We start from the raw sequence: 72,089 nt of genomic DNA, 5'->3' as shown, positions 1-72,089 counted from the left end.
AAGAAATCAACTAGGTTTAAGAGGCAAGATCTGCCCTTAACAAAGCCGAATTGGGTAGGGTCCAGTGTCTGGATGTTCCCAATGTCTTTGTTTATGAGTTCCATGATAATACACTCCATAGCTTTACAGACCAGACTAGTCAGGCTTATGGGGCGATAGTTTCCGGGGTTTGTTGTGGCACCACCTTTGTGGAGTGGGACCACTGTAGCTGTACACCATTTTTTGGGTACATATCCTGTAGTAAGGCTAAGTTTGAACAGTGACTTAATGTGAGGGTTCAGTTCTTCTTGGAGCTCGTGTAAGACACAGCCTGGGACACCGTCCGGTCCCATAGATGCTGTGTTCTTTGCTTTGGAGAGGGCAGCTTTCACCTGTGATGTCAGGGAGGTTACAAAAAGTTGGGATAGGCGTTTGCTCCTTTGTGGGGGAAGGGGGGGAGAAGTTTGCACTGAATCTGTCTGCCAGGATGTTGGCTATGTCTGTAGGTTCGGAATATTTTGTACCGTTATGCAACAATTCAGAGCATATATGGGAGTTTCCGCCCATGTTTCTGACATAACTAAAGAAGGCCTTGTGATTATCTTTAGTGTCTAGGGCAATTTTTCTTTCTAAACTGACCTTTGATGATTTTATGAGGGATCGAAGTTTCTTGCTAATACTGATCAGAGATGCCTTCCCTTTTTGGGATTTTGCTCTGTCATGTAGTAGCTTCCTCCTTCTGTTGTATAACTTATTTATGGCCGAGGTCCACCAGACTGGTCTCCTGTTTTTGGAGGAGTGAGTCTTGGTTTTATTTGGGATAGCACGATCCATGCATTCCTGCAGGTACTCATAGAATGCATTTGTAAAGGATTCTGCGGATTGGGCTGTATTATCCTCTGGCCCAGGGGCTTTGAAGGATTCCACCTCAGTCTTGAGAAGTGCAAAGTTGGCTTTGGAGAAATTCTTTACAGTGATTTCCTTGGCTGGGGGTGGGGAACGGGATATGGATGTCCAGGGAAATTTGTTTATGGTCTGATCTTACCAATGAGGGGTTTACCTCTGGTGTGGAACATAGAGTCCCCATGTTGGTGATGACCAGGTCCAATATGTTGTTCCCTCTTGTGGGAGTGGTGACCAGTTGTTCCATTGCGTTAGAGTTTATAAATTCAAGGAACCGTTGGGCGAGGGTGTTTGGGCTTGAGTAGTTTTCCCAGTCAATGTTTGCGTAGTTGAAGTCACTCAGTAACATAGTGTTTGGAGAGACCTTCATATTCTCCAGTGTTCTCAGGAATGCCAAGTGGGGTTCCTGTAATAGGGAGGGTGTTCTGTAGCAGGCTACAAACTGAAAGGCAGTTTTGCCCGCTGTTAGTTGCACATGGATGGTTTCTGATGCTTCGTGCAGTGCCACTAACCTGGAGTTGTAGGTATCTTTGATGAATATAGATACTCCCCCTCCTTTTGTGCTTTGGTCCGAGTTTTGGGGCCAAAACGCATGGTATGAGTTATAACCTGGTAGTGCTGGGGTGCTCTCAGGAGTCTTGAACCAGGTTTCTGTTACTGCACAGACATCGATTTCCTCCATACTGAGGAGAGTCTTGAGTATGTGCATCTTGAGGTTTAGACTTCTGGCATTGAGTAGCATTACCTTTAGTTTTTTTATCTTTGGGTTGTCTGTGGAGGTGGGTTTGTCCTTTGAGCCTTGCCTAAAAAAGGCACTATGGGGGTGGCAAGAGCCTTGGCCAGTATACGAAAGCCTAAGGGTGACAGGTGCAAGCCTTCCCTAGTGATGCAACGTGGCTTGTCGAGCATGTCATCCCAGGCTGACAGACACTGGATCCCCTTTGAATGACACCAATACTTTAGCCAATTGTTGAAACTGATCATTTTGTCTTTATACTGTGGCATCATTCTTGGTGAGGGCAAGATGCTACTCAAGGTCAGGGACATACCAGCCTGGGCTACATGGTCAGAGAGCTCCTCTATGTCTCTTTTCATGTAGTCCAGGGAGGTACGTCTCAGGTCATTCACACCAGCATGGACAATGACGGAGTCATACTTGTACTTGCTTTGGAGTGACCTGAGTGCTTGCGTTATGTGGCGGATCCTGGCACCTGACAGGCAGCTGATATATATATACATACACACACACACACACACACACATATATATATATATATATATATATATATATATATGTATATAAAACTTGTAACATTCAATGAATTGGACATTACAGGACGTGTTTCATGTCGACCAAATAACACTGAAATGCAAATGCTGACACTCATATTGTGAGACTCTGTTGACACTTTACTCATGCATTGAGATTACTCCTATAAACATTGTTATGCAGTCTTTTTTGCATGGGACGGCCAAGTTCATCTGCACCCTCTCACCCCCTGCTAATTGTATATACTGTGACAATCTCCATGGAAAGGGCATATTCCCCGTCCTAGGGAATGATCCTTCATCACATAGTTGTCAACCACATGCAGTGTCGAACAAAACTGGGTCGACAATATACTGGTCGACCTTAGCCACACTCAACCAGTGTAATGGAAATCATATATCTATATATATATATATTTATATAGATATAGATATACATATAGATATACAGATATATATATATATATATATATATATATATATATATATATATATATATATATATATATATATATATGTATCTATATATGATATATTCACATACATATATAATCTTCCAACTTTACATCCATTGGTTGTTAATTGTAAATTTGTAAGATGTTTATATACCTGTGCAAATGTCTGCACAAACTCACTGTTTTAGTTTCAGACTGAATTTATTATACCAGTTCTAACTTCTCACTAGCCCAAATGACACCAAATACTAGAAGAATTTACTTCTTTAAATGCTACAGCTTAATATAAGATTTAGGACATTTTATTTTTTTTTATTTACTTGTAAGTAGCTTTTAACCCAATATCTTTACATGGCGCCTTGAATATGTTAGCAATGTGGACATATCTCTCTTTTCAGTACTTTTATCTGAAATGCTTCAAAAGTGTTTTCAGACAAAATATTACATTTTGGGCCAATTTCTGATTTAAATTCAACATCCCCATTAAGATGTTTCAGCATTTGTTGATAAAACTCTGACTTGTTTTTTTCTCAGTGCTTATGATACATTTTAAGACTTTATTGTATCATCTCTTTTCATTTTACTCTAAGTTCTGACAAACTAATTTCATGTTTCAATTCAACACACAAATTCTTATGAAGACACTTTTTCTGTTCCATATCATTATAAAATGGTTCATTTCACCATATTTGATTCAAAACAGGACTGTCCTTTATGTTATGCTTATAACTATACTCTGTGCTTGAATTTCATCTGTTTTCTGCACACCTCATGAATTTTTCATATGTTCATAGGTGTTTTCTAGGCTAACAACCACAAGGGCCTTTTTTAAGCCTAACCATGCATCCCAAATCTCTAACAAGTTCTGGTACCATTAATAAGTGTAAGCAGGGACTTGAAGGTGAAATATTTACAAGCAGTGGCCTGGGAGATGAACCATTTCCTTGCTTTCATTATTATTGTAACACATTCCTGTTTTGCTTGTAGTTGTTGTGCTTTTGTTTAACTCAGGTTTTATCTTATACACATTAATTTCCTTATTTAAATTTTTAACATTGTGTTCAATTTCAATCGTCTTATTTATAACCGCAGCTTTGGATAAGGTCAGGTCTCCTTCTTTGAAAAGCTAGCCCCTTGTAAGATAACTTCTTTTACCAACAAATTAATGACTCATGCAACTAAGTGAATTCACAGTTGTTAGCTCTTGTGTTGTTTAGTAACATAAGAATCTATGGTTTTACAATGGACCATGAATCCCTGCAGATATAGATTAAATGCATTCTAGGCCTGTCTAGGGGCAAACATCTATATCCAGATCCTACAATAATGCCTTTAACAATTTACACAAACCATACCTTTTGTAAGGGTAATTCCACACAGCACACATTCTTTGTAAGGGTAAGGCCACTTGTCAATATAGTATCCTTATCTTTACAAAAGATATACCATAATCCAACTCAGCAGGTCTGGAATATATCTTTATTAACAGTTGCAATGTATGCATCAAAATGGAATAAATGCAATGATTTTCTAAGCTTTAGAAGGTGCTTCCAGAAACCTGGATTAAATATCAAGATTAGATGTAATAAAGTTAACCTGCCACACAAAAAATGTTCTTTCAGGAGAGGACTCACAAAGGTATGGGACTAATAGCTTTATTAACCTGTTCAGCATTCTTATATATAGTTCCCCCTGCAATTTATTGAACATACGTTTGTTCAATTCAGAAATTCAAATGTGTTTGAATAAAAGCAACTGAGGTTTAGGTAGGGGGTTAGGATTAGATAAAGGCATAAATTTAGTGGTGTGTGTGTTTAAGTGTATGTCTGTGTGTGTATGCATGAGTCTATGCAGGTTAGGTCGTGGGTAAGGTAAGAGGATTGATCAAATGTTCTGAGTGTCTGTGTTATATATGTCAGTGTGTCTGAGTCTGTTTTGTTTAGCAGTAGTGTTATACAAAGGGATTTTTAAGGTATGTTGTAGAGTTAGGGTTACAGGAAGGGGTGGAGTTATGGTTAGTGCACATTACAAAGGTGATGCAAGATGTATGCGATTTTTTTCTCCCCAGACCTCATGTAAAATGGGCCTTAGTTCAGTTTGACAATCATGAAAATAAAAGTAATTACGTAATCAAAATACTAGTGGCCTTACTGCCCCCTCTGAGCTAGACAAAATTCTGTTGTCTATAGCCTGAGTTTTGGCCCATTCCCTTAACTAGCCCAATGGCCTATGCATAGTAGCAGCATAAAACCTAATTTCCTCATAGGATGCTGTCTTGCAGATGTCCAAAATTGCGCCTTTGCATTATCATCTATTATCCCACTTTCCCTCACAGTATTGTAATACCTCTCAGCCCAATTATCATCCTAATCTTTCTCTCATAACTCAAAGCACCAAGTACCTGGTCCAAGCCTCCTCTTTTCCCTTGCATCTCTCCCTTATGGTAGTCTGTCTCTTCTCTCAAATGTTCCTCTCATTAGACTTCCAGTGACTGCTGCCTGAATGTTTTTTTTCTAGTTCCTTGATATCGATTATTCTCTCACTAGCAGTATGGGTACAATCCTCATCTTCAATGTGTCACTCTAAATTCTATCATTGTTCAAACCCTTTCAAATTAGATCACATCTATCTGTAAATCCATCTTCTTGAAGACATCCAACATTTTTTTGAGGTATCACAATCTTCTTCATATTTGTATTATTCTTAAGGCTTATAAGAAATACTGATAATGCAGCTCCTCCTTATCTCAGTCCATCTTGATTAAATAAAACCTCAATTTCACTTTTTTGTAGAACTACTACCTTAACAAGGGGTTTTCTATCTCATTACCTCCCACCTGTCATTCATCTACATAGTAAATGGTGCAACATTTAATAACAACATCCTCCCAGTGCTCCCACCCGTCATTCATCTACATAGTAAATGGTGCAACATTTAATAACAACATCCTGTATCTAACCCATATTTTAACACATGATAATTAGGAATCAAAACCATATCTATGATATGAAACTTAATTTGTCTTCTACTTTCTGAGAAAATTGGTTTGTGTCACTTTGAATCATGTTACACTATCAAGGAAAGAAGAATAGTTCTGCCGAATGAATCAAATCACAGGCTGGCTTAAAAGATGCCATATTCATGTCCTTAAATTAACTTCCCTCAAACTCTGGTATGTATACTTAATATGTTAGAATTGTATATCAAGACTGATTTTAAATGTGATCTCTTTCCTTTTTCCACTGACTTCTTAATTCAGAGATCATGTTACCTTTCCATGCCTATCTAAATAGTAGGCCCTGTCCTCATTCCTGATAGGTGATGACACCTTTTAGTTAACACTGTTCTTGTCTGACCTCCTCTGCTTGTGCTTCAGATGACTAACCCTGGGACTGTTATTGACCATTGGCTAACACTGGGTCTGTTAATGACCATTGGCCCACGCCTCACAATATTCTTTCCAACAACAGCCAATCATGGCACATACAATAAGAGAATAATCAGGTTTAGTCTCTTATCTAACTGTTCATTTTAAATTTGGTAGAAGCAGACTGGCTGGTTCCAGTTTACATTATCACTGGATCCGCTGATCATCCATCTCTATGAATCATTGAAACCATTTTCCTTTATACACTGCATACCACAGAAGGCTCAGACTTGTGCCACTGGGAAGTGCTGTGTTTTTGCAACTCATGAGACTGCCTTTGCCAACTGTCCTCTATCTAATGAGTGAGACAATTAACACCTATATTTATGGACTCGTAGGTTGAGAATGGACATGCATTTACTGGGGCCATTAAAAGCCTAAGCAAATAGTCTTGTGAATTAGCACATTATAACTACCATTAGCTTCATCTGAGTAGATTTCCCTTTTTTGACTGTGACTGAGTCCTATAATACAATTAATCCATTTAGAATCAATTCCAATTATGCATCATTTCTTTGCTTTGTATCACCACTGAGAGGAGCAACTAGATTCAGAGATCAGAGGAAATACAGTCTGTTGCAATACAGGATGTGGGGGGTAGTATGATAAGCAGCCAATGGATCGCGGTATATAAACAAAAAGTCACACTTCACAGCATATCACAGAACTACTGTCATCATCCAGCTCTTACCTGCAATGGGAAAGGATGAGCTGTTGGGCTCTCATTTCAAAGGGGAGAGAAGGTGCACTTGGGGGGTCTGGATGCAAATGGGAGAATGGGTCAATGAACTTTTGCCCTGAAGAGAAAATAATGGAACCAGGGGTTGGCCAGGTTGGAAGCTTCATGATTATTCAGGGTGAGCCCCCCTAAAAAAAAGACCTTCTATAGCAATGGGTTCAGTTGTTGGGTTATGCACTGAGATATGTATTCATCTTCTGCTAGTTTCCAAGTAGGAGAGAAATGCAATTTTAACTCATATCTGCCAGAGGTTTTCTAAGGAAAAACAGCGCAGTTTATTCAGACCTTCCTATGTAGTATTCCTCACAGAAAATTCAATAACATTTCTTAGAATTACACTCATGTTCTTAAGTATTATTGACATAGCTGGGGTATGATCTGCCTTGCCTTCACTCTTTGTGGAGTCACACTTATAGGAACAAAATCTTGTCATGTACGTGTCCACAAAATCTCATTAACAAGATGCTAAGAGACTCCCAATCACATTGGAGTATCCAGAACAAGATGCAGGTGTAGTTTTTAACTCTCTGCACCTGCACAGGGTCCTGCATTGTCATTTGCCCTATTTTGTGGTGAAAAAACACAGATTTCTATACCTAAAATCATATCTAGGGTGGCTGTCCTGGGTATAAGCTGCTAGAGTGTGCAACTACCGTCTAATGCAGTAATGGTATTGTCTTATGAAGCTACAGTGATAATCACAGCTTTATAGGTGAATGACACTACATCATGGCTTAAGATTTGAAGCACTGTGTGTGTGTCTATGTTTTATGTTAACTTTGGTCTTGTTACATTTAAGAGCAACAGAGGTTATTTACAAGCTTATAATTAATCAAAGTGTGTTGTCTGAAATTCTCTTATGTTTATTCATTTAATATTAAAATCTATATAAAGATACTTACAAACATAAAGGACCTTAGGTAATATCATCATTTGAACTATAAGAACTGCCAATGCATTAGCCTTATATGCACTTGGAAACCTTTTGAAGATCATCTATAACTGATCAATAAGCCATTCATTTATTGAACATTTTCCTAGCAAAATACTTTGATTAACCTTTAAAACTGGTAGAATAATGCAAAGGTTTAATAAAATGCAGAAATCCATGCTAAGAAAAGTTACTCTAACAGATGGAAAAACTAGGGCAAGTTGTTAAACTGGTTACTGTTTGCAGTCGGAGAAGTGCCACAAGCTTCAGGTGGGTTTGTCCTATTTGGATTTCTGTATGGCAGGCATTTTCACATTTCTAAGGAAACTTGGGCATCTGAAACGGCACCATATGTTACTTGCAGGAGAGACTAAAATTGGTAATGCTGTTAGCAAGGGAAAAATGCAGAGATCATAGGAAATGCCACAGCAATTTTATTATAAGAATGTTGTAGTAGTGCTAGTGCCCTCCACAGAAAACAAAGATCTGTCCACTTGGCAGAAGCTGTGCCTGTGTCCAGGGTAGTAAGAAAATCCTTCTACGTTGCTAAACGTAAAGGGCATGCCATCTAGATCAAGTGAGGTCATCGTACCACTGTAGTCAGCCCACATCAGATCCAAAATACAGTATAATGCCCCCTCTGGTAGGTACCTGACCAGACACATGCAGCAACTGGAATGTTCATTAAGGTTTCTTACAAAAACATACAGCGAGTGAACAGAAAGTCCCACACTGATCACTTCAAAGCCTGTCCCTTTGCTCAGTATCATACAGACTTTTGAGAGATAATCTTTGTCTGGTATGAAAGGCAGCCCTGGAACCTGCTCTGATGAGCAAAACAAACAGAATCTGAACTACTAGATCAAAAGGGGTCTATATCACAACATCGAAGTCTCAGAACTTTCAATGTTGTAACATCGAACTGGAAATCTCGAAGACTGAAAACCCCAAAGACTGAGAACAGCAATTTTTTCCCTGGAAAAAAAATTGCTGTTCCAGTACAAAACACAAAACAAACAAACACTACAAACTGTTTCTAATGTGGGGGACTTCACCCCCACACCCCCCAATGTTGGGGGCTGTGCCCCTCCACCCCCACTACTTAAATATACCAACTCCAAGATCACACCACAGTGGAGGAAATAGTGAGGCCACAGAAACAGCCCACCAAATTCTTTCCTTGGAAAAGAATTCAATGTTCCACAGCTTCGCTATCATCAGTCTTCGAGGTTTCCAGTTCAATGTTACAACATTCGAAGTTGTGAGACTTCGATGTTGTAATATACACCAGATCAAAAGACCTAAATTTTGCTTGTGACATAAGTAAGGCATGTTGGAGAGTCAAATATGTTTCTCAGACAATTCCTATTTTCTGGAACAGGCTCCCTATTCATGTGAAGAAGAGTTCCTCCCCATCCCTATTTAAGTGCAACTTGGACCAATGGATGGGTGATCCGAAATTCACCCCTGGTCTGGCAACTATGTCTCTGATGGACAGAGGCAGTCAGTAAATTATGCCCTATATAAAGCAAATTTGTGGGCCACATCTGGGTTGCACAGCTCAGCTTATAAGGGCCCTAGTGGTCGTCAGCCTAATATACACCTATGAAACTATGATGGAAAGAATAAACACATGACTATAAGAATAGATAACCAGAAACAAGAAAGACAGAGCAAGTTTATCACAGTAGCTTACTGAAATAATGGAAACAACTATATAATTTTGCAGAAAGCTTACAAGCTAAAGTTCATACAAGAAAGACAAGCTGATCTGTACCTGAAATACAGATAGAGGAATCCTTGTCAAAAATAAAAAAAAATGAGGTGAGAGAAATTTTATTAGGAAATAAAGGAGTACTCTCAGAAATGCTTGGGAAAACTAGGGTAATACAACTTAAATTAGAGCCCATCCACAGAATGAAGGTTAGACTGGAACTTTACAGAGTAAAACCAATAAGAGAAGAAGTTAAAAACACTCAGACTAGGCCTAACGGAAGAGTAATAGAGTGAGTGGAATAGCCCAGTAGTGCTACTTCTTTTTTTTGTTGTTTTCCCAAAGATCTTTTTTAAATTTAAACATATGACAAAGGTAATCTTACATTTATATAAATGAAAAACATACAAAATGATATCAATTTAGTTACAGTTTACATCACATGCCTCATTGAAACAACTGAAGTTGCAAACATTATACATCGCTTATAAACCATCGGGTCAATGTCAATTAAGCATTATATAGCTCATTCAAATCCTGTGTCTTAAACCTCATTCCTGCTCTACATATATTGTTCCCACAATTCCCATTTTTTCCTATGTAATTTGCTCCTTTCCTTTTCTAAAGATCCCAGTTCCAGTTGTTTTATCTCTGTTACTATATTCACTACTTCTAGTAAAGTTGGTCTAGACTTTGATTTCCATTTTCCAGTAATTGCTTTTTTGACATCCATCATAATTAGGTACAGCAATACTTTACTATGTGTAGGCAATTCCGATTCTGTTGCATAACTCAAAAAATGATCTCCCCATTCAGTCCAATCTGCTCACCCAGCATCCCTGACAGAAGGGTCTACAGGGAATGCCAAAAGCCTGCCAGCTCATCACTCTTCCAAAAAATATGTTCCCAGCTACCTCTTTCTTGCCTGTCACACCTCTAACGTTTGCTATCCACCCGAGGAAAAATTCTTTGGAGTCTTCTTGGGGTATAAAAATACCTATGTAAATACTTCCAGGCAATGATCCTAAAGCTTCTAGACTCTGTTGCATATTTGGGAAATATACATATATATCCCCCATTGTGTCTTTGTGAATTGCTTATCAAATCTCTCTTCCCAGTCCTTTCTAAGCTCCTCTGATTGATTATTATAATTATCATGCAATATTTTATATACTTTACTATTTATTCCTTTTTTAATAGCAGCTTCTGTTGTATATTCTATTAATAACTCTACTAGTGCTGGTCTTTTATTTAGGAGTCCCCTATTTCTTTCCCTTTGCCTATACTCTGATATCAATCCTTGATAGGGAAGGCAATCTCTAACCTGCAGTCCAAATAAATTCTTGGCCACTTCCCATTCTATTACCTTTCCCTTTCTGTTTATTTGCTCCCAATACCTTAGTTTCTTTTCCAGTTTTCTCCAATAAATTCCAGCCCCCTCTTGCCTATTATCTGCATCCCTGACCACAGGCATCCCTATCGGCAACATCTCTTTTCTCCATTCTCATGCTGGTTTGGTTCTTAGAATACTCCCTACTATTTTATGAATATAACATTCTGTATGATTTTCCTTGTTCTCCTTAAGAGTCTGCATCTAAAATCCCAATCTCTCCTTATTTGTTGAGCCAAACTGCTTAGTCAGGTACCAACAAGTGCATATCTTTCAGGTAGAGCCCTTCATCAGTGCTAACAATTCAAAAAAGTAATCTGATTTACATATTACAAGAATGAGCACATGACAACAGCCAGTCAATAGAAACTTAACAATTAAGTAAAATTAGCAATTGATACATTAGGCAAAAAGCCATAATTAAAAATAAAAAATATTGCAGATGTAAATCAATGAAGTTGTCTTTGCTTATCGAAACCGTAATAATTTAAAGAGATTATCTTATAAAGATTTTAATACAACTAATAATAATGAGACCACTAACAAGTTTGGAACTTCCCCCTGCTATAATTGCAGCTTTTGTATGGATATTGCCTCAAATAATACCTTTACTCAGCTGGTAAATAACAGAATATTTACTTTTTAGTGCTATGCCACATGTAATGCTACTCATGTGGTTTATCTTGGAACTTGTAGAAAATGTTCCTGTTTTTATGTTGGGAAATGCAGTCGCAGGTTTAAAGATCACCACTGCACTGTTGCTAGGATTATGCTAAGGTCCAACTATTTGATCCCTGTTTCTCATTGTATACTTGTTTATCCAATAAGTCCTTTAGACTAGTCAATCTGTTCAACCAATGTTATGCTCTGAACTGAACTAATAACCATCTTCTAGTTAAAAAAAAAAAAGAAAAATGTAACTCTCATTATTGTTCAAATATGTATCATTTACTATAGAAATTACCTAGAAATTGTTACTCTTTGCTTAGGTATGCTTGTGAAGAGTGGTGGTAATACCACAAGTAGAAAAAATGGAAGTCATAGAAAACTGCAGTATATCTTCTGCCAAGAGATGAGTGAAGACTTTTTGTGGACTATCTGCGCACTACAAAAATCTGTGTCTAATTCTGCAGCTATTGTCTGCCCATTGACAGAGCTCTCAAAAGGGAAAGCTCCTGTCAAGGTGCAATGACCTACTGAGTCAGACTATTTAATGAACTAAACCTGAGCCTTTATTTTGAACCTGTGTTAACAGCCCCTAATTTTATTAAAGTGCTTAACTTATATACAGATGCATCACAGGTAGGTGTGGGGGCTGTCTTTAGACATTCACTATGTGTAACACCCTGTGTGCTACATCACTCGAAGCTGAGCAATACAAAAAGGAGATACTCAAAATATTTATACTCAATGTATTGAAATACTATTTGCTAGACAGGCATTTCAGTTTGGTAACAGATCACTTTGCTGTGCAATAGTTAAATACGTAGACTAATTACAATACAAAGTTGTGCTTATGAACATTGTCCCTTCAACACATTCAATTCACAGTGACCCACAAGCCTGGCCTAGCCAGTAAAAACATGAAAGGACAGTCAGTCCATGTTATTCAGCCCATTTTAAGAATTCATAATCCCTGGTTTCAGCTGGGAAAGAGGGTAGTTGTAAGATGTTGATTAAAAGATGTCTAAGGTGTATTTAATTGTGCAACAATATGGCGCACAGGAATATTCTCTCAGCAGTTAGCTAGATAATGAAGTTTAAATTGACGGCACAAAACTGGAAAACATGAATCAAATACAACTACAAGTGAAAACATAAACTACCATAAATAACATATGAATTAACACTGACACTAAAAATGTGAAACTCTCACAATCCACCTTCAAAGACTGCCAGCAAATTCTGTTAAGAGCTTCTACCAACCACTCATCTTCTTCACAACTTACAAAGTCATGTCTATTTTATTTATAGTGCATGGAGCACCATGAATACGTTCCAGTGTCGGGGAAAAAGACAAACTAGATGAGTGCTACTCTAAAGCAAGCTTCAATTTTAACAGTGCTTTGAAAGGTGCTTAACAACTGTTATGCATGTCTTAAGAACCGTTAATATTGGGTCTCACACTTGGGACTTAGTACTGTCAGTGACTGATAAAGGGTTTACCAGCTTTCAAAGCTAATTAAATATTTAGCAGTTTTTTTATTTCTTTTTTTTTTTTTTCTCTGAAACCAGTAGTACATGGAGCATGTTTTCTCTGTAACCAGTAGTACATGGAGCAAATAAAGCTCTGTACAATGCAAACAATTATGATAAGGCCTTCAATCAAAACCTTTCATTATGTTTTTCTTGACATGGATGCTAAGATTCACCTCTCAAACTTCTATCTCAAGATGAACATCTTGGCATCCATGTGTCAAACACATTATGATGTGGTTACAATCAAATCTGATCATTTGTTTGTGTCTTTCGGCTTTTCCCAGTTAGGGGTCGCCACAGTGGAACTCTGGTCCGCTAATGATTAGCAGTAGATGTTTACGTGCTGGCTTGCCGGACCTAACGCACAACCTTCAATGAAGGAACGCCATTCACGCATGTCGCCACACAGAAGATGCTCTAACTGAGAATTGAACGGGCAACATCTAACTGTGAGGCGACAACGCTACCGCAGCACCACCAAATCTGATCATAATCCTCTATATTATACATAGCATTATATACCACAGAGACTTTAAGTAAGATCAGAATATACTGACACCCATTTACATGTAGAGCTTTACCCCCACGTAAAACATTCCTACCAAATTCTCTTTTATCTATATCTATATCTATATCTATATCTATATCTATATCTATAGCTATGTATCTAGCTAGCTATATATATATATATATATATATATATAAGAAATGAACTTCGTGACAATAAAAGCATTCAAAAAATAGTAAATCACACCAACAACTCTTGTAGAACTTTAGCGCTTTCGTCTTATTTATTATCAAGACTTCTTCAGAAAGAAATGTTTCATAAGTATGAGCAACCATTTTCACTTCCTTTAAATAAATTAGTTCTAGCAGGCCATTTAAATTAACAACAGTTCCTTTCCAATAGTAAAGTGTGAACAAGCAGGGTGCTGTGTGCATTTGCATTAACATTACAATCGCAGTTACATAAGGTAAATTAGTCAGACGGTAATAGCTTTGTGGTGCCGTGTGCATACTAAAAGGGATCATGTGCAAAAAGGGATCATGTGCAAATAAGGGATTGTGTGCAAAAAGGGATTGTGTGCAAAAGCAAAAAAAAGAAAAAAAAAATGGGGGAACCGGGAAGGATGAGAGTCATGCTGTGATGATTCTAATATAAACACGTAACTTATGAGTCTTTGCCTCCAAAGGTAAGTAAAGAAGGGAATGGAGGAAGGTGGAGGAGTCAGGTAGAGAGTCCTACTATGCTTTGGTATGCAACAGTATGAAGAGGAAGAAGATGAGGAAAGCTCGGAAGATAACAACAGACCCCTTACCATGAAGAGCCTGTACACTCCTGCACTCTCCAACACACTGAGACTCTTTGCTAGTACCTGCGAAAGGGATATCAGGAAACTCCTTTCTGATAAGCCCTCAGCAAAGTGGCACAACCTGAACAGGGAAGAAAGACAGGCTTGGAAGGAACTGAGTCAGGACAAATCCCTACGGATCATGAAAGGCTGACAAGGGATCCAGGATAGTAGTGATGGGCAGGAGAGATATATCCAAACACTTGAAGCATCCCTCATGAATAACCAGTTCTACAAAAAGGTCAACATCAACCAGGTATAACAAAACTTTAAACAAATTGACAACCTACTATTGGAACTGTACCTCAGGGATGAAATCTCTCAAGATGAAAAAGACTTCATGCAGGTCATGACACCCAGCCTTGGAAAATTTTTTGGAATCCCCAAGGTTCACAAGAACCCTGAAAATCCACCTTTCCGCCACGTGGTATCGAACCGAAGGACAAAAACAGAAAAGATTTCACAATATGTGGACCACATCCTTAATCCCATTGCACAGAATATCAAATACTACACCAAGGACTCCTGGGCTTTTCTAAATGACATCTCCAAACTAAGGCTGGATGGAGAGGAATATTTACTGGTCACCCTAGATTTAGAAGCACTCTACACAAACATCCCCCACGCCAAAGGACTGACCCTCACCAGACAGTACCTGAACAGGCACTCCAACCTAAGTGGGACTACGATTAATACTGTATGCAGGTTAACAGAAGAAGTATTAAGAAATAACTTCTTTCAATTCAACGGGAAGATTTACCACCAACAGAAAGGGGTAGCCATGGGGTCCAAAATGGCCTCGGCATATGCAAACTTAGTCCTCAGTGCCTGGGAAATGGATAAGGTTGAATCACTGCCCAGGTTCAACAACACCATAATGTACAGGCATTATATTGATGACGTCTTTTTTGTCTGGAAGGGGTGCAGTCTTTCTCTGAGCAATTTTCTGGAAACCCTTTTCCAGAGTCTGGACTTCCTGACCCTCACGGTAGGACATATCGGAACCACCACTCAATTCCTGGATATCCACCTCACTATAGACCCGGAAAGTGAACAGTTTGACTCCAACATCTACCGCAAGCCCACTTTCCGGAATAACTATCTAGAATTCAGCAGTCAGCATCCCCATTTCATGAAAAAGAATATTGCAAAAGGACAATTCATCCGGTTATCCAGACTCATTTTTAGGGACAAGGTTTTCATCAAGGAAGGTTTTTACCTCAGAAACTTGTTCTTAGAAAGAAAATACCCAGAGTATCTAGCGGACAACCTGTTCCAAGAGATCATACAGCACAGACACTCCAGGTACCCACCAATCCTGGAAAAGGGATTCACAGCAAGGGCACAGAACAGACCGAAAAAAAGGACTGGGTGTCAAGTTTACCCCTTCCAATTTCCACAGATATGTTTGGAATCAGAGGGGTCCTCACCAACAATTGGGACATCTTGGGAGGAGAAAAAGGTCGGACAAAGTTACTTGGGACATCCCCGAACTTCTGTTTCAAACAAACCTCTTCTTTTGGTGGTGCGTACGAGAGGAATAAAAGCCCATCCCCACAGAGCAAAGTATCGACAGAACCTGGAATGTCTGACTGCAGCAAGTGTGTCGCCTGTGTACACATATGAAAAGACAACAACATCACCTTCCTGCACTGCAACAGAACTGTCAGTCTACATGACCACTATGACTGCAACACAAAAAATGTAGTCCACTGTGCTTTCTGCGAACACTGTGGGAATTTCTATATCGGCAAAACGAACAGGAAGTTGAGTAGCCATATTAAAGAACACACTGCAGCAATACACAAACAGGACAGTTTGAATGCCTTGGCTAAACACAGTGCTATTTGCCCAAACTTCACAGGATTCAAATTCACAGCACTGGAAAAAATAACAGAATTTGTAGGGGACATGGACACATTCCTGAAAGTCCGGGAATTAAAATGGCAGATTGAACTGAGACCTGATGTCTATCCAGGTCTCAACGAGACACTGAACATTAAATGTGCACTTAAATGGTATAGAGATTGAAATGTGATAGGGTTTGAAGAATTGTGCAAGAGGGTTTGAAGAATTGTGCAAGTGGATTTAATGTGTTTATGGATTTACAACTGTGCAAGTGAATATAATGTGTTTCCTCTCTCTCTGTCTCTGACTTTTGACTCCCCGATACCCCATACACACATGCTCCCAGTCACCAGGCTAACCCCTGCTGACCCCACCAACTACCCCCCGGTCTCACTTTTCATGCAGCCATTCAAGGCATCCAAGCAGCCATCCGAACCAGCCCATGGGTGGTACCATCCGCACTGACAGTCTTCTGGGACACTCTGTTATTCATATGCTCCACACACCTTGTCATGGGTGGCCCCCTAACAGCCCCCCCTCAAGTCCACACCGCATTCATCCCACTCTCCCATCAGGCGGCATTCCCAGACATTTCTCTACACACACACTGATACCAAAGCATAGTAGGACTCTCTACCTGACTCCTCCACCTTCCTCTTTTCCCTTCTTTACTTACCTTTGGAGGCAAAGACTCATAAGTTACGTGTTTATATTAGAATCATCACAGCATGACTCTCATCCTTCCCGGTTCCCCCATTTTTTTTTTTTTTTTTTTGCTTTTGCACACAATCCCTTTTTGCACACAATCCCTTTTTGCACACAGTCCCTTATTTGCACACAATCCCTTTTTGCACACAATCCCTTTTAGTATGCACATGGCACCACAAGGCTATTACTGTCTGACTAATTTACCTTATGTAACTGCAATTGTAATGTTAATGAAAATGCACACAGCACCCTGCTTGTTCATACTTTACTATTGGAAAGGAACTGTTGTTAATTTAAATGGCCTGCTAGAACTAATGTATTTAAAGGAAGTGAAAATGGTTGCTCATACTTATGAAACATGTCTTTCTGAAGAAGTCTTGATAATAAATAAGATGAAAGCGCTAAAGTTCTACAAGAGTTGTGATTTACTATTTTTTGAATGCTTTTATTGTCACAAAATTCATTTTTTAGTTAAAATTTCTGCTCTTTGTTCAATTTTTATTTTGAGTGCGGTTAATTTTAGATATATATATATATATATATATATATATATATATATATATATATATATATATATATATATATATATATATTTATTCACATTTGTTTACTGGGATAGCCACTGGACCAAGAAGAGCCCATTGTCAGTGGAAGCCCAGGGAGTAAAGCTCCGTGAAGATACTTGATAGACTATACAATGCAAAGGTAAAACTTTCTACATAGTAGAATGGAAGAAGTTATAATAACAGCACCATACAAATTATTGCAAAGTAGTCCAAAAGATATTTCTAATCACAAGACAGTACAAACTATAACAAAGTAGTTCAAAAATATAATTAGCATAGCAGAGAAAGTAAGCTATATATCAAGGGTATTTACAAGCATCTTATGCCAGAAGTTCAGGCTTAATATATTAAGAGATGGCTAGTAGCTAGAATAGAGTGTACATAAAAAGAAGCATATATGTGGGACGATATGAAGGGTAAAATGTGAGGAATTGTAGAGTACAGAGTAGAGCAGATAGGGTGATGAAATATAAGTAATTGGTGAGGGAGGGGAGTGTAGTTATAGGAAAGAAAGTGGTGCAGTGATAGAGTAAGAGAGAGTAGAGGGGAGTGCTTTTGATGGGAGCTAAAAGAGTGGGATGGAGAGGAAGAAGAACTATTATTTATGGAAGGAGGAGGCTTATTACAGTTACAGACCTAGGATTGAAAGGAAGAGGTTATGAGGAGCAGATTTGAAGGAAGCAGAGCTTTGTGAGGTGTGAATGGTTTGAGGAAGACTGTTTCAAGTTTTAGATATTACCCAGGAGTATAGTAGTTGACCAGAAGGTAGCTTAAGTTTCTAAATTTGGAGGAGGTGCTGATATTTGGATCATAGGGACCTATTAGGATTGTAATGGGAAAATAAGGAATTTAGGGTGGGGCAGTCCTCAGGTTTTGTAAGTATTTTATGTGTGGTGGTTATTTATATATGCTGACAAAAGTTACCACTGCATGTACTTTATCATGTGGTAAAACAGTGGTATTTTCTGTCACTGGTACAGTTTGTCAAATTAAGTAACTGTCAAAGCTCATTATACCGACCATTACATAACTTAAAGGTTTTTGTTCTTTTTTCAACTTTGTGCAACCCTGGAGTTAGTATACTTAATTTTTGAGGGTGTGGCTGGCAAATTCCTCCAAGTAAAAAGCCGCTTTTTTGTTTTACTTTTCATAATTGCAAATGCAACCTGTTGATTAACATTTGTGAATATATTTTGCTATGATTTTAGTGGGGATTAATGGTAATCACCAGTGAGTTTGTTCAATGTTTTCTGTTTCGATCGAACTCACCAGTGATTATTCATTATAAACTCATATATAAATATAAATATATATACATGTATGGGTCTACTTCTAAATTTTGAAGTGTCAAAACCTTGAATTTCTTATGGTCAAGACCATATGATCAAAGTTTTGAAATTTCGAACCGTTTAAATGGAGATTGCTATACAGCACCCCGTTTGGTATGTACCTCACAAGACATCTGCAACAGCTGGAAAGGCCGCAGAAATACCTCACTAAAAGAATCACAGGCCTAAAGCAGATGCCCTATGCTGACTGTCTAAAAAAACTCCAGCTATACTCTGTGGCATATCCTCTACTCAGAGGTGATCTCTGCTTAACATACAAGGCCATGTCAAACGCTGAGCTGTTGGACATGCTCCACTTAAAGAAATCCCAATCCCTCAAAGGCACACACTCCAGGGATCTAAATCTTGTCATCACAATGAACAAAACATGCTGGAGGGATAGGTTCCTGACCCAGAGACTCCCAATACTTTGGAATAGATTGCCCATACATGTCAAGCAGCACTCCTCCTTGGCCCCCTTCAAAAGGAACCTTGACGATTGGATGGCAGATAGGAAATTCACCCCGGGGATCACATCAGTTGCCCTGCTAGACAGGGGTCCAGGGAAGTAAATATTGTGGGAAGAAATATCCAGGGAATTGTTTGGCTAGGCTTGTATAGGCCCTAGGGCTGATAGCCTAGTACCAACCTATGAACCTATGCACAGTGCAAAATGATATATTTACTGAATTCCTTGCTGTAATGCAATGTCAGAGTTGGAATATTTAATTAACGGGGTGTTGGGAGTGCAGGGGTACTTGTCCCACCCAACAAAAATGTAAATAACGATTTTCTTGTTTTTTTTTTTAATTTAAATTTCAAAGTTTCAAAACTTCAGTGTTATGGTCTTGACTATAAGAAATTCGAGTTTTTGACACTTTGAAACTTAGCAGAAGATATATATACCTTTGAGATTATAATATAGACCCTATATATATATATATATATATATATATATATATATATATATATACACATATACACACACACATATTATATATATATATATATATATATATATATATATATATATATATATATAGGGTCTATATTATAATCTTGAAGGTTTAAAACTCCGAATCACTAAAGATCGAGCTTTAATGATCGAAGTCTTAAACCATCAAAACCATAAAAAAAAACTAAATAGTGTGTAGGCAGGGGGGCAAGCCCCCATGCACCCCCCACACCCCCCTACTTAAAGAGACCAACTCCGAGAACACACTTCATTGAAGTAAATGGAAATCTCCCCCTACAGAGATTTTCCGTTTAAACGTTCGCTGTAGTGCGCTTTCGGTATTCTCGTGTCGACAATATATTATTCCATATTGTCAGACTTTGAGATTTTAATATATATATATATATATATATGGGTCTACTTCAGACTATCAAAAACCCACTTACTCAAATACAAATCATCGGGATGACAACAGCAAACCGGCACTTCAATTCCTTATATCATCGACAGGTTACTGAAGAAAAGAAGGCAGTTGGCCAACAGCCATAATGTTGCTCCTTTGTTGACTATGGTGTGATCTTGAAGTTAGTATATTTACTTAGGTTGGGTTCATTGGGGAGTGTGGGTACATAATGTTTTGCTGTGGTTTGTTTTTATTTTCAGCCAACTGCCCTCTTTCCCTGGTTAACCTGTTGATGATGTGGGGAGTCAAAGAAGTGCTGTTTTGCTGTGGTCTTGGTCTGTGCTTCGAGTAAGTGGGTTTTTGATACTTTGATATAAACCCATATATATATTTAGTTGGAGTGCACATAGTTGAAATTTGTCATTTTTGCATTACATCAAAGTTTGGTTTATTGATGTTGATGATGATGATCAGATCAACTATGTTTCTTCCGAATAGTTTATGTGGTTTAAGTAAATCTTATCTTGCTTTGTGATTCATTTCTACTGTTGGGGTTGTGTGCTTAGTGTGAGATCTCAATCAATGAGATAAAAGAAACTGCCTTTTTCCCCCAACAGGTGTGCAATCTTGGAGTTAGTATTTTAATGTTGCAGGGTTATGATCTTGACTATAAGAAATTCGAGGGTTATGAAGGTGAGGGGAGGGGACTTTCCTTCCCCCAAAAAAGAATGTTTTTATTTATTTTTTTTTATTGTTATTAGATTCCACCTTTTCATTGGTAGGGTTTCTTTTGATGAAATGCTTTTGCTATATTGACTAGCTGATACAATGCTACCTATACATATATGTGTATGTGTAAGTGTGTGTGTGTGTGTGTGTGTGTGTGTGTGTGTGTGTGTGTGTGTGTGTGTGTGTGTGTGTGTGTGTGTGTGTTTATGCAGCTAGAAAATATAAACTTGCATTGTATAAATCAGATATATTCAGTTATGTTTTTAAACTGCAGTATGACAAAAAAAGCATACACCAAAATATAAGATGAAAAAGAAAATTCCCAAAACATGAAATCCTGATGTAGCCATCAAATTCAATTCTTGGCAAAAAAAAATCACAAGGAAGCTTGCTAAATTTGTTTTATAACATAGCAAAAGCCTAACTTCCAGACGTCCAGATTGTTATAACTGCAGTCATAACAATCATAAAATATGACTAATAGAACATTAGTTTCTAGATAAACAGATTTAATATAATGCAATCCATCAAATTAAAACACATAAATACCCACCGAAGCATACATTATGCTGCACAATTAAAATGATTCTATGCAACAGAAGAAAATTCCAAATTATACAGTATGAGAGATGTATTTACACAATATCACTGGAAGCAAAGCTCTCAAATAAAAGTACTCCTAATGTCAATATGGTTATCAGTAGTACACATGCTGCATCCATCACACACAATTCAAAGCAGACATATGGACTCACATAATGCTGATTCACTTATATATAACCTTCTTAAACCCCAAAGACCTGCTAGACAAAGTACACATAACAAATACCCTCAGCAACCCTGAATACAATCCTTCAAAACAACACCCAAATCAGCACATACAGCCACATCTCATGGACCCTCTACTTCCAAGCCCATAAGCCAAGCTACCAGACAATTCAACATTCTTGTCATTGGGGACTCCATCATGAGACACACTTATGTCCCTTTCACAAGGTTGAGTAAGGAGAAAGTCATAGTCGGTTGCTTATCACGGACTAGAATCTCTCACATTACACATGTACTGAGGTTGTTGGACCACAAGTTCCAGTATGAGTCAGTCATAGTCTATGTGGGTGTTAATGACCAGAGATGTACCTCCCTAGACTATATGAAGAGAGACATCATGACGGTCTCAGAATATGTGTCCCAGGCTGGTATGAGTCTATCACAGAGCAACATTTTACCTTCTTCAAGGATGATATCACAATACAAACAAAAAATGATTGTAGGATCGTAGGATCATAAGAGGTTACTAGGCTAATGGCCCTGGTGCCCTTACAAGCCTAGCAAAGAGTTTATCCCCAAAAAAGAAACTTCAGTCAGCACCTGCTGTCCCTGTCAATGAGGGACACTGTTTGAACCCCTTGGACAAATTTGTGGTTTCTCATCCACTCACAAGGTTGCGCTTGAAGAGGGACAGCAATGTACTCTGTTTGACATGTATGGGGAGTGTATTTCAGAGACAGGGCAGCCTCTGGGAGACAAACCTCACTCTCCAGCAGGTTTTGTTAATGTTGGATAATTTTGATTGGGTAATGTGGAGGTTTTAGGCTTATGGATATGGAGCATCTCTAGCAGGGCAGGTTCTGAGATTGCCTTTATTTACCTGGAAAGTACGACTTGGAATGAAGTCAATTTTCAGCAGACGCCCGGGGAGAAATGTTCCAGATGCATGTCTTTGTAATGTGGGAGGAAACCGGAGTACCCAGAGAAAACCCACATGAATGCAGTGAGGACATGCAGACTCCTCACAGAAGGCACCTGAGAACCTCTTGCTGTGAGGCGACAATGCTACCGCTGCACCACTGCGCCGTCCTGTAGGAGGCCTTGTAGGTGAGACACAGATCACCTCTGAGCAATCTGTATGATACCGAGTAGATTAATAGTGATTTGAGCCTGTCCAAATAGGACAAGTATTGGAGGCCATGGATTCTCTTTTTGAGGTATTTCTGGCACCTTTCCAGCTGGTGCAGGTGTTTGGAGAGGTACACACCAAATGGAGTGTTGTACTCAATTATTAGCCTAATGAGGGAGGAGTATAGAGAAGTAATAACCTCCTTTTTTCTGGATGCAATCTCTTTACTTATGAGATGAACCAAGTAAATGACTTTCTAACTACTGCTGCTACATGATGGTTGAATGTGAGATTGATGTCCGCCGTGCGATCCAGGAACATCCTGCAGGGGCGTGCATGAGCACTCCTGCACTAGTCCTGCACAGACTAAGCCCTGTATAGAAATCACCCCATTTGCAGGAGAAATCCATGAAAATGAGGTGTATGTGCGATCCAGGAAGCTTGAAACCGGTCGTGCAGGACTAATGCAATCTTCAGAAATGTACTCGGTTAGTAACCGAGTACATTTCTGCAAAATCCAAAATGGAGCTGTGACAGCTCCAAATAAAGGCTGCATATCAGGCAGGAAGCATACCAATGGCCAAGTATAAGGCCAATGGCATTGCAAACAGCGTAAAAAATTTAAAAATGAACTTTTTTTTTAGCCGATCTCGGCTGTTTAAGCGTAGGGCAGTGGCTCGCAAATGGGATCGGGGGGGAAATAATAAAATATACCTAAAATAAGCATTCTAACTAAAATCACTGTTCTGCCATGAAAGTCAATAGCAGGCAGAAGACAACATGGCCAGTGGAGTAGTGGTTGCTAAGGGGGGAGGCTCAGTGTGAGACATGTAACTATGCATTAGTAGGCAATCCTATGCAAATGAGGGGAATGATAGTGAATCCCAGTTTTCCCCAGCATGCTAGTCAGGTGACAACAGTGTAAGAGTAGGAATAGCTTGGTGCAAGCCTAGGAGTTAGCTGGCATCATGGGGGGGGTGGTGTCAGGCATATTGTAAGCGGATTGGAGCCCTGTGGCTCAGGTTTGCTCCTAGCTAAGCACAGCTAACAGGGGGGGTGTCTGACTCTGCCTAGCACTCTTTACATTGCCTAAGTGGGTGTGCGCGCCGTGCACCGGGTTTTAAAGGTTTCAAAAAAAGTTAAACCAGGAAATAGCAGCTCTGTGCACATTTCAGCACTATGTTTGCGCGGCACACCCCTGGGCTTAAACAGGAAGGCAATGGGAAGGGAAAACAGCAGTAGGAAGGTAATCTAGGAGAACTAGCACAGCTGGCAGGTGAAATGTATCAGAATCAGCCATTTACACAGGCAGCAGACCAGCCCAGCCCAGAAGACTACTATAAACTATGCAAACACCTTCCCCCTCTGGTTTTTCACACACTGTACACCACTGGTGTAATCAAGAGAGGAACATTTAACAATCAAAACAACAAAATGATAGGGGCTGCAATAGCTATCATACAATAACCTGTGGAAGAGGCTAAGGGTGGTGAGGATGTGAATGCTGTCGACCAACCCACAGTGAGGAGACAGTGAAGTGTGTACAGACCCAGGGTAGCCTACCAGGGGCTACATGAGCTGGAGATAGTGGACTGCTATAGGGTGGACAGGGACCTCCTACAGCAAATTGTTGAGCTGTGCCGGTCACACCTGACATACAGAACTAACAGAGGGAAACCCATCCCAGTGGATACCAAGGTATGTGTAGGCCTAAGAATACTAGTTACAGGTACCTTCCAAGGGCCAACTGGGGATATGATGGGGATCTCACAGGCATCAGCATCTAGGGTAGTCCACCAATTCCTGGATGCCATGTCACCACATGTCGGTGAACACATATATTTTCCCAACACCCGTGAGGCTTTGTCCAGCAATATGCAGCTGTTCCACCAAATAGCAGAATACCCTGAGGTAGTGTGTGCTATAGACTGCACGCACATATGCATCAAAGCACCACCCAGTGAGTGGAGTAGGGTCTACATCAACCGCAAGGGCTTCCCCCTCCATCAACTGCCAGGTCGTGTGTGATACCCAGGGCATAATAATGAATGTGTGTGCTGACTACCCTGGAAGCTATCATGATTCCCACATCTGGCATCTGACACAGCTGTACCAGAGATATGCCAATGGAGACATCCCTCATGGTCATCTAGTGGGGGATGCTGGATACACACTGGAGCCGTGGCTGATGACACCCATCAGAAATGCACACACACCCAAACAAGAACTCCATAATGAGGCACACCCACAGACCAGAATTATAGTTGAGCATGTGTTTGGGATGCTCAAGTCACAGTTCCAGTGCCTGGACACATCCGGTGGAGCCTTGCAATACTCACCAGCTACATGTACCCAAATTGTCATCGTATGTGCCATGCTACACAATATGATCCTGCAGAAACAGCTGCAGCAGGAACAGCATGAGGCAGGTCCACACAGCCCCCTACCATTGCCAAGGCCTGCACAGGTGCAGAGTAACTCAGAGGAGGAACAACCTGAGCCTGCCCCAGTTGGCAGAAGGAGGTGTTCCCAGTATGCCCTGGCCTTAGCAAAGAGGCAAGGCATAACACATACACTGACACAGGAGGGACCCATGGAATAATACCTCCCTCTGACTCTCACATACAGTAAAACGGATGCCAAACATGACACTACCTGTGCTCAACCATGTGTAGGGAGTGTACTATATGCAGCAGCACCCTCAATATTGGGACACCCACAAGGTAAGTGACTCACACTTATCAGTCAGGGGGGTTCACATACCCAACAACAGTCACAGCCAGTAGGGCAGGTGTAGACAAACACAAACAAAGGCTGTGCTATGGGCTCAGAATGATGCCTATGGGTAACCCCCCCAGGCCTATACAGACAGACCACAGCAGGTCAGGCAGTGGGATGTTATTTCTGAAGGGTAGGAAGTCAGAAACTAATATGTAGGTAAATCAAAGCTAAGATCTGTAGTACACTTGTATGCCTCTAGTCAGAATGATAGCTTAGAATACAGAATGAAATGGAGTACCTGACATACCAGTACAATCATAGCAAATGTGTACAAGTGCCAGGTGTGCCCCCCATCCTACGTAGTAATGTAATAGCAGTCAGGTGTGCTCCCCCAATCTTGTGTAGAAATGTAGAAATAGTCAGGTGTGCCCCCCAACCCTGTGTAGAAATAGTCAGGTGTGCCTCCCCATCCTACGTAGAAATGTAGTAACAGTCAGGTGTTTCCCCCAATCCTGTGTAGAAATGTAGAAATAGTCAGGTGTGCCCCCCCCATCCTATGTAGAAATGTAGTAACAGTCAGGTGTGCTCCCCCAATCCTGTGTAGAAATGTAGAAATAGGTATGCCCCTCATCCCACGTAGAAATGTAGTAACAGTCAGGTGTGCCCCCCCAAATCCTGTGTATAAATGTAGAAATAGTCAGGTGTGCCCCCCTCCATCCTATGTAGAAATGTAGTGACAGTCAATGCCAAATGATCGACATATACCCTGCAGAAACAGTATGCTACCTGTAGATGTACAACACAAAGGTCTGCACTGCAGTACAAACTACCTGGACTCGATCCACACATTCAATACAGACGGGCATACTGGGCATGCTCAGACACTTAGAGAAATGAAGGCAATGTCAGTCAGCAACATACTGAAAGGTCATAGTGGGCATGCTCACACACTTAAACAAATAAAAGCCATGTCTGCAAACACCAGTGGACCAGACATATCTGGCAATCACAGATTTTAGTGCAGTCACTCCTTAGTATGCACCACTCATGCTTTGCACACACACTGGATAGGAATACAGACATATATCTAAGGACAACACACTATATTAAGCCAAAGGTAGACGTACATAGATGTGTGGAAGAGGGTGACTGTGACAAGGAGCCATCCAGGCCTGTCCCACCCAGCACACAGCCAAAGGGCCACAACCACATGAGGTTCAGCTGTCACTCACTGTAGTTACTAGCCACCAGTATCTGTCAGCATTACAGACTATGTGGTGCAAGTGCTAGCTGTGCAACATGACTGTACAAGGAAGTAGTCATCTAGCAGCTGTATGCACGTACCTGTGAAATATGACCCTGTGTGTGCCCGCATGTGAAGTGTCAACCTCTAGATGAATGGGTTATGGCCCATGCACACACACACTGCCCTACCCATAGCCCTACTATGACAAGCCTGCTGAGGTCATCCACTGTGAAATACACCTTTGGGAGAGTTGTAGCCCAGTAATCTCCATGGCACGTCCTATAACTGTGTACTGCTATAGTGTGATAAACTAGTTATGTATGAGTTTGAATCCCAGACATGGCAACTGTGTGTGTGTGTGTGTGTGTGTGTGTGTGTGTGTGTGTCTGTGTAGACAGCAATGCTTTTTAGGTAAGTCACACTCCCTACAATTCAAATGCTCTACTTTGCTAAGGCTGCTGATGTCATCCACCTAGAAATACATCAGTGGGAAGGTTGTAGCCCAGTAATCTCAGTAGCACACCCCATAACTGCATACTGCTGTAGTGTGATAAAATAGCTAGGTAGGAGTTCTAATCTCAGACATGGCAAATGAGTGTGTGTGGGGAAGGGGCACTCCAGCAATCCCCACGGTGCATCCTATAAAAGCATCATACTGTAGTGTGATATAGAACTGTGGTAGGGGTTCTATTTCCACACATTGCAGTTGTGGACATTTTGTGTTCTATGTCTGTGTAGGCAGCAATGCATTTTAGGCTAGTCACACTCAGTACATTTCAAATGCCCTACTTTGGCAATCCTGCTGATGTCATTCACTGTGAAATACACCTTTGGGGAAAGGGCACTCCAGCAATCCCTGTGGTGCGTCCTATTATAGCATCATGCTGTAGTGTGATATAGAACTCTGGTAGGGGTTCTATTCCCACACATGGCAGTTGTGGATGTTTTGTGTGTGTTTCTATGTCTGTGTAGGGAGCAATGCATTTTAGGCTAGTCACACTCAGTACAGTTCAAATGCTCTACTTTGGCAGTCCTGCTGATGTCATTCACTGGGAAATACACCTTTGGGGAAGGGGCACTCCAGCAATCCCTGTGGTGCGTCCTATAACAGAATCATGCTGTAGTGTGATATAGAACCCTGGTAGGGGTTATATTCCCACACATGGCAGTTGTGGATGTTTTTTGTGTGTTTCTATGTCTGTGTAGGGAGCAATGCATTTTAGGCTAGTCACACTCAGTACAATTCAAATCCCTACTTTGGCAATCCTGCTGATGTCATTCACTGTGAAATACACTTTTGGGGAAGGGGCACTCCAGCAATCCCTGTGGTGCATCCTATAACAGGATCATGCTGTAGTGTGATATAGAACTCTGGCTGGGGTTCTATTCCCACACATGGCAGTTGTGGATGTTTTATGTGTGTTTCTATGTCTGTGTAGAGAGCAATGCATTTTAGGCTAGTCACACTCAGTACAATTCAAATGCCCTACTTTGGTAATCCTGCTGATGTCATTCACTGTGAAATACACCTTTGTGGAAGGGGCACTCCAGCAATCCCTGTGGTGCATCCTATAACATCATCATGCTGTAGTGTGATATAGAACTCTGGTAGGGGTTCTATTCCCACACATGCAGTTGTGGATGTTTTGTGTGTGTTTCTATGTCTGTGTAGGGAGCAATGCATTTTAGGCTAGTCACACTCAGTACAATTCAAATGCCCTACTTTGGCAATCCTGCTGATGTCATTCACTGTGAAATACACCTTTGGGGAAAGAGTACTCCAGTAATCTCCATGGCGCGTCCTACAATGGCATAGTGCTGTAGAGTAATATACAAGTTAGGTAGGAGTTCTAATCCCAGGCATGACAAGTCTGTGTGTGTCTGTGTTTGTCATTCGTATCCTGTGTGGAGGGGGTTGTGAGTGTGTAACAACTGGACTCAATGTGGAGTGGGTTTTGCAAAACTATGGTGGGCCAAGTATATATCACAATGTCCACCATACAGGGATTACAGATGTGAAATAGCCGAGAGGCTGAGGTGCAACTCCATACCCCTAAATGTGATATCAATGCCAGCTGAACAGCGTTAGAACCCTTGTATTACTGAGGGAACACTCTCAACCCATGTCTCATACACACACACACACACACACACACGCGCGCGCTTGCCTAGGCAACAGCCGCTATGTTGGTAGTATCCTGCATATTGCCCACTGAGAGTAACCATGGTGTGATTGCAGTGGGCTACAGAGGGCATAGCACCCTGTCCATCAGTCCAATAAGCATGTACATGCTGACAGTGCACCTCCCCTGTGTTCCCACTGGACACCTGCAACACCTGTGGCTCCATCAAATTTGACCCACAAAGGACATACCATGCCTGAAACACAAGCCCTATATGGACAGATGCCACTGACACCAGGGAATACCAGTATCATGCTATCAGTGTAGGTGCAGGGTCAACTTGCTGTCCATTAACAGGTCCCGCCACATGGAGCCAGGACTGGCACATGTAATGATAACACTCTGTGTACACAACATGGGCCAGACACCCCAGGTACAGTTTCACATGTCACTGTACATGCATGTGGGAGGTGTGCACATCCCAGACACTGTCCATATAATGGACTAAAGAACACATACACTGCAAGCAATGCACATCATTGGCCACACGTAATAGTCACCCAGGTGACTGGATGGTGAATACAATACACACCTGTGTGAGCAACTCCAGACACTACACCCCTGAGCCATGCTGCAGACCATTGTAATGTGCCTGATGCCAAGGTGTACTTGTATAGCCATCTGGCACCGTCAACCACAACACACCCATGAAGCAGTGCACCCATGCATGTCAGTACTGGCACCCATGTCTGTGTGTGTGGTGTATGATGTGTATGACCACATTTACAATCACTACAACCCCCATAGGAATACTGAAGCATGCTATCTGATGTCAGACACCTCCACATACCCTTTGCACATATAACCTCCTTATGACCCCTGTGGTGCATGTGATATTTGCACAGTACTGTATTATGGCAATTCCACTAGTGATGAGTTGTATTCCTGGCCCTGCCAAGTGTGTCAATGTGTGTGCATCCTTGTGAGAGTGTGGCTGTGTTGACACTGACACCTGTTCATGCAGACAGGCACATGTACTACACCTACCACAAAGCTACCATATACCTGTTGCAGATATCACTCACCATCACATATACATTCTGAGGGCTCCCCAATATGTAACGTATGTGGCACGCCCACTAACTGCATGGACATGTTTTAGCACTACATAGTTGTCAGGGGTTTGATACCCTTTACTGGTAGGTGGGTGACACAAACATGCTTAAGTTTTACTCTCCCACCCCTCCCTGGCTATTCTGTGCCTCTGTCTGCCTCTCTCACTCCCTCTCTGGTGGATGTGGAGACTTACGCCTGCATTGCTTAGGCAGGAGCATGTGCATTTTAAGTGATGCTCAAGATCAGCTGATGGCCTCTGCATGGATTGCAGCCCTCCTCTAGCTGATTGCATGTGGCACAGCTGTGGTAACATTCTCATAGCCAATTGCATGGAAACACACACCATTATCTAGGAACATCATGCTGGTGTTGGGCCTTTCATTCCCTGTGAGCAGGAACGCGATCTGTTTTTTGGAAAACAGCATATCAGATGGATTGGGGGATTTACCTCTAACAACATACACTGTGGAAACAGGCCAACACACAGGAGGGGGATATGCCTGACCTGACTACAGAATGTAAGTGCTGCTATACTGCATTTGGAGTAATGTTGGTTTAACAGGGTGTGTGTGGATATAGCTGTCCTACACGTTTTCATACCTGCCATGTCAGTGCTATGTTTATGAGGGAACATTCATCTGTAAGGTCATCTGCAGACTGGGCAGTGTGTGATGCCTTCTGTTTCAGGTGTTACCCACAGAGCACCTATCTGTGAACTGCAGAAGGTCGTGTGAGGATTGCAGTCTGTAGATGGTGACAGCCATGAGAGTTACTGACTTCATACCCCTCATAGGACATATGTTGCAACAAACCCAGTTAGAACAGTAAATGTATTTGGTTATCACAGCAACATTTCAATACTGGCCCTGTGTATGTGCCTCTAGCCACAACCCTGTCAACCTTTGTACATATATCAAGCAGTAAGGGGTGCATATGTGCTGTACCCCATAATTACTGACATCATATCTGATAACAAGTCAGTGAGCTATCAGACTGTACATGTTATGTATAGTAGGGGTTATATTTGATGACATAACCTGGACATTCTGTGGTTGTGTGTACAGTACTGAGGTCTGTGTACTTATGGTGATTGTCGGCAGTGTGTGTATTGTTAATATGTACATTGGCCTGTGTACAGACTGTGGTAGATGTCATTGTTTTTGGTCCTGTTCTATTTGATGTTACATGCTGCTCCACTGTAGGTTACCCTATCAGCTGACATGTTTGTAGGGCCATACATGCACATGTCCCATACCACAAACAGGCATCGGAGCACACTGTGTAGTGGCCCAGTATATGTAGGGTTAGTGTGTGAGTGGCACATATGAGGTTGGTGTTGAACAGATAGTCCATATACTGTAATAATATGCTAGCATACCATATGTGGCCATGTTCACATTGGTTGTGGTTATGCACTTTCACACAGGTGTATATTACTCTGTGCTGTGGCATGCCTGTAGAGCCTGCTATATATGCAGGTACATGTGCATTCCCCCATAGGAAATGTAAGCCAGTGTTGAGCCAGTCTGCCTGTAGCCTGCACAGTGCTTTGTTACATGCCTAGCAGCTTAGTGTACTTAGCCAGTGAGATGTAATGTCCAGATACTTGCCAGATGTACTACCGCTGGGCCACCATAACAGTCATGTATGTCAGACAGAGCAGTGGGATGCTGTACAGATGTATGTTAATATCTAGTGGGTAGTATGTGGCCATAGCACCTCTGTACCAGTGGTTAGTATGTGGCAGGACAGGCAGGGATGTGTGAATGCATAACCTATGGGAGCACATGTGTACCAGTAGTTACATGTTATACTCATCTACATGGCTGTTAACATCCATATTGTAAGGATTGGTCCACATGTCTTGCACTACGGGGTTATGTGCATACCTCTGGACTGTCCAGAGTGTGTCAGACTGTCCACATATATTGGCCATTATCTCTGCTGTAGTCCACAGGATCATTACATGCTATGATGTCCTTCGAATGTCTGTCAGTAGCCTATGGTGCACATGTTAAAAGCAGATGTGATCTCCCACACACACCATGTCTGTGAAGACACTCCCTATCACAGTAGCAATAGTCTACAAATATACCTGCTATACATACCTAACATTCCCTTGCACTACAAAGTTGGGACTATAGGGTCTGAGGTAGGGCTACACTCCATGTTCAGGACATATAGTGAGGATATATGTAAATATGATTATCCAGATATCTATATAGACATACACATATACATATCGACATACATAGATGGATATGTATATGTACATAACTATGCAAATAAACGCCAAGATATATACATATACTGAGCAATATATGTCTACACATATACAGATAGAGATACATATGCACATATATGTATGTATATCTACATATATATTTACAGTAGTAGGTATATCAGAATAGATATGTATGCACATATAGTTACTGATATCTACATATATACCAACATAACTAGGCATATCTGTGCACATAGGATGTGCATACATATATAGCTATATATACATATATCTATATATACATATACGTATATCTATATATCTATATATACATATATGTATATGGGAGCGCTACAGAATCCTGAAAGCCCAAAGTCCTGAAGACCATCAGGGGTGAGCTGCCTTAAGGTATATGGATGTACAGTACCGTACAATCCACCTTGGTTAAATGCAGGCCTACTGCCATCTGCCATACAGACTGTTCTGTTTGCCAGTGTGCTTGTGATGGTGTCAGTTGTGCCTTGTTATGTAACAGTTACATCCCATTGTGTCAGCTGAGGTCTTTACCCCTAGGGATTGTGTACAGAGTGTAGATAGAGGCTGCTGAACTATACATCTGCATTACTTACTGTTGATTGTTTAATATCCTGTGGCCCAGTCTGTCTTTATTATTGTACTACTTGATGGCCTTCGCCTGGACAGCAACATTTGTTAACTTTTCCAGACTACTGTATTAGTATAATTGTTTCACAGTTGCATTACTCAGTTTATGTGGATGTCCATGTCTAAACACCTATACCACATGGCATATACAACTGTAATAGAACACAAATAAAGCTTAACCATTTATGCAAACCTGTGTGTGGTGTTATATCCTTTGATTTGTCTGTGGGTATATGTTGCAGGCAATGATTGTCATTTGTATGGGTGGCTCATACAGTCTCCAGTTGGTAAGGTGGTAACTGTAGAAATAGTGGCTCTTTAATAGTGTGTGCACCTACTACATATGTATCTTACTATACATATCTCTGCGTGTGTATGTGTAGTTACATATATATATATGTATATATATATATATATATATATATATATATATATATATATATATATATATATATATATATATATATATGTATGTATATCTGTATCTGCATATATGTGTCTGTGTATGTGTATCCTAGGGATGCCCATGTCTTGTCAGGTCCTGGTTAAGGGATCTGCAACACTTGGTAGTGTATTGCAGGGTGGACGTGTTTGGCTGGGGGGTATACCTATTCGTACAGGGCGTATATTGTTTGGGGCCTCTCAACCCCATTAACGGTGCATGTGGACATATATGTTTTTGTTATTTACCCATTGTTATCTACAGATGTATGTCTATATATATATATGTATATATATATATATATATATATATATATATATATATATACTTACATAAATATAACTATGTCCGTATATACCTACATAGCTATATATATATATATATATATATATATATATATATATATCTGCTTACATAAATATTACTTGCTGTATATATTTAGATATGTAGATGTAGACATATATATCTATAGATGTAGGCATTTGTATGTATATATATATTTATATATATATATGTATATATATTTCGATATATTTATATCTATATCTACATATATAGGATATGTTTTATCTATTTAGATATTAATATATATACACACACACATACATCTACATGTTGAAAAACATTTCCTATACTGTTGAATGTCTGGGCTGGATGATATGCTTGTGAAAACATAAGAGTTATGTATATCTGACAAGGCTTAGTTGGAAATCACTTTGGCTATTGTGTGCAGGGTCCAGGGTTTGAGCCTTGCAAAGGTTGTTTATTTTGTTGCTGGGCAGAACAAGGGCCATTGGATACAGAGTAATTAAAGCACTTTTGAGCAGTTGTAAGTGGGTTTGGGCGGGTTTGAGGGGAGGTAAGCACTACAAACTTCCGGTCACAGTTTCTTATACTCAGTTAGCTTCTAAATTGCTTAACCAGTATAGACATTGTTTACCCCCATGCAAACAGGCTGAAACCCGCTTGCTACTGCTTAAAAGTGCTTACTATTGCTTACCCTGCACTCATTTCTTTAAAAGAAAAGAAAAGAAAAAAGGTTTTATAGGAAAGTGGTGAAAAAGGGGCACAAAGAGGGTCAGACAGTACGTGAAATAGCTAGGTATGTGCAGGAAGGGTGTGGGGAAGGTCCATAGCTGCCCATTTCTACTACAGCAACTGCTGTGCTTATACACTGAATTTGGAGGTAGAGTTGGACAGTCAAACCCCTGAGAGAGGGGTGAGGACAACAATAATAAGTTGTGATGCCAATTAGACCACATTACATGTGTCCAGTGGACATGTGTGCTAAATGGACAGCTATGTATGGGGCGTGATTTTTTTTTGGGAATGGATTGCCCTTTTTTTTATTCAGGTGAGAGTGGGATGTTGGGGTGGGGTAGTAGGTATATTTGGGGAGGTTGGTTGGGTAGGTTAACAGACAAGATAAACAAGACCCATACAGGGGCAGTATGAGATACATGTGGGGGGTAAGCACCTTGATGGGAAGGGGTGTTGGGAAATCGGAAGCCCATGAGCCCCCCTAGTAGAAACAGTGGGACTGAGGTCCACACCCATGGGCAGTCACCACTGCACCTTCACAGCCCCGATGGTGGCTGTGCTGGGGGCTGAGTTGCAGAGCTAGACTGACACTCTAGTTGTGACATATGGCCCTCGAGCTGGAGTAGAAGATCACCAAGCTGCTGGCTGAGCTCTCTATGCACCGTGACCCCGACCTGGTGACTGGTGACAGGTTCCTGTCAGCGCCCACTCCCGAGGGGGGCGAGCCCCATCCACTGAGACAGTTCCACCCGAAGGTGGTGCAGGACCAATGGACAGGGAGGTTCCAGGTTGGACCCCAAAGATGCTGGTGCCCGGTGCCATGGCCAGCTGATGTGGGACAGGTGGGTCCGCTGGGACTGGCCTTCCCAAACGTGCTACAGTGTTTAGATTTCATCATCATATGTGGGTTAATAATAGTCAACACATTCCAGGGTTAGGTATAACAGCATGCATAGATATTCCCATTAACCCAGACACCGGATACGGAACAGTGCATAGCAAACAGAACACATGTATATATGGGACCACAGTGGTAATAAGAACAGCATGCAAGTACATTGGTGGCACCATGCCACCAATGTTGGAATATTTCATTATAGTACATGCATGGGAGCAATTAATATATTTATCAATCAATTGGACATTATCAGAACATAGGTGTCATTACATACCAGTTGGGGTGGGTATGTTAATTATTGTTGGAGATATGGTGGGGGGGGAGAAAGATGTCAATTAACAACTAGTATATTCCTGTAGTCCACATTACTCTCCTAGTCAGTGCTGTTATCTGTACCTTACAAGTCTTAATACACTACCCTTAGTTTGGACAGTGATATGGCTGTCATCATTGTTATACATGAACTGGTTTTACCTGCAGTATACACCCCTTCCTGGTATACCTGTGGAGGGAATGTTTGTTAACACTAACTGTTTCTACACATACTCCCAGATTCCGGGTTGATGTTGTGCACATAGCTATCCGACTTTTTCTGCACAGACTCTGGCCATGTGTTGACCACATGCAGGTGTGCTGGGACATATCTAGAATATTGCCCTCTTCAACCTTTAGTGACATGACACACACATATACATGCCTTCCTGCACAGTTATATTATGTAGCACAGTGTGGGTGACAGTGATCAGTGATACCTTATTATTCAGAGAAACTGTAACACTCACAATTCCCTACAATACCAGAGTGAACAGTACCATTACAGGTTATTTTGGTCTTTATTTCTCAGCACAGTGTTCGTATCCGACATACCTGTGGGTGCAATGTTTGTTAGCACTACCTGACTGTTGCCAAACAAACTTCCAGATTACACATTAGTATTATGCACATACATCTCACTCTGTTACTGTACACACTCTAGTCACAGCTTAACAACATGGGGGTGTAGATAGGACATACTTGGCTTATTACTCTCCTAACAGTTTTGAGGGTTGCTACAGTGACAGGTTTGATCTCATAGATGTTTGACAATCACTTGTATTCCCTGTTTGTTGGCTAAACATCTGGAATCATCCCACAGACTTACCAGGGGGACAGGCAGCAGATATGGGCCCATATACTGGACATTCTGGCCTCATCTGTACAGTTGTGGGGTATGATTCTGCATGCAGCCTACTTCCACTCCCAGGATTCAGACCATGGCTGTGTCTGCTACACCTTAAACACACTGTCCATCACAGTTGTGTCTGCTATATAGATATTGCTGTATGTCTCCTATCTGTTTTCTGTCTTATTAATCCCCTGTGCCTTTGCATTCTGACCTTGTATTACAACACTCTTATACAGATTTCCTAGACAGTTATATGTTGTAGGACAGTGTGGGCGACAGTAATGTGTAATACCTCATTATTCAGAGCAACTGCATCAGTCGCACTGCCATACAATACCGTTGTAAAAAGTACCAGAACTGCATATCATTCTTGTATTTCTGGGCACAGTGTTTGTATCTGACAGACCTGTGGGAGAAATGTTTATTAGCACTACCTGAATGTTCCCACACACAGTACCAGATTCCACATTACTATTATGCACATACATCTCACTCTGTTACTGTACACACTCTGACCACAGCTTGACAAGTTGGGGTGTAGATGGGACATACATGGGTTCTTAGTCTCATAAGGTATTGGGGAGTTGCTAGTGTGCCAGCTTTGTTCTCATAGATGTGTGTCAATCAGTTGTAGTTCCTGTTTGCTGCCTATATGTCTGGGATCATCCAACCAATTTCCAAGGGGGACAGGTTGATAGGCAATAGATGTGGGCCACTTTACTGGACATTCTGGACATATCTGTACAGTTGTGGGGTATGATTATGTATGCAGAGTACTACCACTGGCAGGATTCAAACCATGGCTGTGTGTGCTAAAAAAACAACAGTTGACATCTCAGTTGCATGTGCCATTTGGGTTTTGTTGTCTGCATTTTCCCTGTTTACTGTCTATATGTCTCTCAGTTGTACTAAATGGCCTCTGGGGATTACACCTGTCATTTACAGGCATTCCTACACATTCAATTTATGGTGCATGGTGTGGGTAACAGTGCTTAATACAACAGTACTATTACATGACTGCGAATCTATATTAACATATGATACCAGAGTATACACATGTAGTCCAGCAGTTAGACCTTTATTGTCAGGCTATTACACTTTTATTGACATACAAACGATATAAGACTCTTTCTGCCATATTTTGCAGTGTATGCAGTACTTGCCTTGAACAATACAGGTTTTATACAGGCAATTAATTTACTACTACTTTTAGTTTTATTTCCTATGACAGTAAATGCATGAGTATTACTGACCTGCTTCGTGTCGCAACCTCGCCAGGTGACTGACGTGGGCCTCCTGGTTCGCGGCCCCCTCCATTGCAGCTGTGAGGGACATAAGAGGAATATTTACACATACTTATCCATGATATACTTGATCTGGCAATTATTACACACATAGAGGGATGATACTTACACACAACTGGAACATCTCCTGCTGCTCTAACCTCTTGGATCCACTCCTTCAAGAGGTCCCCCTTATGCCACTTCAGATTGGCATAGTGATGCTTGACCTACTCACCAGTTCGGGGTATGCCAGTGGCACTGGTGAGATCACGGGCGAGACGGTCGTAGGCCTCCACCTTATATTGGGAGCCCTGGTACTGGCCCTGCAGCAGTCTCTGATCATGGTCTTTAACAAAGAGTCCTGTCATGATTCCTGGATGCACCAGTGCTGCACCCAAAAGTGCACACCTTCTCCCTTACTGCCATTGTGCCTGCAAGGGGAAGCTACAACCAGTTATGAGATGTATTCCCACCTCTTGGGTTTGAGTAGGGCCGATTTCCAGCACTTTTCTGTGATTGGCCAGTTTTGAAAAGGCTAGGCTATGGGCAAACCTGCTTACCTAGGGTTGGCATTGTTTAAAAAGGTATAACACTGGGCACATTGAGTTAGCTGGCCTACACATTGCTTGCACCTCCTAAGCTGGCCTGTGCAATGCTTAGTGTTGCTTACATTAGACTTTGCATTATAATTCCTTTTTGGCATTGAGTTATTATTCATTACACCTTATATGTATGCCTGGTATCCATGATTCATGTGTACGTACACTGTATGGAGTCCTTGTTTTTTATTGGGGACTTCAACACTCTATTACAATTACACCTGACTTCTGGCCTTACTGCTGTACTCCAGTTCATGTATTTATGTTATGAAGTTGGTTAAGGCACATGTGTCTGTATACTGATTCCTTTCACAGGTTCAGTTTCATTTTACTATGGTGAAGACTTGTTTGCTGATACCTCATCTTTTGTACTTCTGTGTTGGCTTGGTAGTTAACTATGGTGTATAGGGTCCTGGGTTTGAGTCCTGCATGGCTGTTTATTTTGTTGCTGAGCAGAACAAGGGCCATTGGATACAGAATGATTAAGGCACTTTTGAGCAGTTGTAAGCAGGTTTGCATGGGTTTGCTTGAGGGTAAGTAATGCTAACCTCTGGTTACATATGCTTACAGAGAGTTAGCTTGAAAATTGCTTAACCTGTGTGCCCATTGCTTACCCCCACAAAAACGGGGTTAAACTCGCTTAATAGTGCTTAAATATGCTTACTACTGCTTACTGGTGCTTAAACCTGCTTACTAGTGCTTTATTCATTATGACACTGGCACCTCACATGTGCATTTACTGCAGTACTCCATTTTATAAATATATATTATTTAGTGGGTTATGCAACATAAATATTAGTCATAACGTGCTTTGCCATGGAAAATGGAATGTGCTGCAGTGGGACTTGAACCAGAAATGCTTGCTTGGAAGGCAAATGCGTTGCCCACTACACTATTGCTATGCTGCTTCATTTGCATATATCTTCCTTGTTATACACTTCAGCCATTTAAGCTCCATTAACCGTACCCAAGTGATGGGCACATCCGCGCACCTACGGTTAGCTTTAATCAGATTTTAAAATAAAAAAAAAGGGTTTGTTCATTTTATTGGTGATTACTTGCTGTTGTACACGAGGGGAGATGTTGGTGGGGATATGCAGACAACTATGAGCGGTATTGCTCATTTCTTACCCCTTTCTGTTGTTCTTCATTGCGGGGGCGTGCATATTCTGAGAGCTCTGCTCTCACACACGCCCCCTGCACTCTTACACGCTCTGTGTAAGATTAGCAGCTCAGGCAGCGTGCCTCATTATTATGCATGGCACACTGCCGTCCTGCTCCTAAATGGCCACCTTCATGCAGAACTATGCTAGTCCTGCACAGAGGAATAGTAAATCCGGGGGATAGTGTTCTGAAACCTGGATGGACTTAGGGCAAGAGGGTTTTGATAGGAGTTTTTCCACAAGAGTGTAGACCACAACAACCTTCTTAAATGTAAAATAACTGACCTGAAGCCCAAGTGCTAAAAGCAAAACTAAGAGGCTTGGAATAACAGACAAATTTAATCAGGCTACTAACAAACAGTAATAAATGCAGCAGAATAAAAAGACTTGAATACTTAAGAGCAAGCAGCAAAGCAAAATAATGTCATAAAGTAGGAAGAACACAATTACAGTAAAAGCAGCTGAATAAAGTGTATTTTTTTTAAAGTGGAGAGGGAGAAAATAGAAACTAATTCAAGATTAATAAACTAAGGAGGTTGGCCTTCCCAAATGCTCTCTCTGTACACAGTAGAATGAGCTGATGAGATGGGACTGGGAGGAGGGTCCAAACTCAAAGAAGCAAGGGGGTAGTCCTTCCCAAAGGATCACACTGTACTCAGTAGAGTGAACAAATGAGATGGGACTGGGAGGAGTGGACCAAATCAAATTTACAGCAGGGGCAGGCAACTCCAAAGCCACCAAATTTAACAACAACACTTGGGCATGAGGGTTGACGAAAAACAAAATGCAGATAGAGACAAGAAATATCAAGCCAAGAAATAAATGTAGTACCGTTTTATTAACTATCACTGAAACAGATCACGTGCAAAAAAGTATACTTCTCTAAGTGTTGTGCATCAAGATGGCTATAGAATCAAGGAGCAGCTTTGATACTGACATAGTCTTACAGAAATGTAACTATTTATACCAGTAGTATAAAAGAAAACTTAGACCCTCAGGCAATCAGATAAACACAAAAAGCTGTGCTCACACTTTGGATAGGCTGACTTCACAGAATGTAAAGCAACCCCCACTGTGAAACCAGCTGAACAAAATGCAGACAGAGACCAGCAATATCAAACAAATAAATACATGCATTAGTGTTGTTGACTATCACTGAAATTGAAAAAAAAAATGCGGACAGAGAACAGCAATATCAAGCAAATAAATAAAAACATTACAGTTTTGTTAACTATCACTGAAACAGGTCAAGTGCAAAAAAAGTATACTTATATAAGCTTTGTGTATTCAGATAGATATAGAATCAAGAAGCAGCTCTGATACTGACACAGTATCACAGAAATGTAGCTCCTTATACCAGCAGTGTAAAAGAAAACTTAGACCCTCATGCAATCAGATAAACACAAAACGTTGTGCTCACACCTTGGATAGTCTGGCTTCACAGAATGTATAGCAAACCCCGCTGTGAAACCAGCTGAACAAAATGCAGACAGACCAACAATATCAAGCAAATAAATAAATAAATGCAGTACAGTTTTGTTAACTATCACTGAAACAGATCAAGTGTAAAAAAGTATACTTATATAAACTTTGTGTATCCACATGGCTATACAATCAGTCACAGCCAGGCTACAAGGAGCAGCTCTGATACTGACTTTAATAATTGGTCTAGTTTCTGCTGTCATTCCAACGGGATTCAGTATTTGTCAGCATGGAAGAAGATGGTCAACAGACTATGAAGCTTTGCCAGGGATGGTCTGCACCTTTCCCCTGTAGGCTTTCAAATATTAGCTAAAATATTATCTTCCCCATGGTGCCTTTTTTTTCGGAAATGCCAAACTGAAAGTATTCTGACATATGAAATCAAAACTAAGAAAATCTAAAGATATTACTGCTCAATACTAGCAGTCTATACAAAAAACTCCACTCCCTAGAAGCTCTCTTCACCCTACAGAATGCTGATGTCTGTGCGGTCACTGAGGCATAGTACAAAGCCGTGGAGAGCACATTGACAGTGCAAGGTTATAATGCCTTCCACACATTTAGGCCAGCTACTACATAGAGAGGGACTAAAGATGGAGGTGTCTCAATTTACATCAAAAATAAATATCCCTCAAGGCAGGTCAAACAAGACAATGCTCTTGAGCTACTCCATGTTCATATCACTATAAGAAAGATCAAGTACCACTTCTTTGCAAGCTACAGGTCCCCCCTATAACCCAGGAAACACATAACATATATTTAAACTTATAAGAAACACTCACCATGCAACCCAATACCATAGTCATGGACAAATTTAATTACCCCACTATTAACTAGGAATCTTATACAAGACCAAATGTACAGGCACAGAGATACTTGGATTTTGTAAACAAAAACTCCCTGGACTAGAATGTCAGTACACCAACTAGTGGTGCAACCATACTGGATCTGGTCCTCACTAATATGGGATAGTGCTGCATACCCCCTAGTATAATGTCTTCCCTGGTAAGGTCAGACCTCAAAATCATCTCCTTTAAGTAAAAATAAAACCTGGACCACCAGCTAACTCTGGAATATTCAAGAACTACTCTAAGGCTAACTTCCTGCTATTAAGTAATAACCTGGCAAAATTTCAAACCCCATAAACCCTGAGAACACTGCTGCCTATGTAGAACTGTTCACAGAAAACCTATTCTAGCATGTTAATAGTGGCATAGAGGCAGATGTACCCACCAGGAAAAAGTACAGAACTAACTCAAAAAACAAGTAACACTGGTAGAATCACAAAATCAATAGGCTGTATAACAGAAGGAAGAAAATCATGGCAAAAATTTGGAGCTGCAGCACCTGGCAGGATAAAAGCACTCTCATCAAACTAAACAAACAACTCAGAGGACAAATAAAGTCTACCAAAGCCAAAGTTGTGATACATTTGGCCTCACAGGGCAAGGACAACCACAAGGCATTCTTTAGCTATGTCCACATCCTCAAAGAGAATACACAATTGTGTGCAGAGCTCATTGTAAATGGAACAACCTATATTGAGCCAGAAGATATAGCAAACCTACTGGCAGAAAAAATCAGCTTCAACTTTCCCCCTTTCTCCCCCTCAACCTTCCCTTAGGAAATACCATCAAATATAACTCCCCCTGCTATTACTAAGAAACAGATCCTTAATGCTCTCTCTTAAGCCAAGAATACTACATCAATGGGCTCAGACAATATCTCAGGATGACTTCTAAATATCATGAAACATGACCTGTCAGACCAGCTGGAAGTAATATTCAGCTGTAGCCTTCAACCAGGTTTCTCACCTCATGAATGGAGAACAGCAACAGTCATCCCCATGCCAAAGGTGGGCCATCTACAGACTTTGGAAACTACAGACACATATGTCTCACTAGTTTTATATGCAAAACAATTTAAAGAATTATCATGGAAATGATCAATAATGATATAGTAAACCTCTAGACATTGGAACTATCCCAGTTTGGTTTCATTAAGGGCAGGTCATGCCTTGTCATCCTGTTGGACTTCTTTGAGAAGGTCACCAAAGCAATGGATGAGGGCAAAATAGTTCACACCACCTACCTTGATCTGACCAAGGCATTTGACACAATACTCTACTCAGGAATTGTTGACAGACTGAAGAGGTTAGGTACAAACCTATATGTCACTCAGTGGATAGCCAACTGGCTCACACACAGGACCCAGGAGTTAGAATTGGGGAGTCCACCTCTACAAAGAGGCCAGCCATAAGTTGATTCCCTCAGGAATCAGTCCTTGCACCGCTCCTTTTTTGGATTTACTTATCTGAAGTCAAGGCCAATGTCAATGGCCTCTGGCTGACTAATTAGCAGATGATTGCAAATTAGGAGCTATCATTGAATCCCATGCTAAAACAAATGTTCTCCAGGAAGGACTGACACAAACAAACAACTGGTGTCAGAGCCATGGACTAAAACTAAATGCCAAGAAATGCATAATAGTATATTTTGGGAAGTCATCCACCCGTGGTAACTATTATATCGACAACACACCCCTTAGAGCTGTCCCAGTAGTCAGGGACTTAGACACACACACATACAGTAATCTAGCCTTTGATCATCACGTGTTTACAGTACTGAGGAAATCATTCTACGTTGAACAACTTATAAACACAGATATGGTAGCTAGGTCCAAGGAAGCCATTGTTCCACTGTAGTCAGCATTCATCAGACCTGTCATTGAGTAAAATATCCCCTTTAGTATGTACCTAACTAGGAATATCAATGCCAGAAGTCTAAACCTCAAGATGCACGCCCTCGAAGCCCTCCTCAGTATGGAGAACATCGATGTCTGTGCAGTGACTGAAACCTGGTTCAAGGCTCCTGAGAGCACCCCAGCACTATCAGGTTTTACCTCATATCATGCTTTCCGGCCCCAAAACTTGGACAGAACCACAAAAGGAGGGGGAGTATCCATTTTCATCAAAGATACCCACACCTCCAGGTTAGTGGCAATGCACGAAGCATCGGAGACTTTCCAGGTGCAACTAACCATAGGCAAAACTGCCTTACAGTTTGTAGCATGCTACAGACCACCCTTTCAAACTCAGGAACCCCACACAGCCTTCCTGAAGACACTGGAGAGTATGAATGTCTCTCCAAATACCATCATTTTGGGAGACTTCAACTACCCAAACATAGACTGGGGACATTACTCAAGCCCCAACACTCTAGCCCAAAGGTTCTTAGAATTCATAAACTCAAATGCAATGGAACAACTAGTCACCATTCCCACAAGAGGAGACAATATACTAGACCTGATCATCACAAACATGGGGGCAAAATGCTCCACACCGGAAGTACATCCCTCTTTGGTAAGATCAGACCATAAATTAATCTCACTGGAAATCCACATCCCGCCCCCACCCCCTGCACAAAAGACCACAGTGAAGAACTTCTCAAAAGCAAACTTCACACTTCTTAAGACTGAAGTGGTATCTTTCAAGGCCCCTGGGCCAGTGGAAACCGCAACCCACACTGCTGAATCCTTTGCAAATGCCTTCTATGGGCACCTTCAAGAAATCATGGATCATGCAATCCCAAATAAAACCAAGACCCATTCCCCCAAAGGCAGGCGACTGGTCTGGTGGACCCCAGCCATAAACAAACTTTACAACAGAAGGAGGAAGCTACTACATGACAGAGCAAAATCCCTAAAAGGAAAGGCATCTCTGATCAGTACTTGCAAAAAACTACGATCACTCATAAAATCATCCAAGGCCAACTTTGAGAGAAAAACCGCAAATGACACAAAAGACAATCACAAGGCCTTCTTTAGCTATGTTAGAAACCTGGGTGGAAACTCCCAGATATGCTCAGAGTTAGTCCAAAATGACACAAAATACACTGAACCCACTGACATTGCCAACATTCTGGCAGACAGGTTCAGTGCAAATTTCTCCTCCCCCTCCCCCCAAAAGGAAAAATAACTATCCCAGCAGAGTGTAGCCTCCCTAACATCTCAGATGCCCAGGTGAGAGCCACCCTCTCTAAAGCTAAAAACACAGCATCAATGGGACCGGATGGTGTCCTGGGCTGTGTGCTACATGAACTCCAAGATGAACTAAACCCACACATAAGGCTGCTGTTTAATCTTAGCCTTACCACAGGATACGTACCCAAAGATTGGCGTACGGCAACAGTGGTCCCACTTCACAAAGGCGGTGCTTCTATGGACCCTGGAAATTACCGCCCCATAAGCCTGACGAGCCTGCTCTGCAAAGCTATGGAGAGGATCATTATGGAACTCATAAACAAAGACATCGGGGACCTACAGACATTGGATCCTACCCAATTTGGGTTTGTCAAGGGCAGATCCTGCCTTCTGAACGTGGTAGACTTTTTTGAAACAGTCACTAAGGCCATTGATGAGGGTAAGGCAGTTCACACAGCCTACCTTGACCTTGCAAAAGCCTTTGACACAATACCCCACTCGGGCATCATAGACAAACTCACCAGCTTAAATGTAAACCCATATGTCACAAGATGGGTTGCAAACTGGCTCAAGGACAGAACCCACAGGGTCAGAGTTGCTGGAGCTATGTCAGACACTAAGCCAGTCACAAGCGGTGTCCCACAGGGCTCAGTCCTGGGACCCCTCTTGTTCGGCATTTATTTTTCCGAGGTACAGGCAAACATAGGAGGATTGTGGCTGACAAAGTTCACAGATGACTGCAAACTGGGCTCCATAATTGATACTCCAGCGGACACAAACATCCTTCAGAGAGGCCTCATAGAAACGGATAATTGGTGCCAGAGCCATGGCCTTAAGCTAAACGCAAAAAAATGTATAGTCATACCCTTTGGGAAAAACAAGGTACCGACAAATTACCACATAGGCGGTAATCCATTAAGTACAGAAGAGGTAATCAGGGACCTAGGGACCCAGGTTGACAGTAACCTCTCATTTGACACTCACATTGCCAAAGTGGTTAGGAAGACCTTCTATATTGCCCACCTTATCATGAAGGGTTTCACATCTAGATCAAGAGAGGTCATTGTGCCCCTGTACTCTTCTCTTATCAGGCCAATGATTGAGTACAATGCCCCATTTGGGATGTATCTCACCCGACACCTGCAGCAGTTGGAAAGACCCCAAAAGTTCCTCAGCAAGAGGATAAAGGGTCTTAAACATATGTCATATGCTGCCCGACTGAAAAAACTCCAGCTCTATTCAGTCGCATACCGCCTACTCAGAGGTGATCTGTGCCTGACGTGACAAGGCCATGTCCAATCCTGAATTAATGGACATGCTCCACCTCAGAAAATCCAAATCCACCAGAGCCACGAGAACAAGTGACTTAAACCTCAACACAGAAATAAATAGAACGTGCTGGAGGGACAGATTCATAACCCAGAGGCTCCCTACACTCTGGAACAGAATCCCAGTCCATGTTAGGCAGAGCCCCTCACTGACTCTATTCAAGAGAAATCTCGACGAGTGGATGGGAGATCGTAGGTTTACCCCGGGGGTCATCTCTTTGTCACTACTAGACAGAGGCATAGTACCCTAAAAGGGCGTAGTATTCTCATCCTAAGGGGTGGTGTAAGCCACATACACTCTGGCTAGGCTTATAAATGCCCTAGGGCAGATAGCCTAGTACGAACCTATGAACCTATAACTGGAATGTCCACATAGGTTCCTCACTAAATGAATGCAGGGCTTAAGTAAAATGCCCTTTGCAGATTGCCTCAAGGCCATATCCCTGTATTCTGTCTTCTACAGGCTGTTGAGGGGGCATCCATGCCTGGCATACAGGGCATTGTCAGACTCCACTCTGATAGACCTTCTGCATAGCCACAAAACAAACAATACCAAAATTACCCATTCTAAAGACTTCAACCTTGCCTGCAGGAGAGTCAGCTATGTATCCCAGAGACTACAACTTCTCTGAAACAGGGTCCGCATCCATGTGAAGCAGAGTTCCTCCCTAACCCAATTCAAGTGTAACTTGAACAATTGGATGGGGAATGGGAAATTCATCACTGGCTTGGCACCTATGCCTCGAATGGACATAGGCAACCTGTAAATGGTTCATCTCCCACACCCCTGCTTACACTTATCAAGGGTACCAGAACTTCTCAGAGATTTGGGATGCATGACAAGGCAAAGGTCCTTGTGGTCATTAGCTTAGTAAACACATATGAACCTATAGTGCCCCCTAATGGGGAACATATCATTATGAAACCAATCACTTTAGTATAATGTTCCAATGTTTGTAGGAGTAACTGGACAAATAAAAATAATTTACAATCATGCTTAAGTATACTAGCAATACATTTCACCCCATATGAACTGCAGAAGGAGGCAATTTTGGATGCATTGTAGCTGCTGAGAAGAGTTCTTTTGACAAACATCAAACTCTGAAGCAATACTAATCTCATGAGCCCTAATTGCACCCTGGCTTAGCCTGGCAATTAACATGCAACGTTATGATTGTGAACAGTAGTTCCTGGGATACAGGGCTTCACCCCCCCCCCATTTCCCTACTGCACAAATTTAAGAAAGGCACTTAAGCAGGCATTGTTGTTCCAGGGCTGCCCCTGAAAAGCGACTGTGTGCCCAGGGAATCTCCCTGGTTAACAAATGAGTGCTGTCATTATGTCTGGGATCCATTTCCATCCCAGTATTGGAAACCATAAACATCTGGAAAATTAAAAAAAGGAAGAAACCCTAAATCTATTATGGTAAAGAATAATAAACCCAGAAAATAAAAGTAAAATTAAAACTAGTGCAGCCCTATATTTATAAAGTGCCCAGTGTTAATAGGAAATTATATTTAATTTAAAATAAAATATCCAAGGGATATTGTTTTAATCCACAGAAAGCAAATAGAAATAAACTATAAACCTTCATTTAACACTGTTTCCACCATAGCCCCATTCTTTAATATTTAATAATCACGAGCCTTTGTTTTTCTCAGGAAATACCACCAACAACCCTATCAAAATCAATGCATGTAAAAATGGCACTAGTATACTAGTGTGCTTATGTGCTTTATAGGGTACTGCATTCTTTCTTACACTTAAGAACATAGAAAGCACCATGTCCAGTGGGGTCTATATTATAACATCGAATTTTATAAAGTTCGAATGCTATAATATTGAACCAGTTTTGTCGAACGCTGAAAACAGCGAAGGTACAGGACACTGAATTCTTTCCCAGGGAAAGAATTCGGTGGGCTGTTGCTGTGGCTTCACTGTTTTCATCATTCGATATGTTGGAACATTACGGGTCGGGTTCAGGTAAGTATGCGATTGTGTGTAGGTTAGGGTTAGGTGGTGGGTTAGGTGAGTTAGGGTTAGGGAGCGGGTCAGGTAAGTGTGTGGTTGTGTGGACATTAGGGTTAGGGGGCGGGTTAGGTGAGTTAGGGTTAGGGTGTGGGTGAGGTGAGTGTGCGATAGTGACGGACCTTAGGGTTAGGGTTGGGTTAAGGTAAGTGGATAGCTAGTAGTGTATGTAAAGTTTAGTTTAGGTTTAGGTGTAGAATTTTAAGTGTATGTGTGTGGATTGCTGTTATTTGTGTGTGTTTGTGTTGTGTGTATGTTTCTCGGAATAGCGATTATTTTCCCTGGGAAAAAAAAAAAAATCACTATTCTGACTGTTCGATGTTTGCGGATTTCGTTGTTTAGGGTTCGATATTATAACATTCGATGTTTACGAACTTCGATGTTATAATATAGACCCGTCCAGTGTAGGCCATCCAGTCTGAACAAGTTATTATGGTTCCTAGCATATAGATACAAGTCATATTCACAGGAGTAAAATACATAATTCTGGAAACAGTGTTACAAAGAGAGCAATTGGCACAGGGGAAACAGCCATACATTTGCAGTCTGTTTGGTATACTTTTCTTACTACCATCCATCCTCTATGCTGTTCTAATCTTTACTAACCTTTAAGTATCTCAACTTCTTTGATCCGAGCAATGTTATAATAAAATAGTCAATGTGTAGTAAACAATAATAAAAGAAAACACCATTGCCTACCTCTCAGAAAATTAAACTGGTTAGAATTACCACATTATCTTGCTCTTTCCCAGCTAAGTTCAATACACAGACTTCACCGTACGCCAGGCCTTAATACAGCACAAGTCCTCCATAGTGTTTTATGCTCTAGAAAAAAATAACTAATCACTATAACCAAATAATCTAACACTGACGGTGACTCTGTATACAAATAGAGTAACTAAAATATGGAACCACATCCCACTACCACTGAAATCCATTCAGAAAGAAGATTCATGTAAAATGTAACTAAAACTTCACCTATCAAATTAATGGATGGGCTCCTGCACATGTCTTAGATAAATTCCACTGGAAACTTCAGCTTTCCATATCATCAAACCATTTCTCTTCATTCAAAATCCCATGCCTCACACCCATTCTTCACCAATAACTAAATAGTTTTACTAGCATCTACCAGCTATATATATTATTTTGTGACACTGCTCACCCCCACCACTATACTTACTAATACAAACCTTATGATAACCATATATATAATGGTCTCTGAATAAAATGCTAATATTTTCTGTCCTACCTTGTTCCTTCTTTCCCCTCCAGTTCTTTGAATTTCTAAGCACTAATCACATGATCGATTATCTATATGACAAACTCAGCAATACACTTTTTCAAATGCTCAGCGTTCAACATCTACTAATGGATAACTATCTTTTATATTCTAATGTTTGTCTTTATTTTCCTATGAATGTAATGTAATTAGCAAATATATGTATTAATATATATTAGAGTATGGGCAAACTGTACATCAACCCTCTGACTGGAGAACAAATGTTCTCCAGCAGGGTATTAATGTACAAGTAATGCCCACTGAAAAGTCTGGCATATCAAGCTGCAGTGGAGCTCAGACTGCAAAAAAAAAACTAGCAGCCACCATTATTTTACACTCGATAAGCAGGGGGTTTTCTATTTAGCAACCAGAAAATGTAAAAGAAAAAAAAAAGAGACTGTTTCTGAGTGTGTATGCATGTGTGTGTGTGTGTGTGTGTGTGTGTGTGTGTGTGTGTGTGTGTGTGTGTGTGTGTGTGTGTGATCAAGAAAGTGAGAGTGATTTTGTCTGACTGAATGCGTGTATGAAAGCAGAGGAGACTGTGTGTGCATGAGAGAGAGATTGAAAGAGTGAGAGTGATCTTGTGTGAGCGAATACTTGTATGAAAGCTGAGGACTCTGTGTGTGTGGGAGACAGTGGAGAGCAAGAGCAATCTTGTGTGACTGAATGCATGTATGAAAGTAGCAGAGACACTGTGAGAGGCTGAGAAAGAGGGGCAGACCAATCTTGTGTGAGAGAATGTGTGTATGAAAGCAGAGGAGACTGTGTGTGTGTGTGTGTGTGTGTGTGTGTGTGTGTGTGTGTGTGTGTGTGTGTGTGTGTGTGTGTGTGTGTGTGTGTGCATGTGTATAAATATGTGTGTGAAAGCAGAAGAGACTGTATGTGCGTATGGGAGAGAGAATGGGCTCTATGTAAAAGTGTTGTGTTTTACTTGCTTATTATTTTTTTAAGCACTATATTATTTTTATATATGTTTCATGTAAAATGCTTCCTCCAGCACTAGTAACATATGCTACAGCAAGTTTGAAGCATTAGGCAGTGGAACTATTTTACATTAAAAATATGTAAAAAATAATATAGTACTTAAAAAAAAAATAAGCAAGTAAACCACAACAATTTTACAGTCAGCCCATTCTCTAAGTGCAATAATGCCCTCCAAGGTGTGTGTTAATGTGTAATTAATGCCCTTACAGGGGTATATAGGCTCTCCGCTGTTGGGCGAGTGTTAATTTCACATTAACACACACCCTGTCAGGTATTATTACTTGCTTACTTAATTTCAGCACATGTATATTACTGAATGTCTGATAAAAAATCTTTGTAATATGTTGGGGCTTTTCTCTCCATGCCTTCACTTAAAAAGGGGCATTTGACTAAATCCTGTCAGACAAACCCACGAAAGAAAAACTAAATAAATGCAATATGGAGTACCGGAATATATTTCTTGAAACCATACTCAAATTCCCCTCTTATAAGTTAAGGAAAAACAGAGAGCAATGATGTTACCAAACAAACACAGAAAAAAAAAAAAACAGTCATTACTTAACAAAGACTGGTGTTTCTGTAGGATCCTTCTAATCTCAAATTAATTGGGGCCAACAGTATTAATCAATAAGATATCAGTAAAAGTGGATTAGAGAGATGATCTGATCTATTTGTTAAGGCATCACTCTTTGTTCATGTGTTCATAGCTGTTTACTAGGTTAATGACTGCAAGGGCCTCTTTAAGGATAGCAATGCATCCCAAATTATTGAGAAGTTCTGGTACCCTTCGTAAGTGTAAGCAGAGGCTTGGTAGATGAAACATTTACAGGCTGCTTGTGTCCATTAGAGACACAGGTGCTAAACCAGGAATGAATTTCCTGTTCCCCATCCAATTGTCCAAGTTACACTTTAATTGGGTTAGGGAGGAACTCTGCTTCACCTGGAATGGGAGCCTGTTCCAGACAGTGTTTCCAATATGTTTAAATGCATGGTATGGGTTTCTTGGGTCTTAGAAGAGGACCTTCAGCTTGCAAGAAAGTGGTATTGGATTTTGCATATGGTGATTTGAGCCTAGAAGGGAAAGGGACAGAACATCCCTGGCAAAGCAGGAAGATCTGTTGCCCATTTTCTTTCATGCTGATAAATATTGCATCCCGTTAGAATGACACCAGAAGCTAAGTCAATTATTAAACTCTGTCATCTTTTGTTCATATTGTGGCATCATCCTTGGAGAAGGTGAAATGCTGTTCATTGCCAGGCTCATACCAGCCTGGGACACATATTCTGAGAGCTGCATGATGTTTCTCTTCATATAGCCTAGGGAGTTACATCTCAGGTCATTTACACCCACATGGACTATGCCTAAATCATACTGGTACTTCTGGTCCAATGACCTGAATGCATGTGCAATGTGGCAGATCCTAGCCCTTGATAAGCAACTGACTGTGAATTTCTCCTTACTCAGCCTGGTGAGAGGGACATCGTTATGTCTCACAATGGACTCTCTAATAAACAGGATGTTGGATCATGTAGTTGCTTGTCTTATGGGCTTAGAAGTAGAGGCTTCATGAGATGTGGCTGTATGTGTTGATATGGGTGCTGATTTGAAAGAGTGTATTCGGGTTTGCTGAGGGTATTTGTTATGCGTATTTCATCTCGGAGGTCTTTGGGGTTCAGGCAAGTTACGTTTAAGTGCCTTAGCATATGTGGGTGTATATGTCTGCTTTGAATTGTGTGTGATGGGTGCAGCATGTGTACTACTGACAACCTTATTGACATTAGGGTTACTTTTATGTAAGAACTTTGCCTCCCATGACATTGTGTAAATACATCTCACACATACCATATCAGTTTGTTGAGAATTAACTAGCTGTTAGTAAACATGAGGCAATTTCTACATTGCCTCAGGATCTGCATAGCCAACAAGCTGCTACCGGAGATAGTGGGAAAGTTCATATCTGTGGCAACATACCTTTTTTTATCGATTAGACAGATGGAGTGAGACAATAAACCAATGTCAGGAGTATGCAATTTGCAACTCTGGGGGCAGTGCTTGTCACTGCAAACAATATAATTGTCTTTTTGGTGCTTGAGCCTTAGTCAATGCTCGATTAATCCTTGATGTAGACTATCCCCTAGAAATAAATCCTTTTGATTATGTGTATTCCATCCACTTATATTAGTAGGGCAGGGACAGTTCCAAAAAATCTGTTTCACTGATGCAGATTCTATGCAATATTAAAAAAGGAAATTGGGAATATTTTTTTTGCTACATAAAAAGGGTAAAAGAAGTGTGCAGATAAAATGGCATTTTCATGAAATGATTTTTTATATAAGGTAGTAGAAACAGAGCCATCAATTAAGTTTGTCACAGTGTCATGTAAAAACGGATAACAAAAAGTTGTATATATGTGAAAATGAAATGCCCATAGCATTATTATTTAAAAATTCAACAACTGCCTACAAATCAGTATATAACTGTTCCATAATTCCCAGCATGCATCTAAATATCTTCTTCATAGTTCTAATTTATCCAAATAATGATTGACCTGTGGATCATAATTGTGTTTTAATTCAAAATAGCAAAAAAAAATGTCTGCATAGCTAGCTGCAAATGTAGCCACCATCATCATACCACTCATCTGTAGGTAGTATTTTCCAGAATAATCAATCATATTTTTGCTAAGCACCAATTCAAATAATTCCAAAATAAATTCCTAAATGTCTATACTGATCTAAACAAAATATGACCACGTCCAGACCATATTAATGTGGTATAGATGTATATAGAGAAAAAACATGCAAAAACACCATTTAAAAATTATTAGCAGCATGGGCGTTGTTCATGTTATTTCAAAATGTCATGGTGTCTTTAATCTGTTTAATAACAAATGCAAGTCATGACCTAAGGAATATTTCTAGTAAAGATGAAAGGGGATCCATCAGTGAACCTATGCCAGATACAATATATCTATCAGATGTAGGCCCTTTTTGCTTGTGTATTTTGAAAGCAAATAAATGTAACATCTAACATCCTCCAATATAAGTTCCACTGTAAAGCGGGAGAAATAACTCTATGGTCCAAAAAACTGGTCAGAAATTTGTCAGTTTGGAATATCTGGTGGGATCTAAAGCCAGCTGATGATGAAACTATTGCTGAGATAATGTAAGAGGGCCTCTATCATACTCCTGTCTATCCCTTACTACAACAGCCCCAGTCTTATCAATAAGAAAAGTCGTTACATCTTGATCATTATTTCTCAAATTAAATAAAGCAGATTTATCATGGTTTGCCATATTATATGTATAATGTCTAAAAATCATTTTTTATAAATCCTGCAATATGTGTTGTTCAATGAGTTTGCTCACTGTGTAAGTAAGGTAGATGAAAATTAGATTTTCTGAATTTAAGAATGACCTCATTATGGGTTTTATCTAGCAAAGTCACTTTATGGTGAAATCAATATGTCTAATTTAAAGTTCTGCAGAAGGATTTTAAATCTGACACTACTAAATTGTGAAACAGTAAAGATGGAATTAAAGATAGCCTTTATTGATTAATGCAGTGTCATCAATAATAAAAAGAAATGTTTACCACCAAGTTCTCAAACTTTGTATTATCAGTCAAACCTATTTCACCTTAGTTGACTCCCTACATCCCTTGCTAATTTTATATACTAGCTCTGAGATTAAACAAAACTGGGGAAAAAGCATATTCCACAAAACTGAGAAAGTACAGTTTTGTACCTACCATAAATGTAGATATCCGGTAGGTATGCAACTGCAGTCATAACATATGGGTTGTCCTGCCTCAGGCAGCCCTCGGTCGGCCGGATTCCAAAGTCTGGGTCCGACGTCGGCTGATGTCGCATTTCTCTCCGACGTCAGAGCGGCAGGAGTATATAAGCATCAGCCGACGCCATCTTCTTCAGTGTTTCTTGCCCCAGATGCCAGTTGCCCTCCAAGGAAGGCTGTAAGCAAATTGGAAGACAAAACAGGTTTCCAGACAAATAAATAAGCAATAAACAGATACACCATAACAGATATCCCCAGCTAGGATAACAGGGAGAGGAGTGGACCCAAGGAATAGAGGGGAAGGAGGGAGGGAATTAACTGCAGTTGCATATCTATCGGACATCTACATTTATGGTAGGTACAAAACTGTACTATGTCCTTCAAGAATGCAACTGCAGTCATAACATATGGGTTGAATACCATAGCTTAGCTGGGGGAGGTGGAAAGCTCTAAGAAAAGGATGGTGTAGCTATCAATCCCTGCAGGACTGCCGAAGCAAAGCCTGCTCTGGATCTGGAATATAAAGGAAGGTTGTAGTGTTTGGAGAATGTATGCACGGAGCTCCATGTAGCAGCTTCTAGAATGTCTTTTGTAGGCACCCTCTTAAGAATGCTGTAGAGGTGGCTGTAGCTCTGGTAGAGTGTGGTCTGATATTGGCTGGTACACTCTTTCCATGGAAGGAATAACATAATCTGATGCAATGTCCAATCCATTTTGAGATAGTCTGTTTGGAAATTGCTTTTCCTTGTACTCCAGGGGCGTAAGCTACAAAAAGCTGATCAGACTTCCTATTGGCCTCGGTTCTGTCCAGGTAGTAGCGAAGTTGTCTGTGAATGTCCAAGGTATGCAACAGTCTTTCCCCTTTGTTCTCAGGATTGGGAAAGAAAGTAGGCAGGTGAATTGCTTGATTTAAAGAAACCCTTGATACCACTTTTGGCAGGAAACTAGGGTTTGGTTCTTAAGGAGACACTGTCTCTATGAAAGGTAATGAACGGTGGTATTGCCATTAGGGCCTGTAGTTCTGAAACCCTTCTTGCTGAGGTAATTGCCAACAGGAAGGCTGTCTTCCATGAGAGAAATTGTAAGTCCACAGAAGCTGCTGGCTCAAAGGGGGGTAGAGTCAGTTTTTCTAGGACAAAGTTGAGGTCCCAAGCTGGTACTGGGGCCTTTCTTGGTGGCTTGATATTCTTGATTCCTCTAAGAAATTGCCTTAACAAAGGATGCGAGAACACAGGTGGATCAGTGTTGTATCTAGCTGAAATAGCTGAAGCATGTATTTTTATAGAAGAATATGAGAGTCCATTCTGTAGCATATCTGCCAAGTATTCCAGGATGAGTGGGATGTTCAATAATGATGCATCATGACCCTTGCTAGTATTCCAAATGCTGAATCTCTTCCATTTTGATGAATAAACCTTTCTGGTGGATGGTCTGCGGGCTTCTGTTAATATCCGCTGAACTTCATTGGAGAGAGAGATAGATTGAGGTTATTCATGGAATCTCCCAAGCTGTTAGCTGGAGCATCTGAAAGTTGGGATGTACTGTCTTGAAGTTGTTTTGAGTCAAAAGATGGGGCCATTGGGGAAGGGCCCATTTTTTGTTGTGGCATATGCTCCGTAGTAGTGGATACCAGTGCTGTCTTGGCTAGTCTGGAGCTATTAGGATCCCTTTCGGCTTCTCTGCTTTGATCTTTAGTAGTACTGTGGTCATCAGTGGCAGAGGTGGGAATGCATAAATCTTTAGGAAGTTCCACTTGAATGAGAGAGCATCTGTTTTCCATGCTTGTGGATGATATGTCCTTGAACAGAACTTTTGTAGCTGATGATTGAGGTGGGAGGCAAATAGGTCTACTTCTGGCCTGCCCCATGTCGAGGTGAGCCTTATGAAGATTTCTGGATGTAACCTCCACTCGTGGGGGTCTAGGAAATTCCTGCTTAGGCTGTCCGCCAGCACATTGTCTTTGCCTGGAACAAACTGGGATTGCAACTGTATGTTTAAGCTCAGTGATTTTTCCCAAAGATTCATTGTCAGTCTGCAAAGGGGGTAAGAATGGGTGCCCCCTTGCTTGTTTATGTACCACATGACAGTGGTGTTGTCTGTCCATATTAGCAGATGGCCTTGCTGAAGTTGTTGTTGAAAGGCCTCGATGGCATGCATGACTGCCAGCATTTCTTTTTGGTTGATATGCAGATGTGTTTCCTTTGGAGACCATTGTCCTTGAATACATCTGCCCTCCATGTGTGCCCCCCATCCAAGGTCTGAGGTGTCTGTGGTCATTGTTTGTGTTATTTCTGGTTTTTTGAATGACATACCTGTGTTTGCCTGGCTTACCGAGGCCCACCATAGAAATTCCGTTTGTAGGCATGGAATGAGCGGTATGGTTGTCTCTAGGTTGTTGCTGTGTTGAGACCATAAACTTTTTAGGTACCATTGAAGCTTTCTTATGTGTAGTCTTGCTAATGGAACCAGGAGAATGCATGATGCCATGTAACCCAGGGCCTGTAGGAATCTCCTTGCAGTCATCTGGGTGAGCTTTGCCAAACCTTTGAAATAATGAGTTAACTTCTTTTGCTTGTCTTCTGTCAGGTAAGCCATTTGAGAGGTTGTGTCCAGATTGGCTCCTAAGAAAGTAATTTGCTGGGATGGCTGCAGTCTTGACTTTTGGAAGTTGACTGTGTATCCCAGAGCTTGTAGCAATTGGATGACATAATCCAAGTTTTTTGTCAAAATCAGTTTGTCGTCCGCTTGTATGAGGCAGTCGTCCAGGTACGGGTAAATTTGGATCCCCTGGAGCCTGCAATGAGCAATTACTGAAGCCAGGCATTTTGTAAACACTCTGGGTGCAGTAGATAAGCCAAATGGCAATTCTGAGAATTGATAATGCTCTGGCCCTGCAAGAAATCTGAGGTATCTTCTGCAGCTGTGTCTGATAGGGACATGCAGGTATGCCTCCTTGAGGTCCAGAGTAATCAGCCAAGACCCCTTGCCCAGCATGGGAAGGAGTTGCTGTAAGGTCAGCATTTTGAACTTTGGTACTATGAGAAAGGTGTTTAATGTGGACAAATCCAGTATTGGTCTCCATTGTGTTTCTTTTCTTGGAACAAGGAACAGTCTTGAGTAAATCCCCTGGCCTTGTTCGTGTTGTGGAACTTTTTCTATTGCATTGATCTGAGCAAGCAGAGAAATTTGCTTGAAAGCCTCTGCCCTCTGGTTTTGCGGTAGGTTCAGCATGCCTTGTTTCCTTGGTAAGGTATGAAAGTGGAACCTGTAGCCTTGGTCTATAATGTCCAAAATCCATTTGTCCTTTGTCAATCTGTGCCAATTGTCTGAAAACAGAGATAATTTTCCGCCCAAGGGAGCTTCTGTTTGCTCTTTGGTTAGCGGAAGTAGAGGAAAGTCATTGGGATTGGCCCTGTGGGGCAGGAGAAGCCCCTGTGTCACTTCTTTGGTTTGCTGGTTGCCATTGTCGTCCCCTGTAGGAACCTCTGTATTGTCCTCTTCCTCGGCCACGCCTGCTTTTGCCCCTTTGAAATCTTTCAGGATTAGGAAAGGACCAGTTTTTTGAAGGCCAATTCCTGCTGAATCTAGGTGGCTGAACCTGGAGGAAATCTTTGACTGTCTGAACTGACTTGGCTTTTTCCTCAATGGTCTTTAATACATCTTTAGCATTAGCACCAGAAAGCTTGTTCTTTTCCAAGGGTGCATCAAGATGTTTTGCCTTAACATGATCTGGTAGAGGTTGTTCTTTTAACTATGCATGTCTACGAATCACCGCCCCTGTCATAGCTGCCCTACATGAAGCTTCCAATGCATCATATCCACACTGAAGGAAGTGATTGCTAACCTGCTGAGAGTTATGTACAGCCTCCTGCAAAGACTTCCTATCTAAAGGATCAGGAGAGGCCAAAGTTTTCTGTAAATCATCTAACAGGAAATCCTGATATTGAAACATATGGAAGAGACAATTGAGAGCTCTCATAGATAAAGTAGTGGAGGTGTAAACCTTCTTCCCCCATCTCTCTAATGACCTAGCTTCCCTGTTGGAAGGCAAAGGATTTTTTGAGGTGGTAGCTGAAACCCCTTTCGGCCCCTGTGAAATTGTTTCTAAATCAACAGCATGGGCCCTAAAGAAATGAGAATGTGTTTCAGGAACTCTATAGTATCTGTCCGGCTTGGCAGGAGCAGGAGGGAGAGTATCAGGGGTAACACTGGAATCAGAGTATAAATCATCCAAAACATCAAGCACAGGAGGTATAGCTAAGGGCCTGTGCTGGGGCTTTTTAAGGAAGGTACGAAGGCGCTTTCTGGAATCAGAAAATTCCTGGCCTTGCCACTTAAAATGTTCCCTCATGGAATGCAGAACTTCCCCAAAAGAAATATCCTCAGGAGGGGAGGCCGAGGGGATGGAGTCCTCTGCATCTGAGTCCTCGTAGGTCTGAAAAGGCTCTTCCTGGCTATCGGAGTGGCCAGAGGCCTAAGAATCTTCATCTGAAGGGAGAGGGTCAGTGGGCTCAACCCTGGGCCTCTTATCAGGAGGAGGCTGGGATTCTCTCAGGATGGGCCTGGGAACCTCTGATCATGGAGATTAAGTCTGCTGCCATAGTCATTATTTGTGTCTCAGGAGTAGGCTGAGGTAAGGCTTTAGCAGTAGGGTGCTTGGTCTTGCTGGCTGCCTTAGCACGTGTGTAGGCCTTGATAGACATGGACATGGGAGGCCTAGCAGCTCCACGTGCAGGAGTGACCTTATCCACAGCAATGGTCTCGGGCATTTCCTTGGTTTCAGTATCCGGAGGAAAATCAATAACTGGCGTTGGTGTGGTCTCCGCATCGGAGGTATCGGTACGCGGTGTCTTCGGTTCGGAGCGGTGAAATAACCGCCTCAGAGGGAACCGGGGCACTCGCGGTAGGTTTTGGCGTGGTGTCGGTGGAAGACGCGGGCTGAGGATGGCGGTCCCGGTCTTTACGTTTTTTAGGAGTCTGCGATGTCGGTAATTCCGACGGCATCTTGTAATCGAATTTTTCGCCGAAAAAGTCTTCAGTGAACTCCGCACGGCGCCTGAGAGTGCGCTTATTGAAGCGAGCACAGGTGGCACAGGCCGAGACGTCATGGTCTGGGCCAAGGCAAGGAAGGCAGTAAGAATGGAAATCCTTATGAGGTATTTGTTTACCACAAGACAAACAATTATTAACTTTTCAGTAATTTCTGACATCGGCTGAGGCAAGTAAAGGTCCCCAACGGGGTACTTAGCTTTTTTGATGACTTCGGATCGAAGAATAAAGGAGCTGACCGACCGGCACTTGTGAACTGCTTCTGCTTCGGGCACCGCGCGGCAAGAAAGACTGAAGAAGATGGCGTCGGCTGATGCTTATATACTCCTGCCGCTCTGACGTCGGAGAGAAATGCGACATCAGCCGACGCTGGACCCAGACTTTGGAATCCGGCCGACCGAGGGCTGCCTGAGACAGGACAACCCATATGTTATGACTGCAGTTGCATTCTTGAAGGACATCTGTGAGATCTCACATACCAGTCGACCATCTGTATAGATGACCAAATGTGTTTGACTAAACAGATGTCTGGCAAACACACTATTGACCAAAAAAAAAAAAAAACAAAAAAAAATATATATATATATATATATATATATATATATATATATATATATATATATAAAACATATGGCTGTGTGTGTGTGTGTGTGTGTGTGTGTGTGTGTGTGTGTGTGTGTGTAAATATATTTATCTTATGTATTTATTTATTTATTTATTGCATTTGTTTACTAGGAAAGTCTGACTGGGCAAAAAGCTCCCAATTTTCAGCAGAGGTCCAGGTAGAAAAGCTCCAGAAAAATTCCAACATTACATGAAGAATGTAGTAGACAAAGGTTTTAAAGTAATCTTAAAATAGGATCATAGGATCATAAGAAGTTACTAGTCTATTGGCCTTGAGGCCCTTATAAGCCTAGCCAAGAGTTTAGACAAAGCAGCACCTGATGCCCCAGTCCAGCAGAGACACGGATGGAATCCCAGGGATGTATTTTCTATTTCCCATCCAGTTATCCATGTTGCACTTAAAAAGGGGTAAATAGGTACTCTGCTTGGTGTGGAGAGGGAGTCTTTTACACAGATGGGCAGTCTCTGGGACACACATCTGTCCCACCAACAAGTCCTATTGATGTCACAGACCAGGATGTGGCCATGTGTGCAGGTTACGAGTGGAGCTTGACTTGCAGATATGCAGCAGTCCCATCAAGGCGAGGTCCGATATCGCCTTGTATGCCAGAAAGAGGTCACCTCTGAGGAGTCTGTATGAAACAGAATATACAAAACTTAAACAGTGTATCATTAATTAATAGCAATGAGCTATGAAACTTTTTTGAGGAGAAAAACACCAAAAAAAAAAAAACATACTTTTATTTATCAGGAAAGTCCAACTTGGACTTAAGCCAATTTTCAGCAGAGGCCCAGGGAGAAATGTGCTAGATACATGTCTTTGTAATGTAGAAGGAAACCAGAGTACCCAGAGAAAACCCACACCAACACAGGGAGGACATGCAGACTCCACACAGAAGGCACCCCAGCCAAGAATCGAACTGGAGAACATCTTGATGGGAGGCGACAATGCTACCCCTGCACCACTGCACCATCCATAGCAATGCATAGTAAACAGAGGTACACAAGAAATAAGCAGAGTTATACAATTAATCAGCAAATGTACATTTAAACAGAATATCATTTATTAATAGCAGCATCATGTAAAAAGCTATGAAGCATATTTGGGCATGAACTTGATAGGAGGAAAGAAAAGGAGAAAAATGGAGGCATAGTTTTTAGAGGTGAGAGAACATTTTATGATATGTAGAAGGAAGAAGAGGGAGAGGTAGTAGACAAAGAGGAGATTTTGGACCAGTAGCAGAGGTAAGATTGCTTGAAAGGAAAAGGAAAAAGTAAGGGACAGGACATTTATCATCCAGGAGGTGTGCATGCACAAAGCCAGGTATCATTTAGGTATTCTCTTATTTATGCCTAAAAAGAGTTGGTGTTACACTGAGAGGAGTGGAGTTCAAACTTTTAGCCAGGAAAGAGGAGTACAAAGAGAAACGAGCATTACCTTTTGTAATGGTTAATAACATTTTATCAATGGATGTCATTTGCTTAATTGGGTTATTAAAGCTGGAAAATATTTTTCAAAGCAGGGCATTTGTCTGGATAGCAGATGGGTTTATGGGAAGTGACTACTTGGGAAAGTATAAGGTAATGCCTTAGCTATAACCACTGAAGTTTTTTTAAGGCCAGAGAAGGACGTATCCAATAATGACGACTGGTGATAAATTTTCCCACCTTATTGCAGCATTCTTCCAAGAGTGAGAGTTGAGTGGATTAAGGTTAATCAAAATGGGAGCAGAGTAAAGTAGTGTAGGGATGAGAAGTGATTGAGCAATTCTTTTCTGTGATGTATTGTTTGACTCTCACGAGAGTATCCAGCTTTTGGAATGTGTTTTTACTGCTTGTTTTATGTGATGATTAAATTTTAAACTTTCATCAGTAGAGACTGCTAGAAGCTTAGCTTGACTTACTAGTTCTATGTTGGTGTTTTTAGAGGAAGTGATAGTGAATTATTTTGTAGCCATTTCAATGCTTTGGGGTAAATAGGATTAGTTTTTTTTTTTTTAGGGTTAAGGAGCAGTTGTGTATCACACTGCCAGGTCGCTATGGTGAGTAAAATCTCTTGGTCAGGTTGGTGTAATTTATGTATGCTTTTAACAAAAACGGATGATAGTTGAAATATCTGCATACTGTATGGCAGTGGTTTGTTTAGAAGCTATGTGAACATCTTTACTAAATATATTAAACAACAGGGGACCTAAAGTGAATCCATGAAGGAAACCCACTATAGTGAGAAAAACAGAGGAGATACCATTTTTCCATTTTACTTCTTGCTGCCTATTTGAGAGGTAGCTGGAGAACCAAGACAGCGAAGATTCATGTATTCCCAGGCAAGCTTTTTTTAAGTAATTTCTGGTAGGATACCATGTCAAAAGCTTTCGATAAATCTAGGAAAAGTGCTGAGACTAAGTTCCCAGAGTTTCAATATTGGTTAGATGTTATGACACTACGTGGAGCTGTACATGTACTATGAAAAGGATAGATACTTTGCTGTGTAGGGCAAAGGAGGCAGTTTTCACTGAGAATGCTGAGGCGTTAAGGCTGGATACATTTCTCCAGAATTTTTGAGAGTGGAGGCAGTATGGTTATAGGCCTGATGTCTGAGAGCTCATTTTCATAGGGTTGGAACATCACTTTCAGTAATGGATTGGCTGATTAGGATAGAGACAAGAAAAACTAGGGCATCAGTAGCAATTTTTAATACTCAGATGGCATGTTATCAGGAGCAAATGTGGTAGGTTGGCAGGTGGTAGTTTTTAAGGTTAATAATTTTTTTATTGTACAGACTGAGACTGGTGTGAGTGCAAGTGTTTTGGGGTTAACAAGGAAGGAGAGGAACTTGTGTTTTCTTGTGCTGAGGGTTTAATAAGAGAGGATACTATTTGGATGAAGTGGGTATTGAATTCTTGGGCTATGCTGTCAGCATGGTTAGATGAAGTGATTGTAGGTTGTGGTGGTGTACCTGGTTTTAAAAGCTGGTTTACTATAGTCCAAAAAGCATTTGAGTTGTTATAATTTGCTAACTATAAATTAATATAGCAGTTTTTATCAGTTTTAATTTGATTTTAATGGAATTTCTGACTTGTTTATAGTACTGATGGACAACAATGGTTTTAACTTGCTTCCATTTTTTCCAGGCTAAGTCTGTCATTTTCATAAGCAATTTAATAATTTTGAAAGCCAGGGTTCTGGATTTGATTTATTTCTTTTTGTTCTTATTAGGGCTAGTTCATTTTTGCTTGTTGAGGAAAATTGAGTTGAACAGAGCTACAACTTCGTCAAGTTGAAAGGTTTGAATTGCCTGCCAGTTGACCAATTTCAGTGCTGTGATGAATTAGTACTTACTAAAGGAGGAGAGGTTATGAGCAAGGTTGTACTGATGCTGTTTTTTGTTAGGTTTATGATGCCATTTTGCAAAGATGGGTAAGTGATCACTTAAGGCACTTGTTGAGAGGATTTTGTTTGGGACATTAGAGGGAATCTAATGTAACATAGAGGCTCAACCAGTGTTTTTGCTGTATCTTGTGGAAGTTGAAATAAGCAGAGTGAAACCATATAGGTTAATGACATTAGAAGGATTGTTGCTGTCAGTAGTTTGCCAATCTATACATACGTCAAGTAAAATGATTTTCTCAACTGAGATGTTACTTGATGCCCAAGAAAGACGTATTTCAGTAGTAACTATGTTATTTCCTGGGAGAAGTACGATCCTACAATGCAAAGGCTGAACATTAATTTGCAAGGATGCTATAATTATTTCAGAACTCAAAGAGTGTGGGTGGGAGGAATGCATAACGGGCAACAACTCCCACACCAGCAGGAGGTAATCACTGTGGGCATGCTCAGAGTGAGCAAGACAGAAACTGTGAGTTATCCAAAATAACCAAACCTAGACATCTGGAGGACTAGTGCTTGATAAAAACACTCCAAACAGTCCAGACAACTTGGTTTATTCCAGATACACGAAATGTACGGATAGTTATTAATGCTTAACTAGATCACTGCATTTTTGTCCTCACCAAATAGGACTTCTTCAGATAGTACAGGAACAAAGAGAATAGCCTCTATTTAAACCCCTCACAATCAATTTAATGACTCAATTATACATATACCAATTAAGCAATCAAATAATCCAAGCATTTCATGCCATAAAATTCATGTTTTAAAATCATTCTAAAATACTAAAAAATTCTACTTATGCTACCGAGTTGTCTGGACTGTTTGGAATATTTTTTTTCGAGCACTAGTCCTCCAGGTGTCTAGATTTGGTTATTTTGGAGACTTGTACTGTTTTTCTGGACACTTTTGCCTCCTTGTTTTATTGTTGAAACTGTGAGTTATAACACAGATAACTGCTATATATGTGGCTTTGGCCTTTACAATGTACATAAAATAAAACGTCATGGCTTTACAAAATTAATGCTTAGAACTGAGTCGATTTGTTTCTGTGCAGCTGAAGAAATTACAAAGTATTATTATCTCAGTTTACAGGGGGTGGACAGGATTGCTCACAAGGTTTGTGGAATAAATTAACATGTAAGAATTCTGGAATTAAACACACAGGACTCTGTGCCTGTACTTAACCATACAGAGCAGACATTCATACCTGATGTTTTACAATTATTTCTTGTAGGTCACTTATTCCAGGAATATGTTTTCCCACAGAAATATTTCTTCTCACATATGATAGTCACATGCACTGCTTCTGCTACATATATCAAATATACACAGATACAGGCAAATACTTACATTTGTCAGTCTGGAATTGTGAATAAGTGAACCATAGCTCAAAAAAAAAAAAAAATCTTTTGTTGAATCTCAGTGCTACAAATGGAATAGGAGAATAGAAAAGTCCCCACCTCATTTTGGACCCAAGTAGGATATGTTTCATTGGTTCAGCCGGAAGGTGGAGAGCTTGTGCCTTGAAAAAAGCATGTTAAAGCCTATTTCTTATTTTACCAGGATTCAGTTTTATTTCCATAATTTTATAGACTCATAGGATTTTACCAGGTTATTGATCCAATTTGTGCAGATTACTTTTGAATAGAGTAAGGGAAGTACTTTATTTTATCTGTAGAGGAACAAGAGCCCAAATAAGTGATATTCTTTCTGATGCATATCTATTCCTTAGACATGTTCTATTTGTGTTGTAATACAAATTGAGATCACTTGAGTGGGTCTTTATGCCACCACTGGACTTGTGGATAGGGTCTTTTGAGGCTCTGTACAGGAAACAGAGATCACCCCTGCAGTAGACTTACAATACAGAAAATATGGACGAGGCTTTAAGAGGGATAGTGTAGTTTTTATGATTTAGGCCCTTTATTTTCTTGGTGAGAAAGTATTGTGATCATTCAAGTTGTGTTAAGTGTTTTACAGGTATATACCAAAGGGTGCGTCCCACTCAATCAGCCTAATAAGTGCCAAATACAGTGGAATGATCACATCACTGGACCTAAACACATTGCCCTTACTAATAAGCTAGGGAATGAAAAGGGACTTTCTTACAATATTGGATACATGCTGATGAAAGGACTGTTGGTTGTCCACATAAGTTCCCAGGTCCCTAACTGCAGGATCAGTTTTCAGTGGTGTATCACCAATGTAATGTGATGTTACAGATGATGTCATACTTGCTGAAGGAGATAATGTTTTTGGTATTTTAGTCCATGGTTATGATACCAAGTAATCATTTGGGAAAGTCCCTCTTGGAATGTCTTGACATTTCTGGAGATTTTATGATGGCACCTAAAAACTTGATCAGCTATAAACCCTTAACATTAGCTTTGACCACTAAGAAATAAAAGCCAAAGAAGAGTGTCACAACCAGTGAACCCTACACAACTAGTGACATGTTCTTTGTGCCAGTAATCCCAACTTTCTGGGCTCTGTTTGTGAGCCAGTTTGATATCCAATGAGTTACATGGGGATTAAAATTTAAGTAGAAGTATATCAACAATACCTGAGTGTGGGATGGTGTCAAATGCCTTTGTGAGGTCTAGATATGTGATATAAACTGTCTTTTCCACAAACTTTGGTTCAATATACTTTTTGAAGAAGTTAACCAGGTTAAGCAGGCAGATCTGCCCTTGACAAATCCAAACTGGTTTGGGTCAAGAGTTTGAAGGTTATCTATATCCTTATTTATTAATTTCATAATTATCCTCTCAATAGTCTTACAGATGAGACTGGCCAGACTTTTTGGTCTATATTTATTTATTTATTGCATTTGTTAACCAGGAAAGTCCACTGGGCCTGGAAAGAGCATATTTTCAGCGGAGGCCTGGGGAGAAAAGCTCCACAATAATTAAATGCAAAAAGAAGATATATATATATATATATATATATATATATATATATATATATATATATATATATATATATATATATATATATATATAAAACAAAGAATGTTGAGTAATACTATTGCATTGAAAGAAAAATAATCAAACAACAGTGAAGATAATTACTGTCATGGAAAAATAGAAGTAATATATGGCATATATTCAAATTCGCATGAGATTACTATGTCTGCAAGGTTCAATGCAGAGGGGATCCTAAGTACTGTAAGAATAGGAAGAGATTGAGGGACTAAGGAGGGCAAAGGTTAGGCTAGAGTAACAGGGAAGGGAGTAAGTGGGCAGAGTGAAGGGAAGGAAATGAAATTAATACATTAGTTAGATTTGTAACAACAGGGGAAGAAGTTAGGAGATGGGGTTGTGTTTTGGAGTACAGGAGCATAACCAGTGAGAGGAGAGATGTAGTTTGAGGGATTTTTTAAAAGAGGCAGGATTGCTGATAGTTCTGAGTGAAGGGGCGAGATTATTCCATGCCTTAAAGACAGTATAGAAATACATCATTTGGCCGGTTGAGACCTTAGGTTTCTCTATGGAGAGTAACATTTTGTTTTTGGACCTGAGGTGTCGGTTAGGATGGTACATGGTCAGTATGGAGAAGTGGGAAGGACAGGTTTCTGTGTGGTAGATAAGCTTGTGGGCTGTAGTTAATTGTAGGAAAGTGAGATAGTGGAGATTCTAGTCAATTTAGTTAATGCAGAGAGGAACAATAATGGGTAGAAAATGTTGCATTTTTGTAGCAAATTTAGCGACTTTGTTCAAACATGAGTCTAATTTTGTTCACAAGGAGGACTGTAGATTGGTGAGGATGGGAGCACCATATAGAAGTGTTGGAAGATGGAAGGATGAGGCAAGAGCCTTTTTTGCAGAAAGGCTAAGAAAATAGTTGTGTCTATATAGGGCACCTAGTTTTTGATGGGTTTTTTTTTGATGTTGCTGTTGATGTGAAGGTCGAAAATTAATTTGTTATCAATGATGACACCTAACAATTTTGTACTAGGGATGACTTTAATGATAGTGTTGTTTTGGGAGCAAACTGAAAATAGTGACTTGTCAACAGGGCTGGATTTTGTGGGGGTAAGTATTAAAAGTTTTGTTTTATTGGGGTTGGGGGGCAAGATGGTTCTGGGACATCCAGGTTTCAGTGGAAGTAAATGCTTTTTGGGTGAGATGCTGCAATGTAGTGGCAGATTTTGAAGAGCAGATGATGGTTGTGTAATCTGCATATTGGATAACAGTACTGTGGGTGAGAGAGGAATGGAAATTGTTGACAAATATGCTGAATAATAGGGGTCCCAGTATTGAATCTTGGGGGATGCCTGTCTTTGTAATTATAAAAGGGGAGTAAGAGTGTTGCCATTTAGTGGATTGCTGCCTGTTACTGAGATAGTTAGTAAACCATTGTAGTGTGGGGGAGAAAGACTGAGGTTAGAGAGTTTAGTGAGCAGAAGGGAGTGGGAGATGGTGTTGAATGCTTTTGATAAGTCTAGGAAGAGTGCTGAGACTAGGGAGCCAGCATAATGAGCTCTATTTACTGTGTCCAGGAAGAAAATGAGGGCAGTGTTAGTACTATGTCCAGGCCTAAAAACATGCCTAGTGGGGGATATTATTTGGTGTTGTATCAGATGACTGAGGAGCTGATTGTGAATACATTTACATCACAAAAACATGCATCTGGAGCGTTTCTCCCCCGGCCTCCGCTGAAAATTGGCTTCATTCCAAGTCAGACTTTCCTGGTTAACAAATGTTAAATAAAAATAAAATAAAACATTTCTCAAGTATTTTGGAGACTGGGGAGAGAATGGCAATAGGATGGAAGTTTGAGATGTCGGAGTTGTTGCCACCTTTATGAAGTGGAAGGATAACAGCTTTTTTTCCAGATATCAGGTATGCAGGATTCCTGAATGGGCCTGTTGAGGAGGATGCTGATAGGATAAGCAATGGAGGAGGCAGAGAGTTGTGAGTATTCTATAGGTAAGTTATCTGGAGCATTGGTACAGGGTTTAAGTTTGTGAAGAAGTTTTTTGATGGTTGAGGTGGGTATGGGTGTTAATGTGAAAGAAGGTAGAGGATTTGAGGGGGAATGTACAGATGGTGTTCCTGGTGGGTCAGTTAAAATGGGTGGGAAGGTAGTAGTGAGATTTTTGATGGTGTCGATGAAATATGTGTTAAAGATGGAGGCTATCTCAGAGGATGTTTCTTCTGGCTTAGGGCATGGGTTGCTATTAGATCCAGGGTGGAGAAGGGAGTGGATTGTCCCTCCCCCCAAAAAAAAATTCTTGGGTTGAGTCTAAGTTGGTCTTGGGTAGCCTGGAAGTATTATTTTTTGTTTGTGCCAATAATCCCAATGGGCTCTATAGAAAGAAAATCATTGCACACAGTAATAAATGTATCTTTCAAATGTAAAAAATGCTGTTGCTAAGCTTAATAAGGAACTCCAGCTCTTGATCAAGTCAATGAAAACTAGATGTGAGATATAAATAGCCACTCAGGCAAAGGACAACCATAAAGTCTTCTGTAGCTATGTTAGAAACCTTAGAAGCAATGTTCAGCACTGCACAGAGCAAATAGTAAATGATATCACATAGTCAGTCTACTGATCCATCTTTGTGCAGAGGGAAGACTGTTACTGTCCTCCATCCGTCTGGCACAAAACCTATTTGGAGGCTGATATAGCATCTATATGGAGTTTAACAGGTCCTATTTCAGCCTGGTAGAAGCAGTGTTCTTACTCTTGCAAAGTGCTTTGTGGACTTGTTTTGGGAAATTTGAGGGGATGTAGATGCAGGTATGTGATCTGGGAATGTTTGGAGGAGATAGAGGGATGAAGTTAGAGCTAAGTTTATCTGCTAGTAGATTGGCTGTATTCTCAGGGTCTGAGTATGTGATACCATTTACTATTTGCTATGTGCAGTACTGAACATTGCTTCTAATGTTTCTAACATAGTTGCAAAATACTTTATGGTTGTCCTTTGCCTGAGTGGCTATTTATACCTCATATTTAGTTTTGATTGACTTGATCAGGAGCTGGAGTTCCTTGTTAAGCTTAGCAACAGGATTTTTTACATTTGAGAGATACATTTATTATTGTTTGCAATTTTCTTTTTCTATAGAGCCTGTTTATGTTCTGGTTCTACCATAGGGGTTTATATTTAAATTCGACATTTTATTTAGTTTATAGAGGGAGACAGATGTTTCCATGCAGCTATTCACATGCTTATGGAATTTGATGTTAAAGGATTCCACATATGTGGTGGGGTCATCAGACTGGAGATAGATGTGGAATTTAGCCATGCCATCACACAGTTTTAGTAAATTAGCCTTTGCATGATCTCTGAATGCCATGGTATTTAAAGATGCTTCTGGCTTATGTGGAATGTGACTGACTTATTGTGGGATTTGACAAGTTGCAACTGGTGAGCAGCACAGTGTTCCATATTAGTGAAGACCAAGTCCAGGATTATGACTCAACTAGCTGAGCTACAGACTAGCTAGTCCAGAGAGTTTATTTATGAACTGCAGCAATCTCTTGTCATATACATCAGGGGATGTAAACATCTCTCAGATGATGCATGGGTAGTTGAAGTCTGCTAGGAAAATTGTGTTTGTCCTAATGTATAGGGACTCCATACTAGTTAAGTAGGAAGTATGGATCATAGAATGGGTCTTATAGTTAGCAATAATATAATACAAGATTTTGTTAAGGTAAGTCAGACATGAAGTTTCAGCTTGTTATCCTGCTCTTGAGCCTAGAGGTGTGAGTTTGTTTTATAAATTTAATTGTTAAGTGTAGCAAGAGGTAACCTGAGAAGTGGTATAAAGGAGGTTAAGAGGTAGTATGGCAGAAAGGTACAGAGCCAGTTTGAAGACATGAAGGATGCAAGGAGACTACAACATCAGTTCAGTACAGTGTGAGGACAGCATCAAATTCCTGGACAGCTTGTACATCTTCTTTGATAGATTTGAGGAAAGAAACAACAGGTTGACACTAAAGCTACCCACTGATGAGAAGGATGCAGTACTCAGCCTCAGCACAGAGGAGGTAAGAAGAGAGCTAAGGAGAGTGAACCGCAGGAAGGCTGCTGGCCCAGATAACGTACTGGGCAAGGTGTTAAAAGGGTGTGTTGATCAATTATGCACAGTGCTCAAGGACATATTTAACATCTCTCTTGCCATTGGCAAAATTACCCTCATGCTTCTAGGAAACTAACATCATCCCACTATATAAGAAAACCACTCCCTCCAGCCCATACGACTACAGACCATTTGCATCCACTGCTATGAAATGTTTTGAGCCGCTGATCAAAAAGCATCTTTCATCATGCCTACCTTCTAATTCTGACCCTTTGCAGTTTGTGTACAGAGCTAACTGATCCATGGCTGATGCCATATCAGTAGCACTACACATCTCCCTTGAGCATGTAGAGGGCAAAGACAAATATGTGAGGATGCTGTTCATAGACTTCAGCTCTGCATTTAATACGGCGGTACCAATGCAGCTGACAGAAAAACTGGCACATTTAGGAATCAGTAAACATCTCTGTAACTGGATCATGGACTTCCTGATTGAGAGACCACAGAAGGTGTGTTCAGGTAAGAACACATCAAAGTGCAGCACGATTTACAGCAGGGTTCCACAGGGATATGTTATCAGTGCACTGTTATTCCCCATCCTGACTAGCAACTGCTATGCTAAGCACAAGTCCAACCATATCATCAAGTTTGCTGATGACATCACAGTCCTGGGGTTCATGACAAAGAAGGACGAAAGGGTGTACAGAGAGGAGGTGGCATCTCTGATCAGTTGGTGCAAGGGGAACAAACCTGACCAGAATGTAAGCAAGACCAAAGAGATTATCATCGACTTCAGGTAAAGGAGACCAAACCACCCAGGTCTCAGGATCGATGGTGAGAGTATCGAGAGGGTTAAGAGTATGAAATACCTGGGTGTACACATATTCGAGGATCTCGCTTGGTCAGGAAACACCAGCCAACTGGTCAAGAATGCACACCAACACCTCCACTTTTTAAGAAGGCTGAAAAAAGGTAAGCTTCCTCCACATATTCTCTCCACCTTCTATAGAGGTGCAATAGAGAGCATCCTCACCTGCAACTTCACAGTTTGGTTTGGAAGCTGCAGCGTTACAGAAAGGAAGGCACTACAATGAGTGGTGAAGGTTGCAGAGAGGGTAATAGGTTCCAGTCTCCCATCTATATAACATCTTTATTCTGCCAAAAGCATCTGAAGGGCTACCAGAATAATACAGGACAACTTACATCCTGTGCATGGACTGTTTAAGCATCTGGCATTGGGGAGAAGATATTGCATCCACTGCAGGACTACAGGATTCAGTAATAGTTTCTACCCTTCAGCGATTAGACTTCTGAACCTGGGCACTGGTCCCAGGGGTCTGGACACATAATAGGTCAATTTTTTTTATTTGTGCAATATATGCTAACATATATTCCAAGTTAAGTCCAATATTTATTTATTATATCCATAGTCAGTATTATTTAACTCACTGAAGTGCAATATTAGACAAATAAGTTAGGCATTTTAATCTGTAGTGTGTTTTGTATTACTTTAAATAGGGTAGTTAATTTAACTCAGTGGAGGGTATTCTTTTCATTTATGAATGTTCGTAAATGTCTCTACTCTTTCTTGCATGTACTTGGAGTAGTATTGTATTTGTTAGTTATATTTATTCCT

This window comes from Protopterus annectens, chromosome 2.part1 (assembly GCF_019279795.1).
Source record: "Protopterus annectens isolate FY-2018-M chromosome 2.part1, PAN1.0, whole genome shotgun sequence".
Classification (NCBI taxonomy): Eukaryota; Metazoa; Chordata; order Ceratodontiformes; family Protopteridae; genus Protopterus; species Protopterus annectens.
This window is presented reverse-complemented; position numbering follows the sequence as displayed.